This window comes from Enhydra lutris, unplaced genomic scaffold (assembly GCF_002288905.1).
Source record: "Enhydra lutris kenyoni isolate GAN:26980312 unplaced genomic scaffold, ASM228890v2 scaffoldscaffold12, whole genome shotgun sequence".
Lineage (NCBI taxonomy): Eukaryota > Metazoa > Chordata > Mammalia > Carnivora > Mustelidae > Enhydra > Enhydra lutris.
Window position 1 is genome coordinate 55,182,914 of NW_019154096.1, and position 69,369 is coordinate 55,252,282.

The window sequence follows — 69,369 nt, forward strand, 5'->3', positions numbered from 1 at the left end:
TAGTATTTTCCCATGTTACTGAGCCCTTGGAATATCCTGTCTGTATGCCTGAAACCTTGGGCCACACCAGATAGTTTATCCTAACAATGTGACTTATGGTGAATGACTATTTTTATATACCTGGAGCCCCGGGATATGTTGTATCAGTTTGACCACTGAGTGGGTGCTGGACTCTCAAAAGCTGAGTCAGTCATGGACACTGCAGGATTCCCAAGAAAAACCCTGGGCACTAAGGCTCAGGTGAGCTTCTCTGGTTGGCAAGTTTACCCATGTCACACATCATTGCTCAAAGAATTAAACACCGTCCCTGTGTCTCCATGGGGAGGAGACAACTGAAAGCTTGTACCTGGTTTTTCCTGGACTCTGCAATATACATCTTTTTCCCTTTGCTGATTTTAATCTCTATCCTTTCACTGTAATAAACCATAAGGATAAATATAATGAGTCCTTCTAGTGAACCACTAAACCTGAAGGTAGTCTTGGGGATCCCTGACACAGATGTTAACGTGGGACAAGAATTAACATAGTAAGTAATTTGGGCAAGAAACATTTAAGAGGCAATGAACTCCATGGTTGCTATTCTGTCCACTCTCAGGGAGCAGCACCTGGTAAAATCAGTGAAGATGTTTATAAAATATCTGTTTGATGGTAGTTTAACTTTAATTTGGATGCCTCATCTCTTAAAGAATTTTGGTTATTTTTCCTTCAATCCACAATAAATATGAACATTTCAGAATAGGTTAAAATAAATTTTTATTAAAAATTTTTATTAAATGTTAGAAGAGATTTATATACAATTCACAAATTCTTTACAAAACAATTGCCAAACCTTATTCATTTGTAATTGTTTCTGTGCAGACTTGGAAATTTTATAGTGAAATAGGGTATATAAAATATTTTTTTTAGAAAGCATCACAATGCTAGTTTTAGGCAAAATAACATTTAAAACTGAAATCTTTGCATGTGAGTGAACTCTCAAGCACCCGTATTTTTTATCCCAGTGACAAAGTAATGGGAAAATGAACATTAAATTGACTGAGGAAACAATGAATAAGTATTCTGTAAACTTGCAAATTCACTCAAGTTTATTACTTTCAGAAGCAGTGGCATTATAAGGTATTGACAACCAAACTATGTACTCAAATAAAATGAATGTTAATCAAATTAACATTCAAAGAATAAAAATAATGTTTCAAAGAGGCACCCCTTGTTGTAAGATCTGTTAAAGAAGTCTCTAGCACACTGAAGGCTTACGGTAATAAACCCTGCAGGAGATAGTCTCTTCACACAGAATGATAATTCATCCCTTTTAGAAGTAAATATCGTCTCTGTAGTAGTATTGCTGGTAAATGAAAGATACAAGTTCAAAATATGATGGTAACATACAAAAGTGGTCAACAGTTTTGGTCTTTGTCTGAGAGGTAAACTCTGTAGTTCAGCAAAGACTGGCTTTGAGTCTTCAATACGAAAAGGATGACCGTCCATCCATCCAACCGATACCATTCCAGAGGGCAGAATCCTAACCGCCAACTTGAAAGGAATATGGCTCAACAAAGAAGAAAACAGTAACCGATTTACCTCAAAGATTAGGAAGCAAAATCAACATCAAAGTATTTGAAATCACAAGGAATTTAAAAATTTAATGCTTTGAAAATTTCCCCCTGAGCTATGGATGCTTTTTTATATATAGTTTCTAGTAAAACAGACGCATTCTGTCATTCCAAATTGTACTTATAAATGCTATGAATCTTGGTGCTGAAAATAAGTAAGTTATGTCTCCAACAGCACAAAGTGGTCGCAATTACATGTTCTGTGGAAATCTTTGGTGAAATGCAATCCTGCAGAAGCCTCCGTATTTTGTTTCCCTCCTCCTAATGCTGCTAGAATCTTCAAGTAATTTTTAAGGGAGAAACTACAAGACCATAATGAAGGACCAGCAGACCATCCTGAAAAGAAAAAAAAAAAAGTGTTTTGGGGTTATTTGAAAATCAGTTCTGTAAATGATTAAGTCAGATATGGTTTATTTTTCATAGCCCAACACTAATGTGAAATTCTTTGGTTTAAAGAAAATAAAGGGTCTAAGATAAATAAACCTGCTTATTCATATTCACCTCATCACCAAACATTCCCTGTCAGTGTGCCTTTTTAATCATTTTTCAGTATGTAACGCATGCTCTTTTGCACCTAGAATACAGTAGCTTTGAGTAAGGGCTTGAGAAACGTTACTGTCTTTTTCTGAGATTCTACATCATATATGTATTGTTCCTCAACTACCCTGGCAGGCTGATCAATGAATTTCCCTTTTTCTTCTCACTTTCCAATCCAAACCACTTCAAGACTTTTTTTCACTGATTCCTAACACCATTTTGTTCCATCACTAAGCTGGCTGTATTGCAAAAATAATTACATTTCATACATCTTCATCTTCTTTTTGGAAATAAGAGAACTGTTGCTCAAGGAAAAGCCAGTTACTTTTTCAAAGAAACAGAAAGGTACTAAGTCCTCTTCCTTCTTTGTAAATCACACATAAAATTCAAGTTAATAATGATAGCCATTTGAAAAACTAAGGTCCCTAATCATTGTATTGCCAATTACTTTTGCTACTCTGACAAACTTTCCACACCTATAGTGTACCTATCTAACGGAAGGATAATTATAACCTGTAATATTGCAACAAAGAACAATCAGCCTTGGAGCATCTTTCCAATACTCAATTACATATAAATTTTGTCAGCAAAATTATGAGACTTGAGATTTCTTTAAAAAATCCAAATACCATTAAAAAAGGTTATGAAAAACTGTGAATGGCCATGAAATGGCTATTAGTATTAATTTGAGGGTTACAATAAAACATTAATAAGTAAGCAAACCTACAAATATGGAATCCATGAATAATAATTACCAACTGTATATTCTTTTGCTCACTGTTAAGTCTGTACAACTCATCCCTATCGCTCCATATGATAGTTGTATTCAATTGCATGTATATGCCACAATTTTTTACTCATTCTTTGTTGGACATTTGGGTTGCTTCTAGTTTGTGGCTATCGCGAATGAAGGTATTATAAAGTATCTTGTACATGTCTTGTGGTAGACATAATATTCATTTTTTTTTAGAAAATTTTTTTTTTTACATATTTGACAGAGATCACAAGTAGGCAGAGAGGCAGGCAGAGAGAGAGGGAGAAGCAGGCTCCCTGCTGAGCAGAGAGCCCAATGTGGGGCTCGATCCCAGGACCCTGAGACCATGACCTGAGCCAAAGGCAGAGGCTTAACCCACTGAGCCACCCTGGAGCCCCTATATTCATTTCTATTAGATCTATACTCAGGAATGGAATTGCTGGGGGAGTGGGCTTTAGTAGATATTACCAGCAGAATTCCAAAGTGATGAGGTCAGTTCACAGTCCCACTACTAACATATATAAATTCTAGTCACTCCACATCCACACTGACACTTAACTCTGAGTCTTTTTTCATTTTAGCTGGTTCTTTTGCATTTTGGTGTGCCAATTTAGCCAAACTGGAACTATAAGTCCCAGAATTCCCTTCCCTTTTGAGTTAGCCAGCAGAGATTTGTACAAGACTTGCAGAGTGGAAGGAGGCAGAAGCCATTACGTTCAGGTCATCACAGGGCACCAGATGCCCATCCAGCTTACACACAGTGTTGGGGGTATGCTGGCTCGAATTGTAGGTAGAGGGCAGCAGCCATGCCTGCAGCTAACTCCTCTTGCTCCCAGCTTCAGCCTCTCTAAATTTTGGGCCAAAGACCACCAGCTTTGTCTTTAGATCCCACATATCACTGAAGATGGAAATGATGAGACACACATGCCATTTCTCCTTCCAGGTTCCAGTTTATTCTCACTATTCCCCACTTTCTGTCTATCTTTTCTTCCAACTGCTGCCCTCTTGATATACAATGACTACTAATCCACAGGCAGTATCTTTTCACACACTTCTTCACCAGCCCCTACGAATGTTTTAAGATATAATCCCTTATTCCATTCATGCTGGTTCTGTTTCCCAGATGGAATCCTAACTGTTAAAACTGGTGAATCTGGGTAAAGCACAGATGGATGTTCATTATACTATTCCTATGACTTCTCTGAAAGTTTAAAAACTTTCAAAGTACAAAGAATAATGTAACACCTTTGTAACCAGTAGTCAGTTTTATTGAGTATTAACACTTTGCCTTGTTTGTTTCAAATCTCTTTTTAAAATGATAAAAATTTTCCGGATGTCTGGGTGGCTCAGCTGGTTAAGTGTCCCCGCTTTGATTTCAGCTCAGGATGTGATCTCAGGGTTGTGAGATCGAGCCCTGCATCAGGCTCTGTGCCAGCACAGTCTGCTTGAGGTGCCCTCTCTCCCTCCCCCCTTGCACACGCATGCTCTCGAAATAAATTTAAAAATAAATTTAAAAATAAATAAATAAATCAAATCTTTAATAAAAAATGAAATAAAATAGGGGCGCTTGAGTGGCTCAGTTGGTTAGGTGTCTGCCTTCATCTCAAGTCATGATCCTGGGTCCTGGGATTGAGCCCTGAATCAGGCTCCCTGCTCAGTAAGGAGCCTGCTTCTTCCACTCCACTCCCCCTGCTTGTGCAAATGCTCTCTCTCTCTCTCCTGTCAAATAAATAAATAAAATATTTTTAAAAACATAAAAAAAAGTGGGGCCCCTGGGTGGCTCAGTCGGTTGGGGCCTCTGCCTTCGGCTCAGGTCATGATCCCAGGGTCCTGGGAGCGAGCCCTGCATTGGGCTCTCTGCTCAGTGGGGAGCCTGCTTCCCTCCTCTCTCTGCCTGCCTCTCTGCCTACTTGTGATCTCTGTCAAATAAATAAATAAAATCTTAAAACAACAACAACAAAACATAAAAAAAGGGGCTCCTGGGTGGCTCAGTGGGTTAAGCCTCTGCCTTTGGCTCAGGTCATGATCTCTGAGTCCTGGGATCGAGCCCCACATCAGGCTCTCTGCTCAGTAGGGAGCCTGCCTCCCCCTCTCTCTCTGCCTGCCTCTCTGCCTACTTGTGATCACTGTCTGTCAAATAAATAAATAAAATCTTAAAAAAACAACAGTTGTTTCCTTGTAAACAAAACATACACCTTTCCTATGATCCAGTAATTCCACTTCTAATTATTTGTTCAAAATAAGTGAAAGCATATATTCTTAAAAAAAACTAGTTAAAAAAGACGACAAGGAGGAAGAAAAAAAAATATATACTTGTATAAGACTGTTTATAGCTACTTCCTTTGTATTAGCCCAAAACTGGAAATAGCCCACATGTCCATGAATAGGAAAATAATAAAATATGGCATATTATACACTGAAATACTTTGCAACAATAAAAAGGAATAAATGATTGCTACATGCAACCACACTGGGTAAGTTTCAAAATGTATGGTGAATGAGGGGCGCCTGGGTGGCTCAGTCATTAGGTGTCTGCCTTCGGCTCGGGTCATGATCCCGGGGTCCTGGGATCAAGCCCTGCATCGGGCTCCCTGCTTGGCAGTAGGCTTGCTTCTCCCTCTCCGTCTCCCACTCCCCCTGCTTGTATTCCTTCTCTCTCTGTCTCTGTCAAATAAATAAATAAAATATTAAAAAAAAAAATGTATGGTGAATGAAAGATGCCAGACACAAAAGAGTTCATGTTCTAGGATCCCACTTATATGACATTCTAGAATACACAAAATTAATCTATGGTAAACATAGCTGCAAATATTTATGATTTTGGGTTAGGCAATGGTTTTTAGATATGACACCAAACACAGAAGGAACAAAAGGAAAAACAGATAAAATGGACTTCATTCTAATTAAAAACTTTTGTGTTAAAAAAAATAAAATAAAATAAAAAAATAAAAACTTTTGTGTTTCAAAGGTCACCACAAAGGAAATGAAAGGACTACCCACTGAATGGGAGAAAAGTTTTACAAATCATATCTGATAGTGATGGACTAGTATTTAGGACATATGAAGAACTCTTACAACTCAATATAAAAAGACAAAAACCCCAGTTTTTAAAAGTGGACAAAGGATCTAAATAGAAATTTCTCCAAAAAAGATAGACAAATGGCTAATAAACACATGAAAAGATCCTCAACATGATTAGCCACCAGGGAATGAAATCAAAACTACAATGAGACATCACTGCACACCCAACAGGATGGCTGTAATAAAAAAAAAATAGGTAGTAAGTGTTGGCAAGGATCGAGGGAAACTGGAACCCATATACACGGCTGGTCGGATTATAAAATGGTGACATCGCTTGGAAACAGTCTTAACAGTTCCTTGAAAGGTTAAACACAGAGTTACCATACAACCCAGTGATTCCACTCCTAGATGAACTCCAAAGAGAGATAAAAACATGGCCACGCAAAAAAGGTAGAAATAGGAGGAACAAAAGAGCTAAACCATATAAATTGTTTAGAAAAGTGCTTGACACACAGGAAGCATTTGATAAATATTAGCCTTACTATTTACAGTGCAAGCAATGCTGATAACATATTTTTCATTGAAAAGCTTCCCTGCGGGCATAGGCATGATAAAGTGGAAGGGCTACCTGCATAGCTGCGTCACCAATTGCACGTCGAATTTCCCTTAGAGTCTGATACTGCTCCAACAAGTGATCACCACAGATGATATCTACCTATGGGCAAATAAGAGTATCAAATTGCTTTCCTGCTTCAAAAAACTGCATGAAAAAATTAAGAAAAACCAATGTAATTATTTCCAGACTAGACTTTGCTATTTTATTTTAGACTGATAAAACACTCTCAAGACAGATTTTATTTGCTACAAAAATAAAATGGAAGGAGCATTAGAAGACATTGCAGGACAATAGCATAGTACAGCAGATACTCAAAATGGTTTCCTTGACTCTCTGAGAACAAGTAAAATCACATTTGATATATTCAGCATAAAGATGGCACAGGAAGATACACTTTTTTAAAGTTCTAAGATAAAATGATTAAAAAGGTATACGATACTTAAAAAGAAAATCTCTAGTTATTTGAATAATTCCTTTATAAGGAATATCTAATTTTTCAACAATGGAGAGTCTAACATTAACATAAAGTACACACAAGGGAACTATTTTATGGATGCAACATCTTAGGATCGTTTTAGTCCTTTAGTAATATCAAAGCTCTAAGATAAATCTACTTTTACACTGGATGTTCTAGAAATAATGATGTTGTATAGTTATATACTATATGGTAGTAAGATTCTAGTATACTTACTTCCTAAGGCAAAAATGCAATTTTCAGTCTTTCTTTGTCCTGCAATGAGTATTCCTTTCCCATTGCCTTAAAATGGGGTCAGGTCCTTGATGTCTTATTAGTATAGATCCCTTCACTGGCTGCATACCCCTGTTTAGTTTATGACATGACATTTCTCCTTGTCCTCTAACCCGGAATAGAGTATCACCTCTGCCTTTTATTTCTTCTTCCCCTTTCTTCTTACATGCGATCAGTTACCAAGTCCTATGGCTTTTTTCCCCCCCCCACAATACCTCTTAGAGTTCATATTATCCTTTCAGCTGCTGCCCCGAGACTTAAAGCAGAAACCACACCACCTCTTAACCAGACTTCCTACTTTCAAATTCTGTTTACTCTAAAAATTGCACACACTGCCAACATGTTAATCTTCCTAAAACCTTAAGCATGGATGGGGAAGAGCCGTGAAAGCAGTTGCATTTCACTGAGAAGCTACTATGTATACCGTATATTATACCACATAACCTGACATGTGATCTCATTTAATCTTCATTCTTATGAGCTAGGTATTATAATTCCCATTTTACAGACAGGAATACTAAGAGGTGAAGACATTTAACTTCCCTAAGGTCACAAAGCTAGTAACTAGGAAAGTCCGGATCTAAACCCAGGTCTGTCCCAGGTCTATTTTTCTCCAAAGCCTATGTGTGTGTCAGGGGTTGGTGAACTTCTTCTATAAAAGGCTAGATAATAAATATTTTGGCTCTGTAGGCTATAGGATCTGTCGTATCTACTTGATCTGCCACTATATAGCAAGAAAACAGCCTATTTGGGCTGTGATCAGTGAAATTTTGTTTATAAAAACAGATGGCAGGCTACATTTGACCCATGGGTTATAGTTTGTCAACACCCAAGCTATATATCATAATGAATAAACACCAATTAGTGCCAACTTTTGTGTTTCACACTCAGTAGTTTCAAAATTGGCTGAGCAATACTTGTTTGCAAAATGACTTAAAAGCAGTGATAGTGTAGCTTGAGCACAGAACTTAGGTCCATGAAAAATTAAAGAACTTGGAAACGATCACTATGTTCTGATTTAGTATTCAGCAACCCAGGGGCCGTCACTCTTTGTGAGCTTCACCATATGGTCAAACCACATTAATGGTTTGGTTACTATATTTTTCAACTTAATCTTAACCCCCAGAAGTTGGCCAGTTACTAACATTTTGATGTGCACAGCCCTAGATCTATGTGACCATGTGGGTTTTTTTTTTTTTTTTTTAAATGGGATTATAGGGGCACCTGGGTGGCTCAGTGGGTTAAAGCCTCTGCCTTCAGCTCAGGTCATGATTCCCAAGGTCCTGGTTTCGAGCCCCGCATCGGGCTCTCTGCTCTGCAAGGAGCCTGCTTCCCCCTCTCTCTCTGCCTGCCTCTCTGCCTACGTGTGATCTCTGTCAAATAAATAAAAAATAAAAATAAAAAATAAATCTTTAAAATGGGATTATACCACACAAATTGTTCTACAACTTATTTAAAAAACAAAACAAAAACCCTTCATATACCATGGATATCTTTGAAGTACACAGTTAGCTCTCTCTTTAATACCTACACAGTGGGGGCACCTGGGTGGCTCAGTTGGTTAAGCATCTGCCTTTGGTTCAAGTCATGATCCCAGGGATCTGGGATCGAGTCCTGTGTTGGGCTGCCTGCTCAGTGGGGAGTCTGCTTCTCCCTCTGCCTCTCCTCCTGGCTTGTGCTCTCTTTCTCTCTCAAATAAATAAATAAAATCTTAAAAAAAAATAGCCACATAGTGTTACACTGTATGAATATATCATATTTTATGTACCCATTCCCTACATAAACATTTAAATTGATTCCAATTTTATATACTGATTTTTTTTTTACATACTGATTTTTAAAAGTCACCTGACTGTAAATATTTCATAAATTACCACATTCAAACAGTCAGATCTCTGAAGTACCCACAAAAATGATCCACATTTTTGGTAATCTGCTAGATGGACTCATGAAACACAGCAAGGATACATGGCCAGATCAGTAACGGAGAATGATGTAGGTAGAGTCTGGGCATATTCATGCACAGGCTGGCTATGCACACCCCACCGTCACCTCAGTTTAGGAAAAGATACACCCACAGCACTCCTTCTCCAGCACTAGAAATGCAAGCAACTTGTACGTTTCTACCCAGGGAAGCCCATTTGAAGCTTGGAGTATAGATTTTTACTGAGAGCTGTTCATGTTGGCATTCTCTGCCTAGCAACCAGACTCCCCAAAGGAAAGCTGGTATTCATCACAAACCCACTGTTTATACAGTCTAGGCACAGAGTAACACCCTTATCAGTTAGGGCACTTTCCCTGTTATTGTAGTGAACTTTTTACAGGCCAAGTTCCTAGATGCCAGGCAAGGGCTAATGGGTAAGCAGGTCCTTCTATAGACAGCAGCTTCAAGCTGGCTCTATTATCTCTTTTCCTGTACAATCTTTCTACCCTCTGGCATATCAACTCTCAGAAAGGATAACTATAATATTTCTGAATCTCAGAGCAGAAATCAGAATGTGAGGGTAGTCTTAAGGCAAGAAAAACCTGTATCTTTTTATTTATTTATTTTTAAAACCTGTTTTTTGTTCATTTGTTTTTTGTTTTGTTTTTATAAGCAAGATCCCACTACAGTTTCAGAATAGGATTTTTCACTGAATAAGCTAGTGCCACACATGTTCTTTTCTTTTATAGGAAGTTCTTTTTTCTTTGTCTGGTAAATTCCTGTGTACTCTTCAAGTCCATTCTTTGACTCCTCCAGAGTTAAATCGTTCACTCTTGTGCTCTTGCTGCACTCACCCTATCCTACTGTCTTTCAGCTGTTGTACCGCACATCTCTCCCACACAACCGAATCCCTAGGTGGTATCAATTTTCTGTCTCATCTTTGTACTCTTACGGCCAAGTACATTGATGCTCAATTTAATATCAATAGGTAATAAGTAAATGGCAGGGATACACCATATGATACATTAGAGTCTGTTCAAAAATTGATTTGGAAACAATTTAATAGCAAGGTTAAAGTAATATAGTAAGTAAGTAATAATAATCTATCTTTTAAGATATAATTAATTATGGCAGGATTAAAAACAAAATCTAGTATCACTTCCTTTATACAAAGAATTTTTAGTGATCAATATGATGTTTATTTTCTAAGTCTCATTTCATAAAAGCAAAGTAAGATCTAAGACCAAACAATGTACAAAGGAATACAAGAATAATTGTAAAACAAAATAAAAATAAGACAGGGTGCTTGGATGGCTCAGTGGGTTAAGCCTCTGCCTTTGGCTCAGGTCATGGTCTCAGGGTCTTGGGATCGAGCCCTGCATTGGGCTCTCCTGCTAAGCGGGAAGCCTGCTTCTCCCTCTCCCACTCTCCCTGCTTGTGTTCCCTCTCTAGCTGTGTCTTTCCCTGTCAAATAAAAAGAATCTTAAAAAAAAAAAAAAAAAAAGACATAAATGAGTTCAAAACACCACTACCTCAACAACAGTTAATCCAGAGGCACTGAGATCTCTAAGTGATGCAATCTATTCAGACAATTACTGATTTGTAATTTTGAACTAACTTAAATCTCTTAAGAATACATGATCTGTATTTTATTATTTTTCAGAATTATCTTCCTTTTTAATTCTGATGTGCCACAAATAACTTTAAAGGTAGTTTAGCATTTAACAGTTCTATAGCCCCATCCATACCCGCTGGTGAATAACCATAAGTGAAGGTCACATATCTGTAAACAAAGCACACATTTCCTACTTGGGAATAACTGGTTTAAAGAAGGTCAGCACAGCAGGCTCAAGTGACTGTGTTGGCCAAGCATTTTATTTTGATTAACGGTTAACTCGTTCAATGTTCTGCTCATATTAGAAGTAACTCTTGTTTATTCTCTCTTGGATTTGGAAGGTCTAAACAACTTTAGTCACAATATCTGCATATCTGGTAATTCTCTGTTCCATTATTTCAACATTTTGGTGAAACAGTAAATTATGAATGTTATCAGCTATATATTACCTGAATAGGAAAGAAATATTTACCTAGAGAGCCAAGAACTGACAGAAAAAATTAAATGTTGAAACAGATTTTATATAATTTTATCTCAAAATGCTAAAAGCCTTGAATTCTATGATATGGAAAAAAACCCCACATTTTTACACAGTAAAGCCAATTTGGCAATTTAGAGGGGGTGGAGGGGAGGGGCAGGAGATGGAGAGAGAATCTTTTTTTTTTTCTTTTTTAAAGATTTTATTTATTCATTTTTTAATTTGACAGATAGAGGGAGAGCACAAGCAGGGGGAGTGGCAGGTAGAGGGAGAAGTAGGCTCCCTGCTGAGCAGGGAGCCCAAGGCGCAACTCAATCCCAGGACCCTGGGATCATGATCTGAGCTGAAGGCATATGCTTAACCAATTGAGCCACCCAGGCTCCTCAAAGGAGAATCTTAAGCAGGCTCCATGCCCAGCACAGAGCCCAATGAGGGGCTCCATCCCACAGCCTGAGATTGTGACCTGAGACAAAATCAGAGTCAGACACTTAACTGACTAAGTCACTCAGGTGTCCTGCAACTCATTTCTTAAAACACCAATGTAAAACTTCTAAATGCTAATTGTGTACTGATCAGTATCTAGCCACAGAAGAAATCATCTATATCCTAATAAAGCCCTCTTGGGTGGTTCTTCTTAGATATTCTACATAATCAGGTGCAAGTTTTCTGACTTCTGTTTTTAGAAATAATAGACTATTATGGGATCACTCACAGTTCTTTGTCCAGAGGTCTCTAAGCAGCTACCTATCTCTATCTAAAAGATGAGGAATAATCTCAAGCAAGTTACGGCTACAAAGTTACGGATAAGTCATTCCAGTTTTTAGTTGCCCTGAGATACAGCCAGCATTATGTCAAACTCAGTAAGAGAAGTCATATTTCTCTGGATTAGACATTTATTTCGTACCTACAAATACCAGTACTAAAAACACTATCAAACTTTCAGCCAATTTTAAAATATGTTAGTTGAATTAACAGCAAATAGGTGTTTTAAATAAAAATTATTTTATGAAATTTTACACATAATGGATAATAAGAAAAACCCCTTTAAAATTTAAGTAATAAAAAAGGGGGGCGCCTGGGTGGCTTAGTGGGTTGAGCCTCTGCCTTCGGCTCGGGTCATGATCCCAGGGTCCTCGGATCGAGCCCTGCATCGGGCTCTCTGCTCAGCAGGGAGCCTGCTTCCTCCCTCTCTCTCTGCCTGGCTCTCTGCCTACTTGTGATCTCTGTCTGTCAAATAAATAAATAAAATCTTAAAAAAAAAAAAAAAAAAAAAGATGTCCTCTAAAGAGAAGTGGATGACTAACAGATAATCTGTTATGCTAGTACCATAGAGGGGAACTGAGGCTCTTATCTTCAGCTCTTCTCTGACACTTACAGGCGGTTATCAGTGGCAGCGAGAAGCAGACAGTAAGTCAAATGTGATTCAATTGGGGCTAGAATCACTGTACCAATATTTAATGAATATTTACAATATCTACATATCCTAAAACAAAAGCCTTGGCATGAAATCCTAGAGACAGCTCTTTCTTCAATATGCTAAAGGTGATCTCACAACTTTATCTGTCCTTTCACACACATGTACTCTACCTGACAAGCTGGATCAAGACCCATTTTTCTTCTGAGGAATTTTTCTACATGCCCAATAGTTGCTTCTCCTGAAACTCGGACAAACTTCTTCTCCAAGGGCTACATAAATAAACATAAATAAATATTTTCAGAATAAATATGCATAAAACATATAAATCATAAAACAAATTTTATAGCAAAGATGTTCAACAGATTTATGAGAAAAACTACTATGAAATTTGAGCTAATTTATCTATCAAAGAAAAAAAAGAATTTTTGCTTAGCTTCCCCTCTCTGAAAAGTACATAAATACTTTTTAATAGAAAGGCCTACTGGTTTACTTTAATACCTCATCAAAAATAAAACGTAGAGGGGCGCCTCGGTGGCTCAGTGGATTAGGCCACTGCCTTCGACTCAGGTCATGATCTCAGTATCCTGGGATCGAGCCCCGCGTCGGGCTCTCTGCTCCCCTGCTTCCCCCCGCCCCTCTGCCTCTCTGCCTACTTGTGATCTCTCTCTCTGTCAAATAAATAAATAAAATCTTTAAAAAAAAAAATAAAACTTAGAGTAAAATTTAGTGACCGAGAAAGAATACCTAAGACTAAATTATATCTGAAACAATCTAGTTTCTTCAACAAAAAAACTGCAAAGAAAAAAAAAAGATGGAGGACGAACTTCTAGACTAAAAAAGATACAAGGAATATAAATAAGAGATATGTCAACCAATTACAATGTATGCACCTTACGTGGGTCCTGATTTAAACAAATCTATAGGGGACGCCTGGGTGGCTCAGTGGGTTAAGCCTCTGCCTTCTGCTCAGGTCATGATCCCAGGGTCCTGGGGTCAAACCCCACATTGGGGCTTAGCAGGGAGCCTGCTTCCTCCTCTCTCACTGCCTGCCTGTCTGCCTACTTGTGATCTCTGTCTGTCAAATAAATAAAATCTTAAAAAAAAAAAAAACAAAAAAACCCAAATCTATAGAACAATTTTCATGAGATAATCTTGGAAATTTAAGTAGTATGTGCATATTTAATTAAGGAATTTGATTAAGTTCATTTTAAAAATTGGAGTATCATTATTATATTTGTAAAAAGTCCGTATCTTTTAGAAATAAATCTAATTATTTACTGATAAAAATGATACAGAGTCTGGGATTTGCTTTAAAAGCATGAGAAGTGGTGAAGATAGAGATGAAATGAGACTGGCCATCAGTTTATAATTACTGAAGCAGAGTTGTATACGTGGGCATTCATTTTACTGTTCTGTCTAGTTTTGTATAAGTACGAAATTTTCCATAATAAAGGGTTTTCTTTTTTTTTAGTAAAGGGTTTTCTTTTTTTAAGTGGAAAATAAAAAGATTAACATCAAGACATATGTGGCTGGAGTCTGATTCAATGGTCTAACGTGATAGGTAGAGAGGCCTCGGGGTTTTAGAGCAGAAACTAATGCTTAGCCAGCTACTTCTGTCTCTGAGGCAATTTTTAAGGAGGCTACTATCTAATACAAACAAAAAGCTGAAGTAATCGGAACTAAAAGGCTACCTTTTAGGAAAACATGAGCAGTGTTTTTCAAAACTGAAATAGAGGGAGCCCAGAATGACTACCAGAGGACCTAGACAGGTCAGGCAAACACTTGCTCCATATAATAGTGCTCAGCTTTCCTACCCGTAGTTTGGTTTCTTAAGATCTTTCCTTACAATAAAGCTATCTCAAAAACAAACAAACAAAAAAACAATAAAGCTATCCCTTCTTACCACAGTGTATGTAGCAGATAGCCTGAGTGTTTAGTGCAGACATTCCAGAAACAGACTGCTTGGCTATAGGTCTTGGGGTTCTGCCATTTTCTAGCTATAAGTCTGTATGCAAGCTGCTGAGCCTTTCTGTCCCCATTTGTAAAAGAGATAATAGCACCTACTACATCTCTTGTATTTATCAAGAGGAAAGTGAGTTAATGGATGCAGATACCTATTAATTCCTGACATGTAGTTACTACCTGCGTACTGTGACCATTTTACTCTTAATGTAAAAGAATTGGACTCTTATAGAGGGCTTAATAATCACCATGGGATATTGATATAAACTAGACAAAAATGGCCAAGTTTCATGTTCTTTTAATGCAGGTACAGGAATCATCTCACAAAGCTAAGGCAGTCTCACTGAGGAGGAGGGACAGCAGTCCCCAAGAAAATACTTCATTGTAGGTGACAATGCCTGATGAGAATGAGAATCCCATCAAGTTCCTTTGGAAACTGCTACTGAATTATCTAGCTATGTCTGTCCGGCAACCAGTGCATTTCTTTTTTCTTTTTTTTTTTTTTTTAAGATTTTATTTATTTAACAGATAGAGATCACAAGTAGGCAGAGAGGCAGGCAGAGAGAGAGGAGGAAGCAGGCTCCCTGCAGAGCAGAGAACCCAATGCAGGGCTTGACCCCAGGACCCTGGGATCATGACCTGAGCCAAAGGCAGAGGCTTTAACCCACTGAGCCACCCAGGCACCCCAACCAGTGCATTTCTGAAGGTTAATTTCCTGGGCTTACCTCTGGTATACAAGCAGAGGACAGTCCATTTCCCCTTATTTCTAAATTCCTGGTGAGCACCTTACCCCAGGTGTTTGTTAAAATTAATCCATCTTAGCTAAAGTTATAAATACTGTACTGTTTAGATAATCCAGAACAGAAGTATGACATGTGCCAATACCTGGAAAAAAAAAACTGGTCTGGGCTTTCAAAGCGAGGGTGGCTAACCTTAGTCCTCATGCCCCAGGTTCAGAAGGTAACTGGATTTTCCTCCCATATAATTCACATCCAGTTTTTAAGAAAACAATTTGTCTTTTGTTTTGTTTTTCATTTAAAGCTCTAAAACCAGGGGCGCCTTGGTGGCTCAGTGGGTTAAGGCCTCTGCCTTCGGCTCGGGTCATGGTCCCGGGGTCCTGGGATCAAGCTCCGCGTTGGGCTCTCTGCTTGGTGGGGAGCCTGCTTCCCTTCCTCTCCTTCTCCTGCCTCTCTGCCTACTTGTGATCTCTGTCAAATAAATAAATAAAATCTTAAAAAAAAAAAGGCTCTAAAAGCAGTTCTTACCTACATAGTCAACTCATTTTTTTCTGCTACAACTAACAGCCTCCTACCATCTGCAAATAAATAAGAAAAAAAATCCACAGAATTACACTTCTTTGAAATTAACTGACAGCAGTCTTCCCTGCTATCTATAGCACAAAAGGTCAAGTTGATAAAGTTGAGTAAGATAGTTTAGGATCTATAGGGAGATTTAAAAGACATCTATTATTTTCTTGCTTTAGATAATGCATACTCCTAAAAAGAGCTTTTAAAAAAATGGTATCAACTCATAATTACATTTTACCTTGAAAAAATTCCTATCTCTGTCAACTGAAAAGGACTAGAAACAGTTAAGAACCCAGTTGCTAGATGAACCCTTGGTAGCCAGACTTTGATTTTTAAAAACCACCAAAAGGAACCAGGACACCTTGGAGAAAGGACTAATGCCATGTCTGGGGGTCAACAGAGGTACAAGTTGAGCATGGAACACCTCGTCATATCAGATAGCAAGAAAATACTACAGACTATGATATCTAAGAAAGACAATTTGAACATCAATAAAGAAAATAACTGAAATGGGCTTACTTATTTTTTTAGAAGTAAAAATTTTTTTGAATATTTTAAAAATCTTTTTGAGAGTGAGAGAGACAGAGATAGCGACAGAGAACACGAGCCAGGAGAGGGAGAAGCAGGCTCCCCACTGAGCAGGGAGTCGATGAAGGGCTTAATGAAATGGGTTTAAATCACAAATATGTTTAAATTCATGAGTTCATATTAACTTTTTTTTTTTTTAAGATTTCATTTATTTATTTGACAGACAGAGATCACAAGTAGGTAGAGAGGCAGGCAGAGAGAGAGAGAGGAGGGAAGCAGGCTCCCCACTGAGCAGAAAGGCCGATATGGGGCTCGATCCCAGGACCCTGAGATCATGACCTGAGCCGAAGGCAGAGGTTTAACCCACTGAACCACTCAGGTGCCCCATGAGTTCATATTAAAGTAAAAACAAAAACAACAAAACCTATTTGTGGTCATGATTGGAGTATGCTAACGAACCAACTCACTACTTTGGACTTGGGAAGTAAAGGGAAAGAATCAAGCATTTATCCTGCTTTTCCTATAGAAACTATACCACTGGCTAACCAAACAGACAAAGGGAAGTTTCTCTTTATAGAAGTATGTCAACTAATAAAAGAAAGAATGATAGGGGCGCCTGGCTGGCTCTGTTGGTGGAGCATGTGACCCTTGATTTTGGGGTTGTAAGTTCAAGCCCCACATTGGGTGTAGAGATTGTTAAAAATAAAATCTGGGGGGCCTGGGTGGCTCAGTCGTTAAGCACATGCCTTCAGCTCAGGTCATGATCCCAGGGTCCTGGGATCCAGCCCCATGTCAGGCTCCCTGCTCAGCGGGAAGCCTGCTTTTTTTCTCCCTCTCCCACTCTCCCTGCTTGTGCTCTCACTGTGTCTCTCTCTGTCAAATAAATAAATAAAATATTAAAAAAAAATAAAAAATTTAAAAAATCTTAAAAAAAAAAAAAAGAAGGAATGATAGCATCATTTTCCAAACCCTATTTAGTTAATGGGCTTAGTCATTGAGCACCAATGGCTGCTAACATTATAAAGAGGGCCAGACAAGCAGACATTCTGTGCCTCTAGATGGAAAGAAACACCACCACCTATGAAGTAGCCTTGCTCCCCTGAAATCAAACGTTTCTGATCAACACTCAGACTTAACTACCAGTTTATGGGAAATACAGAAGACAGAAACGCATGCTAAATTATACTGGGGCAATGCAACATCAAAACCCAATCTGTAGAAAACTGTAGCAAAAAGACTCAATTTCAACAATGAATTAAAAGAAAAAAGAAATGGAAAACCTATAGATTTGAAGACTTATCAACCAATCACAATATGTGAACTTTACCTGGATCCTGATTTAAAGTGTTACAGAAAAGAGAGAGAGAGAACACCCACTGTGATTGAGACAATTCATTGGATAGATATTGGACAGTAAGAAATCATTAAAACTTTTTTTTCATTCACCATCCCCAACCTTTTGAAAAATGACTAACTTACAACATTGTAAGAGAGTACCAGGAAAACCCAGATAGCTTTCACCTAGTTTGTGAACTGTTAGTATATTGCTATATTCATTTTATCTCTTTTAATTTATATGTATGTATGTATAAGTGCATGTTAATGTTTTGTTGGACCACATGAGAATTATTTGAAGACAGGTATTTTACCCCTAAACATATCAGCAATTATCTTTTCAGAATAAAGGGATTCTCCTATATAACTACAATATAATTAACAGGAAGTATAAGGAGTATTCAGGCAATTTAACATTAATACAACGCAATCATCTAAAAAGTCCAAATTCCTTTATAAATTGCCCTAGTAATATCCTTTAAAAATTGTTCTTATGTCCGAAGGCTCACACACTGTATCTTGTTGTCATGTTTCCGTAATCTCCTTCAATCTAGAATTGCTCTGCCTCTTTATTATCTCTGATGACACTGAAACTTAAGTAACTTTTTTTTTTTTTTTTGGTTATGACACTTTGTCATAAAAAAAGAGACTCGTCTTTTAAGAATGCTGCAATATTTACAAATGAAGTGGCAAATGCTGGGGATTTATTTCAGAAAAATACTAGAAGGGAAATGGACAGAGGTATAGAAGAAATAAAATTGGCCATTAGTTAATTGGGAGAGCTGGGTGATGGGACACAGGGAGGTTCTACTTTTCACTGTTTAAAATTTTTCACAATTAATGGGGTGACTGGGTGGCTCAGTCAGTTTAAGCACTTAACCCTTGATTTTGGCTCAGATCATGATCTCAGGGTCATGAGATCCAGCTCATGAGGTTTCTTTCTCCCTCTATTATATTTTTTCCACAAAAACCTTGTTTTATTTTTATTCTTTCTTTAATGACAGCCCTAAAAACAATGAAATCATTTTCTGCTGGGTAAGAAAATGGAGGCAATTCGTGAAATTTGAACATTTACTAGATATTTTCTGATATCAAGGAATTTCAAAGTATGATAATGGTATCATGTTTTTTAAAAAGATCTCTTATCTTCTAGGGATATATACTGAAGTGTTTACAAATGAAATATGTCTGGGGTTTGCGCCAAAACAAATCTGGGGAATGGGCGCTAGGAAGTAGTTGCAGTGGGAAATGGGTGTGGTATATTTAAAACAAGTTTGGCCTTGAGTTGATAAAACTAGGTGATAGGCATATAGGAGTTTGATTATACTATTCTCCCATAGTTTTGAGACATGAAGTTTTCAGTTTTAATTGATGATACAGCTATTAATTTGAAGGCCTTATTTCTGTGAGAGATGATGAACCTCTTTCAGAAACAAATGGTTCTATTAATTCTGCATTTTGTGATGATTTTTACTTTGCTGAAATAGTCTTACACTTTCTTAGTTAATAGATTGGCAATATTACTATTTTTCTTTTTATTCTGTCATTTTAACAATTCTAGTTATAGTTTTTTTTTTTTTTAAAGATTTTATTTATTTATTTGACAGAGATCACAGGTAGGCAGAGAGGCAGGCAGAGAGAGAGGGGAGGGAAGCAGGCTCCATGCTGAGCAGAGACCCATGCAGGACTCGATCCCAGAACCCTGGGATCATGACCTGAGCCGAAGGCAGAGACTTTAAACCACTGAACCACCCAGGCACCCCAATAAATAAAATCTTAAAAAAAAAAAGTTCCCACTGGATCTTGGTTTAATTACTTTTTAAAAATTTAATAGCTTTACTCGGATAGAAGTCATGTATCATTAAATTCATCATTTTAAAGTATACAATTCAATGGCTTTTAGTTTATTTAAGCAGGGTTGTACAACTCATCACCACTACCTAATTTCAGAACATCTTCATCACCCAAAAAGAAACCCCACACCAAAGAGCAATCACTCCGAATTTCCCCCTCTCCCCCAAGATGCTGGCAACCATCATCTATAGTATTTACTGCTTCTGTGAATTTCCCTGCTCTAGACATTTCATATAAATGAAATCATGCATTATGTGGTCTCTTGGCACCTGGTTTCTTTCACTTAACATAATATTTTCAAAATTCATCCATGTTGTAGCATTTAGCGTACTCCACTCCTTTTTATTGCCAAATAATACTCCACTGTGTGGCAATATCATACTGTGTTCATTCATTTACCAACTGATGGATATTTGGGTTGTTTCCAATTTGGGGTTATTCTCTCATAAATGTTTATTTTTCAACTTGAATCCAAATAAATGCCATACACTGTAGTGAGTTATGTCCCTTGAGTCTCTTTTAATATGTCCTACGTATGTTTCCTCTTCCCCTCTCCCTTTTATTCCAAAAAAACCAACTGTTTGTGCTGTAGCTTCCCATTGTCTAGATTTGGCTTATTATATTCCTACGGTGTCACTTAACATGTTCCTTTGTCCCCCGAATTTCTTGTAAATTAGTAATTAAATCTAGGGAGTATGATCAGCCGCACATTTGTTTTGGCAAGAATACTTCACAGGTGGTATTGTCATATTTTTCTAATGTGTGACTATTAGAACTACATAAATATTCTAGGTCCATATGTGCTTTTGTGAAAGCAACAGGTTAATATTTCAAATTAATGTCTAGTTCTTTCTTCATGAAGTTTTTATACTCTGTTGGTCTGTGTGGCTACTACAGGTCATTTGACAAACATCTTTGTCAAACTCTAGGATCATATGACACTGTACTTGTCCCATATGAGAAATTTATATGCTATTTTCCCACCCACCATACTACTAGGGAAAGAACTCCCTTATCACCATAAATCTGATATTTGACAACTTAGAATAAATTCAAAGTTACCAAACTTAACACTGCATTCCCTCCATCCCACTGATCTCTGGGAAACATCTATAATATACTTCATCCACAGAAGTACCCGTCTATTCCTACATTTTAATCCACATCTCTAAGCCAATACTGTAGTCACAAAACAGTATACCCAACCAGGTATAATTCACCCAAATATTAGTACAGACTTCGAAAAAGTGTCAAAAAATCTATACAGATCAAAGTCAGCTATTTCCTATATATTTACAGACCCAAGTAACTGTAAGGCCTGATTTAGCCCTTTTCAAAAAGTTACCTCTTCCTCAACGACTCATACTATAGGAGCAACACTGGGTATAATGGGGCCTGTGATAATAGAGGCTTTAAGACAAACTCTGAACTTAGGTACATTAACAAAGGACTTCATTCTTACCTCTAAAATTTTAGTAAATGATTGAAGCAACAAGTTCGGGCAGGTTTACCTTGAGCCCAAAATGTTACATGCAAGTAAAAATTTAAGCTCATATTTAACTCTGAATGCCAACTATGCAAAAAATGCTTTGAAATATTTTTTTAATATTTCATTTATTTATTTGACAGAGAGAGACACAGCGAGAAAAGGAACACAAGCAGGGGGACTGGGAGAGGGAGAAGTAGGCTTCCAGCTGACCAGGGAGCCCAATGCGGGGCTTGATCCCAGGATCCTGGGATCATGATCTGAGCCGAAGGCAGATGCTTAACAACTGAGCCACCAAGATGCCCACTTTGAAATATTTTTTAAAGTCACCAAATTATCACAGTATTTGGTTTTAGAGTTCTAAAAATTTCTCACTTGTTTACTTAGACCACTATCCTGAATTAATAACAAATCCCTACTTAATAACTCTTTTCTCATAAACTTATTATGAGAGCATTACTAAATGTACTTCACATTTCTACAACTTTTATTTACAAAACTGTACTGTAATCGAAAACATTCTCCACATGATTGCTAATCTGCCTCTGTAATTGTGGACTACAGGGTCGTCCTGTGAAGTAAATAAAAATAAAATACCTTAAAATGTCCCGTGCCTTCATTAGCACTGAAAAACGAAAGCAAAATTAATCAACATTTTAAACTATACATTAAATCATATAACACAGAAAAATAACAACAATATAAATATTTGAGGAACATCAGTTTAAGTTTAAAACCTAACCCTATACGAAACAAATAAATGTAGTTGTCATTTCTGCCACCTACTGGTAAGGCAAAGGCAGTGTTACCTACTATTTTAACACTACTTTGTATACTTCCAGGAGTTAAAAGTATATCCTTAATATTTATATTTTCCCCACACGTAGCATTCTAACATTTTCCAATTTAAAGTAAAACTTCTTTCTATTATAATTAATGTGTCTTTTTCTTTACAGTAACCCTTGCAAAATAGATTTCTTACAAGAAGTCGGCTAGATTGCCTATTGTTTTCCTTATAGCAATAATGGGCATGATTTACTCAGTTTGCTCTTTACTTTGAAGTACAAAGATATTTCTTGGTTAAATCAATTATGTTTATGTCATGAGGAGACAAGGGGCACTAATTTTTGTTGGGCATCTACTATGTACCAGGCATTATAGTAGGTCTTCATAATAGGATGCATGTTTTTCATTTAGTCCTCATAAAGCCCTGCGTATCAGGTATTAATATTCCCCTTCTATAGAAGAGAATAAAGCTCAGAAAGGTTTAATAACTTGCTTAAGGTCACAGAGCTATTAAGTGATAAAGCTTCCAACTCAGGTGTACCTAGCAACAAAACCCGCATTCTGTCTTCCCTATCATGTTGTGAAGAGTAGGCCAGATCACAATTGCATCAGCTACGGCATATTCTTATAATACAAATAAAGAAATATAATAAAATATAACATAGAAGCTATATTACAAAATATTACATTAAGATAAATGTTATATATGTGGATATACTAGAAACCTAAAATATGTAAGTTTAGAGTTGTAATACTCTATTTTTTACAAGAATTATCTCTATAGAATCCATGATATATGGTCATCTGGCTTCTCCTTAGGCACCTAAAGAGATAGAGAGTTTATCTGACAAGTCAGTCCGTTCCATTTGTGGGCAACTTTGTTAGAACTGCTTGCTTGCACTGAAGCAAATATGTTTCTCCCTGTAACTTACACCCGCTAATCCTAGTTCTGCCTTTTGGTAGTCTTATGAACTAGACTCAGTCTTTCTTTTATATGATAACCCTCTAAAGATCTGAAATGAACTTAAGGGGCTTATGACTGTTTTCTCTTTTTCAGATTAGTTTTGTTCCTTCCCTTACCACGTATGCCATGGTTTTCAAAACTTTTACTGTTCTGGTTACACCTTGGCTTACCATCTCTTACAATGTAGTGCACAGAGTTGAACATAATACTCTAGCTGGATTAATACAGCATACAGTTGGCTATCACCTCCCTGGTTCACTAAATGCTACTGAGTTTAAAACTGCATGAAATTTCTGCTGTATCACATGTATGTCATGTGAGTCCATTTTCCACACTAGACACATGTACAAATTACAGTACCACAGACTACTTTAACTTTTATTTTTGAATGATCCTGCATTATTTCAATATTCACATATTGATAATAGTTTAGACATGGTAGGAATACCATAAGTTGATACTTAGAACAATCTTGTTAGTTGCTATTATAATCCTCAATTCAGAAATTCAGAAACTGATGATGAGAGTTCAGCTACATCCCAAAGGTTATATACCTTGACTTACTGACTCTTCAAAGTCTATGCTTTCTACACGTACTATACTACCTGTCTGAAGTTATTTCTTTTTATTATCTTCTACTTTACTCACAGAAACTAAAGAACAAAAAAAGACAAGTACAAGACTATCTAAAGATCACAAAACACAGCATATCCAGTTTAGGGGGGGGAATCTAACTTCATATTCCAATAGTTGAAAAATCACTGTTCACAGGCTGAACCTACCTCAGTTTTTTTGCTCCTCCAACTTAAGTGGGCTCAAAAGCTTGTCCAAATTTGCTTTTGTACTCGCATCAGGTTAAAACTCCTCTGCCACTTGCCCTGCCGTGAAAGAGCTGTCTATGGGCTACCCTCAGGAGCCTGACTTTGTGGTAACATAAAAGCTCTTCCATGTAGTGAACTCTGGGGACTGGTGACTTCAAACGGATTCTTTGCCTCTGGAAGCTTTCTTTCAAAAGGACTCCTTGCCACACTGGAAGCTTTCTTCCCCTCAACCAGTTGAAAACAGATAAAGAGCTATATTATGAGTTAGACTACTCATCATAATCAGCCACATAAAAGGCTCAATTCTTTCTTTTTACAGATAGGGAAGCTGAAGCTCTGAGAAGTTAAAACTAAAAGTTCCATGAGGGCAAAGGCCATGGCTGACTTATTCAAACTGTATTCTCAACAACTAGCAGAAGGCTGTGCTGGTACATATAGCAGGACCTTAACAAACATCTTGTGAATAAACAAAAAGCAATTTGTTAGTGATTACAAAGCTAGATAATAGAGAAGCGAGGATTTAAATCTAGATCCTTTATTCCAAGTGAGGGCTCTTTTTTTTTTTCCTTTTTTGGAACAAGAACCAAGTTTTTTATGTGTTCATTTCTTATATTTGAAGTATTCTTCAATGACATCCCTGGCCCGAGACTCTTTGCCATAGCCTTTAACCACCACACAACTGCAACCAACCACTTATGGGGTTTTCCTTCTCTGTCAATTTTATAGAGGCCCACCCATTCCCCTAGCTTCTTGCTGTCATCAGCCTTAGTTAGGCTGATTTAGTGTTCAGCACAAGGGGCCTCCATCAACTTGACATACATAGGCTCATCATAGTTGGATGCAAACACACAAAGATGGGTTTGGTGCTTGTCTAAGGTTTTGGCAGCTTTGTAAATTCCACATGCTTAGGCCTGTATGGGTGAGGGCAGTCATCAGCACCTCGTGTAAAGCAGTATTAATGTCCATTATACTTCCAGCAGCAATGCCTTTCTTGGCCTTGGTGGTGGGTTTCGGGTGGAACCAAACCAAGTCCACCTAAGCCTCAGCCTCCTGGTGACTGGCAGCAGGGAAAGAGCATGAGGGCTCTTTTTTCTATAGGAGGGGATGTACTAATAATATAATAAGTTTGGTAAGTGGTAATGAATGCCTTGAGTACTGTGGCCAAGTCTCACTCATTAGGAGAGTCTGCCATGATTAAATACTGATTTCTGCAGGTGGGCAAAGGAAGAGGCAATGGTGGCACATCCATCGCATATCTGCTATCTTTGCATCCTTGCCACTTTTCAAAAAAATGTATTAAAAAACCTAATCATCAGTTCTTACCATGCATTATAGGAAATGTTACATTTCCCAAAATATTTTTTGGAAATATAAATTCCTTTCAGTTTTCAAATTTTAATTAGACTTATTAAAAATCAAGTTACATGGTAAAAGTTCAAATACAATGAAAAGAAAGACTTTTTCCCATCGTAGACTCACATACTAGTTTCTGGCAACTAACTGCCATTAACATTTTCTTATATATCCTTTCAGGAATGGTCTGTGCATGCAAAACATATGTCTACACACATCTTTTCCATCACTCTCTTTAAAATAAATAAGTAAACAGAAACACACTATGTAGTCTCCTCTTTTGGAGACTGTTCCATATTAGCACATATGCTATCACGCTAACACATACTCATGTGCTATATACCATTATTTAACCAGGTCCCTTTTGGACATTTAGATTGGAACACACTCCTTATTATCAGAAATTGCTGGTTTAAAGTTTGGCATTACATAGTTTCTGTTCATTCTTCCAAATGGATTTTTATTTCATTATCAACCATTACTACACAAGTAGGCAGGAGAAACGTTTCTGGCCTCTTAGAGGTCCTTAATATCAGCTGATAACATAGAGTGACTACATAAAAAGATAAATACAATATAGCACAAGCTGAATACTAGTAAATGATATGGTCAACCTAGAATTATAAGGTGGAAATAATTAAAAAGTAATCATCAGTGACATAAAATGGGAAGTCCATATTTTCCAAAAAAAAAAGCACTTTACTTTATTCTGCAAACTAAATATTCTGAAAACTGCAGTTTGATACACGCCAACTCTGTGATCATGACAGTGTTTAACAGTGTTGCACTATAACAGAGTACACCATATGCTACATATATCTTTTGAAAGAAGCAATTTATACGAATTAAAAGGATATCCAACTACTTTAAAAAACAATTTGGCGGGACGCCTGGGTGGCTCAGTTGGTTAAGCAGCTACCTTCGGCTCAGGTCATGATCCCAGCGTCCTGGGATCGAGTCCCGCATCGGGCTCCTTGCTCATCAGGGAGCCTGCTTCTCCCTCTGCCTGCCATTCTGTCTGCCTGTGCTTGCTCTCTCTCCCTCTCTCTCTCTGACAAATAAATAAATAAAATCTTAAAAAACAAAACAAAACAAAAAAAAAAAAACAGTTTGGCAAAACCAAGTAAAGTTAAAAACAAACATATGCTAAGACTCTGCAAACCTATACTCTTAGAGAACTATCTTATATATGTGTGTGTATATATATATATATATATATATATATATATAACATATACATGGAGATATGTATACAAATACATAAAGTAACATTGTTTATAATAGCAAAAAAACTGGAAACAAGTTAAATGTTCAACAGTACAAGAAAAGATAAATTATGGTATATAATTTTTGGTATATACCATTTGAAATGGTGAATGGTGAAATGAATGAACTAGAGCTACACATTTCCACACAGATGAATCACAGAATGCTGAGTGAAAAAAACAGTTGGAAAAAAAAAAAGCAAGTTGTAAAACACTTACAATGATACTATATGAAGTTTTTAATGGACAAAAGCAATTCTACATATTACTTAAGCACTGATACATGAGATAAACATATTTTAAAAATCACGGGAATACCAATCATTACTTTTAGGAGAGTGGTTATTAACCTCTAAGCGGGGGGAGAGGGGGCGGTGAACAGGAAGAGGTAGTCGAAGGGCTTCCGGCATACTAGCATGGGTTATTTCTTAAGCCAGATGATAGTGATACAAGTGATTATAGTACTATTCTTTAGAACTTTTTTTAAGTTGTGAATATTTCAAGATTAATTTTTAAAAGGATATCAGAAGAACTTGATTTTACCTGAGTTCAGGATGATTTTGTAACTGTTGGGACTTAACAAGTTCTTTATTTTACAGTTAAGAGGTAGAGGTTTAGGTACTCACCCAATGAACTCTAGTAATAAAGACATATCAAGTTCAGGTGGAATACGAAACACGGATTCTAAGACTTTCTTAGATCTTCCTTTGCTTGAAGGGACTGGCTGTGGAACAGCTATTTAACAGCCAAAGAAAAAAAGCTGAGTTAGAATAAAAATTTCATGAATTGAGATCTTTGAAAAATAATTACACATATTATAACTATGTTGACTATTTAAAAGATCATAAAACACTCAAACTCCCTTTCTCTAATAACATTAACTAATCTGTCAAAGCCAATGAAATTGCACCTGGGGACCACTCCACAATGGAAGGCAGACATATGTGGCTGGTTTATCAGGGCCACAGAGAGAGCTCATCACTACACAACAGATATATGTAATCTTTAACAAGCACTACTGTGTGCCAGAGTTCAGGGCTCATACTTAGCACTGTACATGCACATTCTTGTTTAATCTTATTATAATCCCCTAAGTATACCGCTACTCTTATTTTTTTAACAGTTAAAACTACAAAGAAACTGAGATTACTGTTTAAGTGAGATAAGGCAATATGTAGTAAGTGGAAGAACCAGGATTTAAACAGAATTTTATCTAACGTCTATACTGTGACATTACCATCATCACAAAAACTATCTGAACAGTTACTATGTTCCAGGCACTGTTTTAAGTGCTTTGTATTACTCAATGTATTCTTACAACAATTTTATGAAGTGCTATCATTATCCCTACTTTATAGATGAGGAAACTGAGATATTAAAGTCTCACAGAAAGTAAAGGGGCAGAGCTAGGATCAAACTCAGACAATCTAGCTCCAGAGCCTATGCCCTTTAATTTTTACAAATAATTAAATTGGATTATACTATATCTTTACCTTCATAATCTTTCTCCCTCTTTGATCATAAAATAACTGGCTATCACCAAAAAGAACCTCAAAGGGAGTAAATTTTATTAAGTTAGTATTCTTAAAGCTACAAATATATTATGATATACACCCAAACTTACCAGGTTTAGGTACTTCTAGACCTCTTTCTTTATAGAAATCATGCATTTGCTTTTTTTCTCCTAAAAAATGATAAAACACAGACTAAATTACACTTAAAATGTAACTAGTAGAGTCAGCAGAGATTCTGGGATTCACAACTATGTAATAAAACAAACTTACTTTCCTCTAGATTGATCACTAATTTGTACACTATGTCTTGTAACTGTCGGTCCAACCTAATAAAAGGAAAGGATGGAGAATACCTCAGAATTCAGCAAAACGCATTTTGGTACAGAGTGAGAGTGAATGATGCCCTTTGCAACTGTTTTCTCTTGGGAGTGGATTATCTCCTTTTTCAGAGGTGAATTACTTTTAGGTAGCACTGGCTCTCACCTGAGATGACGTCAAGTAATTAATTCTATGTAATCATAGACTCTCGAATAGTTTGCTCAATTATTCCATGTGTACTGGTCTTACTCCCTTGCAGAGACTGTATTTTGAACTTCTGTGCATCATCTACAAAGCATTCTTCTATGAAGGAGTAAAAACGTAATAGTATTTGCTGAACAAATGAAAGTAATCCACCTTTAGTACTTTTCTTCCCTTAGGAAACGGAGTATGAATGGAAAATGTAAAAAAAAAAAAAAAAAAACCCCACAATGACCTATGATACACAGGTTTTTCTAAAGAGGACAGTTGTCTCAGGCATTACTTTTAAAAAGTAATTTCAAAATAAATTTTTAAAAATTCCTTTTTAAAAAGTATTCTAAATATCCCCAAAATGACAAGCCTAAACTAGTTTCATTAACTTGAGTGACGGAATTAAAATCCTCAAAAAGAGAGGCCTGTGCTTTTTTAATTTTTTTTGTCCCCAGCAGATATCACAGTGCCTGGTACAGAGTAAGTGTTCTATATGTATTTTAGAGAATACGTAGTTCCCTTTTCAAAAGAGGTCAAGAGTTTATTCCCAACTACACAACTAGAAGCCTTCAGAAAAAGTATATTTAAAATACAAATTTTACTTATATATTTGTCTTACCTTATGTTATAAAGAGGTTGTGTCTGATGTACTACTATGTTGCATTTTGGACATCTGTTGCTATAGTAAAAATGTCTTACAATGCAGCTTTTACAAACTGTTGAAAAAGAAAATGTTTAAATTAGGATGCTTTAGAGACATTTCAAAAATTGAATGTATTAGTTCGAAATGTGAACTATATGCTTACACGTATGAAGACATTCTGTAATGGTAGTTGCATCTATTAAGTAACCTTTGCAAATGGAACACAAGATGTATGGTGTCAGCTCAGAGAGATTAATCAGGCGCTGGAAATGCAATGCAAATAGCTGTAAAATACAAGTACTTGTCTTCTCAAATTCTTAAACCATAATCCCCACATTTCATTATAAACAATGTGTAACTTAATTTGCAACACGGAAACATGTTACAGTACCTCCAACCCTTCAAAATCCTAATCGAAGTTACAATAACACAATATAAACCAATGTTTCAAAAAGATCTCATTCTTTTGGATAGACTTTATATTACCAGATGAGGGGTATCTTACTTTATGAATTAATTACAAAACGGGCAAACTTTCCAGACACTGGCGTTTACGTTTAATATATCAATTCCGACTGGCTAGGTGTTACCAACTTTATAAAGTACGCGCTACCACATTAAAAAGACGAACAAAACCCTTCCCAATTAGACTTATGAGATAGGGGTTTACCATCCTCTGAACACCCTGTAGAAAGGGACTGTTTCCCTGTCCGACCGTAAGCTCTTGGAAGGCAGGAGCACTGTACCCTTGGCCCCTACCCGCCTGGCATAATTTAATAATTATTTACAGAATAATAGAGTCGGACCTGGAGAGCCTAAGTGATTGGCAGGAAGCTCACAAAAAGAGTCGGCAAGGAATCGGGTGCGGACCAGTCCGCGCCACATGCCTAGGCAGGTTGAGAGGGAGGGGTGGAGGTCGACGCGAGTGCCAAAGGCTGCAGCGGCGAGCTGGGAACGCGGCCCGGCCCTTACTAGGGAGGGCTGGCTTGGACCCTCAGGCCCCTCCGGCCCCGCGTGGTCGGGCACCGGCTATAAATACCTCCTCCTCGTCCTCTGAGTCCGGCCGACCCCCCTCCAGCCTCAGCGAGAAGTGGCTCATCTCTTCCTCCTCCTCCTCCTCCTCCTCCTCCTCCAGCTCCTCATCCTCTTCTAGCTCGTCGTCCTCGTCCTCGAAGCGGCCCCTCATGCGGCCCAGGCTGCGCTCGGGCTCCAACTCTGGGGGCCGGGAGCCCGAGCAGCCTGGAGCCCCCGCCTCGGGCAAAGGCGGCGGGCCCTCCTCACCCGCTGCGGGTGCCGGGGTGAGAGCAGGAGGGGAGACAGCAGGCGGCGGCGGCATGGCTGCGGCTCCCTCGGCCTTGTCGGCGCCCGCGCTCCCTGCGGCCACCGAGACCCTCTCCATGCCGGGGGCAGAGACCGGGGGAGACGAGACCCGGCGGCTGGATAGCGCGGGAGTTCTGCCTACCTGCCTAGGCGGCCAGTGCGCAGGCGCGGGAGACCTGCAGGGCCCGCTGGGAAATGTGGTTCGCTGCCCCTCACCTAAACCTGGACGGGCGTGCACTGAGCCCCTGTGCATAAAGGGGGGGCCTGCGGGTCGTATTCAGAATTTTTTCTTTGGAAGGCTGACGCTGTCTTTACTCCCTTTTGTTTTATTTATTTATTTTTTTTAAGATTTAATTTTTTAAAGTAATCTGTGTACCCAGCGTGGGGCTCGATCTTCCCAACCTGAGATCAAGAGCCGCAGGTTCTACCGACTGAGCCAACCCGCCCGTCTCTTCACTCCCTTTTAAAAATGACAAAATTGGGGCGCTTGGGTGGCTCAGTGGGTTAAGCCGCTGCCTTCGGCTCAGGTCATGATCTCAGGGTCCTGGGATCGAGTCCCGCATCGGGCTCTCTGCTCAGCAGGGAGTCTGCTTCCCTCCCTCTCTCTCTGCCTGCCTCTCTGTCTACTTGTGATCTCTCTCTGTCAAATAAATAAAATCTTAAAAAAAAAAAAAATGACAAAATTGGTACCGTTCCAGACAGCAGTATTCTGTCTGCTTCAGTTGATGCGCGGAGCACTTAAATGGGCTTTAAAGTAATGTTGTATTATGAACAATAACGACTTAAATTTGAAGAGCCATTGTGCGTTTCTTTCATCCAAGATTATTTCCATTACGAAGTATGACGTCTCTATTTTTGAAATATGTAAGTTTACTTATTTAGAGCAATTAAATCTTGTATTGCCACAGGATGGAAATTTAATCGCCGTTGGAAGACCATCCGTGAGTTCCCAACACATAGAGGAAAGTCCATTATATTCAACAAACATTTATGGAAGGTCTATTGTAGCAGGAACTGAGACCTATTCAGGCACTCCCACCCCCACCCCCAATTTTTTTTAGGAAAGATATTTGGAGTTGCTAACATAGTGCCAGTTAATGTCATGATGCTTGCAAGCTGGATTCAGAAAGGAATCAAAAGCTCCTTAAGAAAAAATGCTGGGGGAAAAATATCTGAGATAACTGGGTTGTCACTGAGTAAAATTAATGCTCATGTGGGAGTGGTGACATTTTTCTTAGGGAATGGTGAGGAAATCAAGTCACTATGCTGGTTTGAGAAAAACAATCAGATTTAATGTGCCCCCACTGCTCCTGCACTAGCCTCTACCTTTCTCTCTGCAGTCCCCAAACTCTGGTCAAGCCTAAGATACTGAAATTTGCAAGATCCAAAAAGTGGAAGAAAGGAAATGTCTCCTTCTACACGGAGGAGTATAAAGCCTCAAGGGAGGGGAATGGGAACTTAGACCAGGATATTGAAAGAGGACACTGAAGAGAGAGAGATTGAAAGAGACAAGCATACACAATACCTGAGATACTCTCCTTACCGGGCTCTAAAACTGTAAGCACTTCCACATGATTATATTGGATGAAGGAATATAGCTTCTAACTTTTCAGCATTGTTAAGAGCTACCTGATGAAAAAGAATTACTTGTGCCATGAGCTTTAATTATAAAATTTTGAAGTAGTATGAGATGAAATATTATTAATAATATTAACATTTTACTTTATGTATAATATGAAAATGTAAAATATTGATAATCCCCAAATTTAAAAAAATACAATCAAGAATTGCACATTTTCAAAGCTGGCAAGCTGAGGAATTACGAAATTTGTATTACTGCTACTGGGTCCTGTGAGTTTAGCTGGTAAACAGACATATCTGCAGGCTTTGTTAGTCCTATGGTATGAAAGGTAGTTTTATGTGTCATCTTGGCTAGGCTATACTGCCCAGTGATTCAAACACTTACCTAGGTATTCTGTGAAGGTATTTGTAGATATAATTAATGCTGCAATCAGTTGATTTTAAGTAAGAGATATCCTGTATAATCTGAACAGATTTTATTCAATCAGTTGAATGGCCTGAGAGGTAAAACAGAGATTCCCCTGGAAGAGAAATTTTTCCTGAGGCCTGCAGCATTAATCCTTCCCAGGAGTTTCCAGCATGTTGGCCTGCCCTACAAGATTTCAGACCTACCTAGCAAGCCCCCATAATTGTGTAAAGCAGTTCCTTGTAATAAGTATCTTAGTAAATATATATATATCCTACTGGTTATGTTTCTATGGTAGACCAACTAATCCATATGGTAAATGGCTTAATTATGTGATATTTATAAATATGCAAGGACTTCCAGGATATATCTATTTCATAAAATGAGAATTTCTTCCATCTCCGTTGTGATCCAAGTGTGTTTCCACATCAGAGTTCTATTTTAGCACTTATCAGGGACTTTACATTTTGACAAAGCATCAGAATTGAATCATATTCTAGACTGAGCTAGAACTTCACTCTTACCCTGGATGCTAACTAGTTAAAATGGTGTAAATGTAAAACAGCAAAAGTGGATCTAACACAAACAGTATTTGTACTCCTTGTATGATTATTAAACCAAGAGAGATGCTATAGAGTTGGTTTTTTGAAGGGAGGAGGCGTTGCTTTGACATTTCAAACAAAAAATCATATCTAGGGGTGCCTGGTTGGTTCAGCTGGAGTATGTGACTCTTGTTCTGGGAGTTGTGAATTTGAGCCCCACCTTGAGTGTACAGCCTACTTAGAAAAAAAATCATATCTAAAAACTTACGAAAGTTTCACACATTAATTCACTGGGAGATGGCAGAGGTTGGTTGATTGTGAAGGATAGTGAGTTTCTGGGTATGAAATTTTTATTTTTATTTTTTTAATTCTTTTTAAAGATTTTTTTTTTTTTTAAAGATTTATTTATTTATTTATTTGACAGATCACAAGTAGGCAGAGAGGCAGGCAGAGAGAGAGAGGAGGAAGCAGGCTCCCTGCTGAGCAGAGAGCCCGATGTGGGGCTCGATCTCGGGACCCTGAGACCATGACCTGAGCCGAAAGCAGAGGCTTTAACCCACTGAGCCACCCAGGCGCCCCTTTTTTAAAGATTTTATTTATTTATTTGACAAACAGAGATTACAAATAGGTAGAGAGGCAGTCAGAGAGAGGAGGAAGCAGGCTCCCCGCTGAGCAGAGAGCCCGATGTGGGGCTCGATCCCAGGACCCTGGGATCATGACCTGAGCTGAAGGCAGAGGCCTTAACCCATTGAGCCACCCAGGCGCCCTTGGGTAAGAAATTTTTAAAGCAGATCCATGACCATATTGTGGGACAGGCTGGGGAATCAAGAAATCATAAATGCTCCTTGGGACTTGGAGTGATTTCCTGGTACTCTTTGATGTAAGTAAATAATTCACTGAAGACCTTAATTTTTTAAAAAGATTTTATTTATTTACTTGACAGAGATCACAAGTAGGCAGAGAGAGAGAGGGAAGCAGTCTCCCTGATGAGCAGAGAGCCCAGTGAGGGGCTCGATCCCAGTACCCTGAGATCATGACCTGAGCCGAAGGCAAAGGCTTAACGCACTGAGCCACGCAGGCGCCCCAAGACCTTAATTTTTAAAAGCAGATTAAAAACCAAAGGGCTGCGGCACCTGGCTGGCTCAGTCAGAAGAGCATGTGATTTGTGAGTTTGAGCCCCATGTACCCAAGTACATTTACCCAACTAAATAGATTAAATAAAAAAAAACTAACAACAACAAAAAAACCCAACAAAGGACTTTATGGTATCAATGTTCACTTCAAAAAATATTATTAAAACAGTTTCAAATCATCAAATGCATATGTTATATATATAATTACTGATACTGAGCAAAATACGACTCCAATCAAGGTCAAGACTTGAAGATATTTACACCTATTTCTTGTGCTGATTTGCTAACATAATGAGGGTTCCTGAAACACAGCTTTGTCTTGATTTCAAGGACCACATGGTTAATGATCTAAAATTCTGTACTACTGCTCAAGTCCTACAAATCTTGTGTTCTGATGTTATACAACAAATTGTATTTGTGAAAGAAAATAAAACTTTAGAGTCCTCTGAAACAAGTCAGATTCCAAAGGTTTAAAGCATCATGGTCCCTTTCCCAAATTAAAACATGTTTTCCCAAACACCTCATCCTAAAACACCCTCCTTGGAATTCCATTATAGAGGTTTGTAGGAACTATACGAAATCTGATTAAAGGCAATGGATCAATACATCCATTTTTTTCTTGTTGTTGCTACAAAAAATTGACCAAGAATAGCCAAAACCATCTTGAAAGAGAAGAATGAAACTGGAGGACACACACATCCTGATTTGGGAACTTGCTACAAAGCTACAGTAATCAAAACACTATGGTGCTAGCATAAGGACAGACATACAGATCAAACAGAATAGAATTGAGAGTGCAGAAATAAACCCTCACATTTGTAGCCAATTGGTTCTTCACAAATTTCCCAAAACATCTAAAGGGGCAAGAATTTCAACAAATGGTGCTGGGATAACTGAATATCCACATGTAAAAGAATGAAGTTGGGCCTCTACCTCTTACCATCTACAAAAATTAGCTTAAATGGATCGCAGACTTAAATGTAATAGCTTAAAAAAGTGAGAGTACATTAGCAGACATGAAAATAGTATATTATGGTTATGGAAAATGATTCCATTATTTTTTCTTTTCAAAATTATGTTCAAAGACCTGGAAGTTAAAAAAAAGAGGTCATAAAATTGTATAATAGAAATAATTCCTGAATAATAATAATAATAAGTCTTCATGTAAAATGACACTGGACCCAAGAAAGAGAGACTAAATAAGATTAAGCACAGTTTTTCTGATATGCTTTCATGAACCCACAGATACATGTCTGGTGCACATCACCATTATGTGTAATGAATGTTAGATAGCCCCTTCCTGTCCTTAAAAAATTAAAAAGAAATAATAATTAAAGAGTTTTATATGTGTTACTGTGCTAATGCAATGTCCCGATTGATAGTTCTGAGATCCAAATTGTTTTTTAAGATGTTATTTATTCATTTGAGACAAAGAGATAGAAATAGAGAGCGAAAATGAACGGGGGAGAGGCAGAAGGAGAGAGAGAAGCAGATTCCCTGCCAAGCAGGGAGCCCCAGGTGGGGCTTGATCCTGGGATCCAGAGATCATGACCCAAGCTGAAGGCAGATGCTTAACCATCTGAACCACCCAGGGGCCCTGAAATTTTTTTTTTTTTTTTTTTTAAGAGAGAGTAGGGGAGGAATAGACAGAGAGGGAGAAAAATGATCTTAAGTAGGCTCCACAGGGCTTGATCTCATGATCCTGATATCATGACCTGAGCCAAAATCGAGAGTCAGATGTTTAATTGACTTGAGCCACCCAGGCACTCTGAAATCTTTTAAAGTATATAAGGCAAATTTTTTCACTTGGGATGAGGGTATGGATATATCAGTAGGCCCTAAGTGCTGATTTTGCTTAATTCAGACCAGATATTCTGCACAATGAGGCAACCCATGTCTTCTTGGTTGAGACTACTATCAGGAGTGCCCACAGAGGAAAGAAAAGGAACCAGCCTGTGGCAAACCACTGGAAGATATTGAAATAGAGCAACAATCTCCCTAAGATCAGTGTGGGTCCACAGAGGTAGAGAACGATCTAGCCAATAGCTGAAAAGTGAATACATTTGCATATCCTGTCTAAGTCCTTCAAGCAACAATTTCTCAGGTCTGAGAGATTGCTGTTTTTGTTTCACTTTTTCCCTGTGAGAAATAATATGCTTTTCCACTAGAAATACTGGAATTCTGAGGCAAACCCTCTACCTGGTAGGAGTCAGAAAAGGCCAAAGCCATGTCTGAAAGGAGGCTATGAGCTTTTCAAGTCAAGTCCTGCAAATGCTCACAGGCGGCAGAAGGGCTTTGCAATTTGAAGTATAGTGGTCATGACCTACAGGTTATTCACACAGGAGGGGATAAAGCATCAGCCAACCACACACCCCAGGAAGCACAGTCTCCCACAGGAGAGACAGGTCAGGGGTCCAGTGTTGTCAAAATGGATCATACTCATCTTGTTCCATGAAGAACAGCATATTCGGACAGGGAGAGAGGGGTAGGGCAGAGAAGAGAAGGAGAGAGAGAGGGAGGGAGAGAGGCTGATGTAAGTTAGCCAGTCTGCAATTATCACTGAGCATAGGCACCTGCTGAGTGTCATGAACAAGAAAATTCATGTTCATATGTCAAGGCTTGTCACTGGCCCAGACACAGGAGCTGGAGGAATGGGGAAATAAATATTCATAAAATAAAAATGTGATAGTCATTTAAATTCCCTCAAAATGGAGGAGGTTATTCCTTTTCTTCATTAGGAGAGGCTCATTTGGCCTGAATGAAGACCAATTGTTGCCTGATGTCTGCTGCCTATTCCATAAGTCACACCATGTCCTATTACACTTAATAGACCAGACAATGCAGTCTATTACAACTACAGATCATTGAAAATTTAGAGAATTTACTAGAGGAGATAGCAATAGCACCTGGAAGAAGTTGACTATCTAGAGAAAAGAGGAAACCAAATAGTGGATCTGAGAGCACTAAACAGGAAACCGATAGCCTACAATAGAGGCTGGCAAATTTTTTTTCTGGAAAGTTGCATATAGTAAATATATTTGGCTTTGTGGGCCATTTAGCCTCTGTTGTAGCCACACAACTCTGCTGCTCTAGCACAGAAACAGCCAGAGGTAATATACAGATAAATAACTGACCTTGTGCCAATAAAAGCTTATTTATAAAAAAAGGCAGTGGGCCAAACTTGACTATAGAGTGCTGACCCCAGCCATAGAACAACTAATATCCTAGCATTAGAGATGAACTACCAGGGGCGCCTGGGTGGCTCAGTGGGTTAAAGCCTCTGCCTTCAGCTCGGGTCGTGATCCCGGGGTCCTGGGATTGAGTCCCGAGTCTGGCTCTCTGCTCGGTGGGGAGCCTGCTTCCCTTCCTCTCTCTCTGCCTGCCTCTCTGCCCATTTGTGATATCTGTCAAATCAATAAATAAAATCTTTAAAAAAAAAAAAAAGAAGAGATGAACTACCATACCAGTTGGTAGTCAAACCTGCAAAAAGAAAAGGTATAGCGGGAGTTAGTGGATGGGAACAGCTGCTTAGGCAAAGTGTGCCGCTGATGAATGGGAGCTGAGGTTGAAGAGATAGGCTTCAGTTCAGGCAGGAGATGTGAACCAAGGGAAAGAATTTACATATTATGATAATTGAAGTAGGAAGACACTGAGGCGTGTAAAATTTTAAAGATTTTATTTTTTAATTTTTTAATGTAATCTCTACCTGCAATGTGGGGCTTCAACTCAGGACCCCAAGATCAAGTGTTGTATGTTTGACAGACTGAGCCAGCCAGGTGCCCCATGCATGTGAGATTTTAAATAAATTTATATTTCAAAAGGTCATTGCGGCTACTAGGTGAAAAAAGGGGAGGTGGTAGGCTGAAAAAGGTGCTTAACCGACTGAGTTACTCAGACACCCTTAAAATAAGGATCTTGAGATGAGGAGAGAATCCTGTATTGTTGAGGTGGGCCCTAGATCCAATGACAAGCGTTCTCATAAGAAAAAGGCAGAGGTTAGGGCGCCTGGTTGGTGCACTCAGTTAAGTGTCTGACTCTTTGTTTCAGCTCAGGTCATGCTCTCAGGGTCTTGGGATGGAGCTCCATATCAGGCTCCACACTCAGTATGGAGTTTGCTTGAGATTTTCTCTTCCTCTCCCTCTGTGCCTCCCACTCGTGCTGTTTCTCTCTCTCTCTCTAAAATAAATAAAGTCTTAAAATACATATAATATGTATTATGTATATAATACATATATGTTTGGGTGTGTACATATATATATATATATATAAAAGAAAAGAATAAGATACAGACACAACATATAAAATAAAGATAAAAGAAAAAGATACAGACACAAACACAAAGAAGGTGGTGTGAAGGTAGACATTGGAATGGTGTGGTCACAAGCCAAGGAACACCAAAGAATGTCAACAATCACTAGAAGGTAGAAGATACAAGGATCGCATTCATTCCCTAGTGCCTTGAGAGTGAACACTGCCCTTCTGACAACTTGACTTCAGGTTTCCAGCCTCTAGAACTGTGAGAAAATACATTTCTGTTGTTTAAAGCCACCAATTGTGTGATAATTTGTTATAACGGTTTCAGGAAATAAATACATAGCTTAAGAAAACAAGTAAGGAGACCCTTTAGGAGCCCACTGCAATAATCCAGATGATTGATGCTCATAGTTTGGTCTAGGATGATAGCAGTGAAGAGGGAGACAGGTTGTCAGAATCAAGGGCTGTTTCAAACTAGGACTTGGAGCAGACTGAACATGAGCTAATGAGGCCTGGGTTTCTGGCCTAAGAAACCAGGATGATGGTATTGCTAAATCCTGAGACAGGGAAGGAGCCAGTGTAGAGTTCACTTATTGTGTTTAAGACGCTGGAGAATCATCAAAGAAAATGTAGAGGGGTACCTGGGTGGCTCAGTCAGTTGAGCATCCAAATCTTGAGTTTGGCTCAAGTCATGATCTCAGAGTCTTGGGATGGAGCCCTCCATCAGGCTCCACACTCAGCATGGAGTCTGCTTGAGATTCTCTCCCTCTCCCTCTGCCCTTCCCTCCCCATGCACCCTCTTTCCCTCTTTTTCCTTCTCTTAAATAAATAAATAAATCTTAAAAAATAAAAATGCCTGATACCACACTGCCATATTCTATAGTGGACATCCTTGCACATGCACACCAGATGGTTATTTCCATAATTCTTTTTTTTTTTTAAGATTTTATTTATTTGATAGAGATCACAAGTAGGCAGAAAGGCAGGCAAAGAGAGAGGGAGAAGCAGACTCCCTGCTGAGAAGAGAGCCCGATGTGGGGCTCGATCCCAGAACCCTGAGATCATGACCTGAGCCGAAGGCAGAGGCTTTAACCCACAGAGCCACCCAGGTGCCCCATGGTTAGTTCCATAATTCTAACAGTGGAATTAGTGAGTCAGAAGGTATAAACATTTACATTTTGGTCACACTTGTGGTTCTTATTTTATTTTAAGTCATGGTAAACAATGAAATATAAGGATGCTGTGAAAATAGGCCCTCTTATTGCTGGTGATAGTTTAATTAGTACAAGTTTATTTATTTATTTATTTTTAAATATTTTATTTATTTATTTGACAGAGATCACAAGTAGACAGAGATGCAGGCAGAGAGAGAGAGAGAGAGGGAAGCAGCCTCCCTGCTGAGCAGAGAGCCCGATGCGGGACTCGATCCCAGGACCCCGAGATCATGACCTGAGCCGAAGGCAGCGGCTTAACCCACTGAGTCACCCAGGCGCCCCTAATTAGTACAAGTTTAAACAAAGCAATTTACTAACTTATATCAAGATATTGAAAAATGTATACACCTTTTACCTTTTAGCAGTCCTACTCTGGGAGTCACTACCTAAGGACATAAATAAACATAAAAGTAGTATTTAGCATTGCTTATGGTATGACTGGGGCATAACTTAAATATTCTTTGGTGAGGGAATGATTAAATAAGTCATGAAAAAAATTATGACAGTCTCCATTAGAATACTATACAGTCATTAAAATGATTATGAGGACTGTAATAACATGGTAAAATATATATCTATATATATAATTACAATTGTATAAAAAGAAACAGAAACACAATGATATCCATGTTATGTTAGAGTATTGGGATTAATGTAGTTTTTGTCATCTTTCTGTAACGTGGTTTATTTTTGTAGAAAAAAATGATATTTGTTAAAGGTTGGAAAACAGACTTTATCAAAGGAAGAAAAGTTGGGTAGAAACAAGCTTTCATGGAGATTGACTTTTTTTTTTAAGATTTTTTAAAGATTTTTTTAAATTATTTGACAGACAGAAATCACAAGTAGGCAGAGAAGCAGACAGAGAGAGAGAGAGGAGGAAGCAGGTTCTTTGCCGAGCAGAGAGCCCGACGTGGGGCTCGATCCCAGGACCCTGGGATCATGACCTGAGCTGAAGGCAGAGGCTTAACCCACTGAGCCACCCAGATGCCCCGGAGATTGACATGTTGATGCTAAACTTCATATGGAAAAATAAACATGCAGGAATAGTCAGGAAAAGACTAGAAAAGCTACAAGGATAGACAAACTCTACAATATTAAGCACAATATAAACCCTTTCTAATGAAAACATTGCATTACTAACTATTACATGAATAAATAAACCAGAGATAGAATAGAAAATCCAGAAATAGATGCAAGTCCATATAGTACCTCAGTATATGATAAAAGTGGCATCTCAAATCACTGGGGCAAAGTTAGACTTTTTTTCAAGAAGGTGCTTAGGAAAATTAGTTAGTGATTTTGTGAGGAAAGAGTTAAAATAGCAGGTCTGTTGCTCATTGTCTCCTGTCTTCATGGGAACCCAGAACCATGATTGACCCCTGGTCAACCTCTGGGAATATGGCCCTCAGAATATTTTTGTGTATGTGTGTGTGTCGGTGATTGATGATTTTGCTGTGTACATCCGAAGCAATGGACGCTGCTGTCCCAGCTTGTCAGATTACTTTCAACGACATCAAGACTGATGATTTGCATGCATCTGATTTCACTGGTGGGGTCCTGAATGTGGGTTGCCAGGGCTGGCTGTGTAGCAGGATAGACCTCTCATACGACTAGCCCTCCCACAAATGACTCAGATCTCAAAACTCAAACAAGAGAACATATCACATTTGTCTCTTTAATTTGATGGTAGAAAGAAAGCATGTCTGTGTGGGCTTGGATGGGAAATATGCAAAAGCCTGGGTTTGGCATTGGACTCTGGACTCTGCCAGTACAATATCTTCCTGCCGCCTTTGTTCTGCATCCTTTGCTGTAATAAACCTTAGCCTTGAGTCTAACCTGCAATTGAGTCTTATGAATGCTTTTAGTGAATTGCCAAACTTGAGAAAGTTTTGGAATTTTTTAAAAAATATTTTTTTTAATTTTTAAGTAATCTTTATACCCCCCAATGTGGGGCTGGAACTCAGAACCCCAAGATCAAGAGTCACATGTTTTACCAACTGAGCCAGCCAGGCACTCCAGTTGTAGGATTTCTTTCCTTCTTTCTCTTTCCTTTTTCCTTATTCCCTTCCTTCCTTTATTCCTTCCAGATTTTATTTATTTATTTGTCAGGGAGAGAAAGAGAGAGAGCACAAGCAAGGTGAGCAGCAGGCAGAGGGAGAGGGAGAAGCAGGCTCCCCGATGAACAGGGAACCCGATTGGGAATCAATCCCAGGACCCTGGGATCACAACCTGAACAGAAGGCAGACATTCAACCAACTGAGCCACCTAGGGAACCCCCCCCCTTTATTTTTCTCCTTAAAGACTTTATTTATCTACTTGTGGGATTTCTGATTTACTTTTGAAAAAAATAGATTTATACCTCACCTCATATTCAAGATTCAATTCCAAAGCAATTAGAGAGCTCACTGGAAATTATTCAAGCTCTAGAGGAAAACATGGGTGAATTCCTCTTTAGATGAGAGGAAAATCTATGGTTTCAAATCCAGATGCAATAAAATAAAAGTTTGTAACTTTGACTTCATTAAAAAACACTTCTGGGGGCACCTGAGTGGCACAGCTGGTTAAGCATCCAACTCTTGGTTTCAGCTCAGGTTGTGATCTCAGGGTCATGAGATGGAGCTCCATCTTGGGCTCTGTATTGTGCACGGAGTCTGCTTCAGATTTTGTCTTCTTCTCCCTCTGCCCCTCCTGCTTGTGCTCTCTCACTCAAATATATAAATAAATCTAAAAAAAAAAAAAAATCTTCTGCATGGCCCCCCCAAATATAAACAATATCAAAAGACAATGGCCAAACTTGACCAAACTAGGAAAAAGTATTTGCAACACATATCTCAGATAAAGAACTAATATGCTAAATAGATAAAAAAAAAAAAAAACTTAGAGGAAAAAGATAACAATCCCCCACAGTAATATAAAAACAGCTCCAAAATGTGAAAAGATGTTCAAACTCTCTAATGATAAGACAGAACATAAACTAAAATACATATTGACCAAGGTGGCTGAGATTACTGGGGTTCTGGTCAAGATAATTAGTGCTTGGGACGCCTGGGTGGCTCAGTTGGTTAAGCTGCTGCCTTCGACTCAGGTCATGATCCCAGCGTCCTGGGATCGAGTCCCACATCGGGCTCCTTGCTCAGCGGGAGCCTGCTTCTCCATCTGCCTCTGCCTGCCACTCTGTCTGCCTGTGCTCACTCTGACAAATAAATAAATAAAATCTTGAAAAAAAAAAGATAATTAGTGCTTTACTCTGTATTTTCCACTTAATACAGGTAAAAACTCTGGACAGAATGCATGGAATAACTATCTACAGACTCTAGAATGCAAATGGTAAGAGGCAGGTTGGGGAAGGCAACCAGAACTCAAACTAAAATTGACTCATCAATACATTTCCCATTTTGTTTTTCCTGTGGTATCTCTTGGCCCGGATTCAAACATAAGCTGAAACCCAGAACTGTATACCTAGTGTGGTCAGAGAGAACTCCAAGAGAAATCCTCTATCATGGTTTGAGGACCAGGAAAGGGGGCCTCTGTAGGTCATAAAGTGTGATGGAAATCCAAAGTTTGTTTTTGTTCTTCCATTCTCTCCCACACCAGGCCATAGGCTCATCGATAGTAGCAATGGACAGGGATGGCAGTGGAGTCCAAGTAGGTACCTAAATCTCTGAGGGGAGAACACTGATGCTAAGAGCAAGGGGGTATCTCCGCTACTGTTTTCATTGTATATCTTCTTGCTTCTTGGTTCCACAACAGTTGGATTTTCAGGGTACACAACAGAGAAAACTAAAGCCAGCTCCCTTTTCTAGCTAGAGGACCAGAAAGGGAAGTGTTAGGCAGATTAAGGAGATCAATAAAATGGTCCCATAAAGTTGGGTTTATCCTCAAGCTGCATATGCATGATCTGAGCCTAATCAATATTCCACAGGTTTTAAGAATTGAGATACTGGGCGCCTGGGTGGCTCAGTGGGTTAAGCCTCTGCCTTCGGCTCAGGTCATGATCTCAGGGTCCTGGGATCGAGGCCCGCATCGGGCTCTCTGCTCAGCAGGGAGCCTGCTTTCTCCTCTCTCTATGCCTGCCTCTCTGCCTACTTGTGATCTCTCTCTCTGTTAAAAAAAAAAAAAAAAAAGAATTGAGATACTTGGTATACAAGGTATACCACAGCCTAGAAATTTCATTAATTTGATAAAGGGCATTTATAAAAATCCCACCGTGAACATCACACTTAACAATAAAAAACTAAGTACTTTTTCCCTAAGATAAGAAATGAAGAATGTCCACTTTCACCTCACCACTCATATTCAACACCATATTGCAAGTCCTAGCTAAAGCAATACAAGAAAAAGAAATAAGAGGCCCATGATTGGAAAGGACATAATGAAACTGTGATGTGATAAGAAATATGCATTTGGTCTCTGACCCCTCCCTCTCCTAGCATAGGACTCTTAAAACCCATGGAGTCTCCTAAGTAGTGTCTTTTTGTATGCTAATGAGATGATTGGTGGCTGAGGACACCTGGATAGCCTCAGGATGAGGTCTGGAACCAACCAAGGGGTGGTTAGAACTTTCAGCCTCATCCACCCCGCCCCCACGTGACTTTTAATTTTGGAACCAAACAAGATGGTAAAATCACACTGGTGGCTGGCGCCCCATTACACCCAACCTGAGAAGGCACCAAAATTGACAGAGCTGTAAAAACTGTGAAAATCTTGAGGATATGTGTGTGTGCACATGTGTGTATGGGAGTTGGCAATAGGGAGTGATGGAGACCAGACAGTGACACTACAGACTTTCCTCCTTTTGGTGAATCCTTCACCTTTTCCCAATGCTGGGCTTCTGCCTCTCCCTCTGGGTATACATACTAGCCAAGGAGCTGATACCTTCAGTGAAATACAAATTCATAGAGAAAAGTAATGCGATATAGGAGGGATGAGATAACAGATTAAATACATCCAATGAAATAGAATTTAAATAAATACACATCCTCAAAAAGAAAAGAATTCATATTGGTTTTATCAGGAGTTCTCGATTTGGGCACTATTGACATTTTGGGCCAGATAGTTCTTTGCTGTGGTGGGACGGGGCTGTCCTGTACATTGTGGGAAGTTTAGCAGCATTCCAAGCTCCTACCAGTTAGATGCCAGAAGCATTACCCTGAGATGTAACAACCAAAAGTGTCTCTAGATATTGCCAAATGTTCCCGGGGGGGACAAAAATCTCCCAACTGGATTGAAGCAGGATAATAAATCATGAAGAACCAATTCAAAGTATTATGGAAGGGGCGCCTGGGTGGCTCAGTGGGTTAAAGCCTCTGCCTTCAGCTCAGTCATGATCCCAAGGGTCCTGGGATCGAGCCCCGCATTGGGCTCTCTGCTCAGTGGGGAGCCTGCTTCCTCCTTGTTCTCTGCCTGCTTCTCTGCCTACCTGTGATCTCTGTCAACTAAATAAATAAAATCTTTAAAAAAATACTATGGAAAATATAATGGTTGAAGTAAGTAACTTAATAAATGGGTTATGTAGCAATATGGGTGTAGGCTGAGAATGAATGATTTCACTGAAAAATCAGGTAGAGGAAGTCTGCTAGAATGTATTAGGAAGAGGTAAGCATGAAAATATGAAAGCAAACCTAGAAGATAGAAGTGTAAATATCAGTATCTGTATTATAAGAATACAAGAAGAGGTGTGCCTGGGTGGCTCGGTCTGTTAAGTATCTGCCTTCGGCTCAGGTCATGAGTTCAGGGTCCTGGGATTGAGTCCCGCATGGACTTCCTGCTCAGTGGGGAGTCTGTTTCTCCTCTCCCCATCCCTCCCTGCTCATGCTCTCTCTGTCTCTCAATAATTAAGTAAAAATCTTTTTTAAAAATCCCAAGAATATAAGAAGAAAGGGAAAAATAGAAGGGAGAAAATATCTGTAGATATAATGCTTCTAAATTCCCAGAATTAAAAAAAAAAATCTCAGATTGAATGGGTGTATAAAGGGCCAATCAGGAAAGATAAGAAAAATCTAATCCTAGATACATTAGAGCAAAATGAAAGAACATTGAAGAGAAAGAGAAATATCCAGAGAGAAAGAGTAGCTCTCCTGTAAGGAATAAGATACAGATTGATATTAGATTTCTTAAAACATCCTGAGAATAGAAGGAGAATGGGAGTAGGGATTAGAAAGGAAGAGGAAGGGGCGCCTGGGTGGCTCGGTGGTTTAAAGCCTCTGCCTTTGGCTCAGGTCATGATCCCAGGGTCCTGGGATCGAGCCCCTCATTGGGCTCTCTGCTCAGGGGGGAGCCTGCTTACCTCTCTCTCTCTGCCTGCTCTCTGCCTACTTGTAATCTCTGTCTGTCCAATAAATAAATAAAAAATCTTAAAAAAAAGAAAGGAAGAGGAAAAGAGAAACAAAAATTAAAAAGTTGGCCTTGCAGTTATTCAATATACTTATCTCTACCATGGTATAACAGGAAAATCATTCTACCTGGAGTAAGTAACTGTCTGACGTACCAGCCCAGACTTTTTGGAACTTAAACAAAGGCAGGTGAAAGGTAGACCCTACAGAAGGAAAGGTAGACCCTATACTTTTGTGAGTCCCAGTATCTGGGCTTCAGCTGTAGAGGTGGATCCAGCTTCTAGGATCTGATTCTCAAGACAAATACATGCATCAGAGTGTTAATTTACTATTTGTAAGGGCATAAAACAACCTTCCAGGGAATAATAAGCATGCCCGAGCTTGTTAACCATGGCTTCTCTCAACTAGGTGCTCAATTATTTACCAATTAATTATCAAGTTATTTAGTAAATACTGAATCAGAAAAATCAGTTCAATGATCCTAAGGAAAAGGACAAATGCTCCCCACTTCATAAGTGTGCACATGAGATTCAGGTTCTCTATTGATCACAGATGGGTAAATGCTAAACAAGTCCTCTTAAAACAAACAAAAAAAGGTGCCTGGCTTGCTTAGCTGATGGAGCAAGAAACTCTTGATCTTGGGGTTGTGAGTTTGAGACCCCACATTGGGTGTAGAAATTATTAAAAAAAAAATAAAATAAAATCTTGGGGGCGCCTGGGTGGCTCAGTCGTTAAGCGGTTGCCTTTGGCTCAGGTCATGACCCCAGGGTTCTGGGATCGAGCCCCACATCGGGCTCCCTGCTCAGTGGAGAGCCTGCTTCTCCCTCTCTCTCTGCCTGCCGCTCTGCCTACTTGTGCTCTCTAACTCTCTGTCAAATAATAAAAAAAAAGCTTTAAAAAAATAAAATCTTTAAAAAAGATGTTAACCAATTCTTAGTCATCTTCCACTCTCCCCCACTTCCACCATGTTCCATAATTTTACTTTAGATATCCAGTTAGATTAGCTTCATATTCCAGTCTTGTGATCACCTTGAACATCATAACTAGACTTTATCAAACATTTACAGAACAGCTTTTATGGTGAAGGAAAAACAACCAACAGCTATTTAATGTGTGTTAAGTATATCATGCATACATTATCTCGCTTAATCCTTACACAGCTCTGTGAGGTTGGTACTATTATTATCTCCATTTTAGAAATTGGGCAACTGGAGTTAAGTAACTTGATCCACGTCATTCAGCTACTAAACAGGGTTGAAAGAAACCGGTGGGACTTAAACACCAACAACAGTAATAACTATGCTAGATCTTCCCAACTCCCCAGGCTCACTTCTCTTGTCTGCACCCATCCCCAGAATTTTGAGATCCAAATGAAATAAAATATGCAGCAAGGTTTTATAACCTATGAAGCATATTCCAAAATGGCACATGCTATTTAAAAATATACAATTAAAACGCAGTTTATTTGTAATAAAGGATAACACAGCACGAATACGGAACGTACACATTTCATAATGACAAAATGTAGGTACTTACTTTTTATTGAATTGTAACATGCATGCTGTGAAGTTCACAAAACTCAAGAGTGTAGCTTGGTTCATTTTTACTAAGGTAAAACCAACACACACACACACACACACACAAGTCACAACCACCCAGATCAAAATATAAAATATTACCAGTATCTCAGAAGCCTCCTTCTGGCTCTCGGGTTTGCTTTTGAGTTTTTAGACCTGGATTCAAATCTTAACACTTTGACTTTCTTCTTGCGAGACTTTGGCAAGTTGTTCAACCTCTTTGGGTCTCAGTTCAACCACCTGTAAAGAGAGGATAATACTGCCTTATGAGATTGTTGAAGTAAGGAGGTCATAAAATGTAAAATGTCTCTCACAGTGCCTAAAAATAGCGGGTCTGCAATAAACGGCAATCATTACAGTCAAATGTTACGGGCGGTCGCCACCTCCCACTTCCTGCCTTTCTGTCACTCATTTTTGAAAGTTGCTCTTGCTCCTATTCTTTTTCTCCTTCTTTCTCGCCCCTCCTACTGCCGTATATTGCCTTCCCAAGGTGTCGTAAAACGCTCCTCCCCGCCCTCCATGTGGCGAAAACGCAATCACGCTTGACGGCGCGAGGTGGCTCAGCCGCAAGATGGCGGCGCTGGCGGAGGAGCAGACGGAGGTGGCGGTCAAGTTGGAGCCAGAGGGACCGCCGACGCTGCTACCTCCGCAGGCGGGGGACGGCGCTGGCGAGGGTGGCGGCGGCACTACCAACAACGGCCCCAACGGCGGCGGCGGGAACGTTGCGGCGGCGTCATCGTCGGCCGGCGGGGATGGTGGGACCCCCAAACCCTCGGTGGCTGTCTCCGCCGTTGCTCCGGCGGGGGCGGCCCCGGTGCCCGCCGCTGCTCCGGAGGCCGGCGCTCCCCACGACCGACAGACTCTGCTGGCCGTGCTGCAGTTCCTGCGGCAGAGCAACCTCCGCGAGGCCGAAGAGGCGCTGCGCCGTGAGGCCCGGCTGCTGGAGGAGGCAGTGGCGGGCACCGGAGCCCCAGAGGCGGACGGCGCCGGTACAGAGGCGGCTAGTGCGCTTCTCAGCCGGGTCACAGCCTCGGCCCCCGGCCCCGCGGCCCCTGACCCTCCGGGCACCGGCGCTTCGGGGGCCGCCGCGGTCTCGGGTTTAGCGACAGGTTCTGCGGCTCCGGGGAAAGGTGAGCCGCGGAGTCCCGGGGAGGCAGGGCACGAAGGGGGAGCAAGCCGGGAAGGCTGAGGCTGGCAGGCCTGCACCTCTGCGGGCTTGTTTTGAATTTCCTGGGCCCGCCTCTAGGGCCACATGCCCGCCCCTTTCGCTAGTGCGCCGGCTGCGCAGTCAAACCCTCTTCCAAGCTGTCAGTTCCAGTGAGAGGCTGAGGAGAGCTGTTGAGCAGAGGGATGTCTGGGGAAGGTGGGCGCTGAGAGGCGGGGACCTTCAGGGTTTTGGTCCCTTCTTTTTTCGGTTCTTGAGGCTTGGCAGGTCTGCATTAACACCCAACAATACTTACGCAGTTCTGTACTAGCTTCTTTAAGTAATTACTAAAAATACTTTACATATCCTAATTCTCATAATTCCGCTGTGAGCTTAGACGTTACCTCTGTTTTAGAGATGAGGAAACGGACTCGGAAAGGCCAAGGGACTTGCTTTGGACCAAACAGCCAGGGAGTGATGGAACATAGTGTAGCCACTATTTCGCAAAATATTAAGCTAACTAGTGTTAAACCTTTTGGGGAATGCAGATTTCTTGGCGTCACTTCAGACTTAGTGAATCGGATCATGTAGAGGTGGAGTCTAGGAATCTCCATTTTTGAATATATGCTTCCAAGGGATTATTAATGTGTGGCAGAGGTTGAGAACCATTCATTTAGGAGTATGCTTTGGACAGACCTAGGTTCAGACTCTTGTCTCTGTTGCTTTTACTTGTGTGATGCGGCTCTTCCTGAGGTTAAGGGGGTTTTTTGGCCCCCTTTTAAAATGGGTTATTGTGAGGCTCAGATATAATACACATATATATAAAATGCCTGGTACTGATATGTATATACCTAACACTTAACACCCGAGACCACCCTCCCCAGCCTTTTCCTAGCAACTGTGTTGCAAAGTCCGTGCAGTAAAATTCATACACAGCATATGGTCTCAAAGGTGATCCTGAGCTGATGATAAACATTTATTGAATTAAGTTATCTAGTGCAGAGCCTCTAGCCAAATTAATCTCTATTTATGAGCCCTAATCTTTGCAGCATTGCCAGAAGTGAAGTATGAATATGTAGCATTGTATCCCACAGATAGAAATGTGCAAAAATGTGACTGAGGGGAATGTTTTCTGAATGCTGAACTTTATGAACGAACTATAAGATGGATGGATTATGTTGGTTATTTTTCTGTAATCTCTCATCTCTATAGAAACTTGACCTATCATAACTCAGAAACCAGTAGGAAGGAAAAGAGGCCATCAGAATAACCAAAAGAACTTAAAGCATTTGTGCAGTGAAGAGCACAGCAGTATTATAATTGCAACCTAAAATTTTCCAACAATCAAACTTTGATTAGATTGACAGGTGTATCATTATTTGGTATTGGCATATTCCAAATAAATACTCATGTTTTTTACCTTGGAATGATGTTTACAGGAATTATTTTAAGCATGTAGATTGAGTTATCTTTTGGAAACAAATAAGGCTCATCCATCACACTCTTGAAATGCTTGCATTTTATAAGGAGTGATAGATGTACACATATCCTACAGGTTAGGTTGTGTTACAGGAAAGTCACAAAATACTTAGTAGCTCAGAGATCTGGGAATATTACTTCAGGGCATGTCTTGGTGGTGGTGGGTGCCATTTACACTGAGCCTTGACAGAAGATTAATATAATTGTTTGATTTGCACATATCGTGTTTTATGAAATTTGTCTTTGAGGTAGCTGCAGGAAAAATACTGAACCTTTTTGTTACTGATCTGAACATTTTATTTTAAGATATGGACAAGCTAGCTGCAGGAGTTTTGGATAGGGACTGAAACAGTCCCTTGACAGATTGTGTAATTGCTTTGGGGAAGAGACTTTGAGAGGACAGGAACAAATATCTAAGAAACAGTTTACCTCTGGACTGTAGCAAAACAGCCTTAGTCACTTGGTATATCTTTTTGAAATACATTTTTTGAAAGTTGTTCTTCATTTTTTAAACAGTTGGAAGTGTAGCTGTAGAAGACCAGCCGGATGTCAGTGCTGTGCTGTCAGCCTACAACCAACAAGGAGACCCCACAATGTATGAAGAATACTATAGCGGACTAAAACACTTCATTGAATGTTCCTTGGACTGCCATCGGGCAGAATTATCCCAACTCTTTTATCCTCTGTTTGTACACATGTACTTGGAACTAGTCTACAATCAACATGAGAATGAAGCAAAATCATTTTTTGAGAAGTATGTGAATTTTATATATATTATATATATAGCACATATATATAATGTATATACACATCTGTAACCAAACAAATGTAAGATTGTAACTGAGAAAGTATTTCATGAAGGAGAGGTACCTGGTGGTAGGAGAACCTAAAAGGAGGGAGTGTGATCTAGTTGGAGAAGTCAGGGAAGGCTCCCAGAGGAAGTGATGCTTGAGGTAAGATCTGAAGATTGGGTAGGAGCTAACCAGATGAAGAGAAGAGCAAAAAGCATGTGTGACACTTCTGGTGGGAGGATCATGGTAGGTACAGAGATGAAAGAGGGCCAGTGTGGCTGGAGCAGAGTATGGGTTCGAAGCTGGGCTGGAACAAGCAGGTTCTCGGGCCATGTCGAGGGTCTTTGTTTTTCCTGAGAACAGTCATGGGTTGTATTGGGTAGCATTATATCTGGTTGAGATTCACTGAAAACTCCAACAATAATGGCATAAATAAAAGTTTATTTTTTGTTTTTATCCTAAGAGCAATAGGAAGCTGTGTTTATTAGATTAGACTGAGAGTGACTGAAAACCCAAACAACAGGCTTAAATATGATGAAAGTTTATTTCTCTCTCATAAAGATTAGGCAGTCCAGGACTGGTATAGAGTCTTTGATTACCAGGAACCTAGGCTTTCACCATCTTGATGCTCTTCTATCCTTGTCATGCGGCTTCCTCCTGTGGCACAAGATGGCTCTTTGGCTCTGAGCAATCACATCAGTGCTATAGTCAGCTGGGAGGGCACATCGTTCCTCAAAGTTGCACATACCTCTTCCTTTTTTTTTTTTTTTTTTTAAAGATTTTATTTATTTATTTGACAGACAGAGATCACAAGTAGGCAGAGAGGCAGGCAGAGAGAGAGAGAGGAGGAAGCAAGCTCCCTGCTAAGCAGAGAGCCCGATGTGGGGCTCGATCCCAGGACCCTGGGATCATGACCTGAGCCGAAGGCAGAGGCTTTAACCCACTGAGCCACCCAGGTGCCCCCCTCTTCCTTTTTTTTATGTCGTTAGGCAACAGCTACAATTACCTACAAGGGAAGTAAGACGTGTGGCCTTTGCCTAGGTGTTTATGTGCTCAGCTAATATTCAGGTATTCTGTCATGGAGGAAGAAAGGAAAAAATGGATGTTTGGGGACAGTGAGATGTCTCTGCTACAGAAGTCATTGAAGGACCATGCCATTATTAGATTTGCATTTTTTAAATTTTATTTTTTTTTTTTTAAGTAATCTCTTCACCCAGTGTGGGGCTGGAACTCACAACCCTGAGGTCAGGAGTTGTACGCTCTACTACCTGAGCCAGCCAGGCACCCCAATTTGCATTTTGAAAGGACCTTTATGCAGTTGGGAAAATAGATGGTGGTGAGGGGGAACAGAATGACTTTAGAGTGACCAGTTTGGAAGATTATTGTAGTGGTTCTCAACCCAGAGTAGTAGTATTCCTGCTTCCCCTGGGCTACTTGAAAATGTGTGGAGGTGTTTTGGTTGTCATGACTAGAATGGGGGAAGAGCAGGTGGCTTAGGGGTGCCAAATGTTCTAATATGTGCAGGTAGTCCACGTAGCAAAGAATTGTTCTGCCCCAAAATGTTCTGTTGAGAAACACTAGACAAGGGTACATTAGTGTTTGAAAATAAGTAGCATATTGGTGAGGCAGTTGGTGACGGATTGGATATGGAGGTGAGGGAGATTAAGGTATTGGTAACCCCTAGGTTTCTGGCTCCCCCATCTGGATGGGGGAGTGCCCTTCACTAAGACAGAAAACCCTGTAAGAGGACCTGGTTTGTCAGGTTGTGGAGTAATCTTGACTTCAGATTTGAATACGCCTTTGACTCACTTAAGAGATACCAAGTCGGTAGGTGAATGATATAGAAAGCTCTGGAGCTCTGAAGAGATGTAGGGACTAGAGCCATAAATTGGAGTTGTGTGTAATATTGATGGATATGGATGAGATTGTCTGGGGAGGGGATGGGGATTATGAAATAAGTCAACAAGAGGGCTACACCTGGGCCTTGAGGAACTCCAACATTTGGAGTAGGAGAGATGGAAAAAGAGTAGAAGAGATGGCCAAGTAGAAGAGGTATAAGGAGAGGTCAGAGAAGTAGGAAGAAAATGGGGAGGGTATTGAGTTAATAGAAGCCAAAGAAAGGAGTGGTTAAAAAGGGGGCAGTACTTAACAGTTTGAATGAGAGCATTTTAGTACAAGCAATAGACCCAAAAGCCGGCATTTGTCAGATAACACAAGTAGTGGTAATACAGGAATAATAGAACTCCAGACACTTAGCTTCTTTGCCATTATGTCCATTCATTATTTTATGGTGCCTAACAGAAGGTTTATAAAGCGAATGTTCCGTAGCTCAGCATTTTTCAAAAAATTAACAAAGGCTGTTGATGACAGAACTTACACTCTAACCTAATTTTTCTTAGAGTATTGTCATCAAAAAACCTCTTTCTCTCCCAGTCCCATGAGATAGCCATCTCCTTACATAGGAAGCTGGAATATCCTGGGGAACTCTCTCCTTGTTATGGACAATCTCAGCCATTGCCCAGACACCATGCTCAGATGAGGTTATGGGCAGTAACTGATGTGAACACCAAGAGGCTGAGATTTCTAATTTCACTGAAATCTTGAACAGAAACCCTTAGTTCATGTCTTGATGAGTCTCAAAAGGGTAACACGGGTAATAGTTTAGGCATCTATTGGCTGTGTATCAGAGCTAGAGCCTATCTTATGTTTAGTCATTGTTCTTTAAATGTTTTTGCATTGTTTGCTGCTCTTAGTGAGTGCCAAATATATGATCATTAATTTTACTTTATAAGGAATATTAAGATTTATAGAAACAAAAGTACATTTAAATTTACTAATTGTCACCAAGGCTGAAAGCTTTACTTAATTACCTTTGGTATTGGTGAGTAACATTGGAAGTGTTCATTCTTTGCTATCAACATTTGTTTGTCCTTTAGTCATATTATTATACTGATGTTTAATAAATGTGTCTGGTATGAAGAATACAAGAAGTCATTGAAAATGTTGGGTTTTATGAGAATGCCATGTATTGATTATTATTATATGATATATATTCTAATGTAATTATAATATAATAATTGATTATTATATATTATAAGGGGCTGGGTGATAGGTTCATTGAGTTAATTATACTAGTTTCTACTTTTGTATATGTTTGAAACTTTCCATAATAAAGTTTTTAAAAGTGGTTTTGAGAGAACATAAAATTTAGTAAAGCAGAAATTCTAATTCAAATGTCTACCAGTGGTGGATATCTTTCATTCACTTATGGTATTTATTTCAAATTCTCTTAAAATGTTAATGGTACATTTCATTAGAGAATTAAATTTTTAAATTTCAGGATGAATTCAGAAACTGAATTGTGATCATTTTGAAATGAGTTACTTCTGATCCTGTAGCTTAGTCCAGGATTATTCAGACTGCTACGTTGAAAATATTCTGGGATGTTTATAAATATATGGGGGAGAGCAGATCCCTTAATGATTACATTGAAAAATGACTTTTTAAAATCACTGAAACAGGTTCCATGGAGATCAGGAATGTTATTACCAGGATGACCTACGAGTATTATCTAGTCTTACCAAAAAGGAACACATGAAAGGGAATGAGACCATGTTGGATTTTCGAACAAGTAAATTTGTTCTGCGTATTTCCCGTGACTCGTACCAACTCTTGAAGAGGCATCTTCAGGAGAAACAGAACAATCAGATATGGAACATAGTTCAGGAGCACCTCTACATTGACATCTTTGATGGGATGCCGCGTAGTAAGCAACAGATAGATGCGATGGTGGGAAGTTTGGCAGGAGAGGCTAAACGAGAGGCAAACAAATCAAAGGTATGGGAATAAACCTAAGAACTATATAATGCAGATTATGAAAAACTGTAGCATTTCCATCTACATAATATACACATTTTTCTTATAGCTAGTTTGGGAATAACAGAACCCTGTGTGCTAAGTTTCATGTTTTAAGGATGATGTGTAAATTAGTGAGAATTTGGGAATGGTTGCATTTAACAGAGCCCTGACTACAGTGACTGAAACAAGGGATTTTGCATACATATAATGAATTGCAAAAGAAAGCCCTCTTGCTCTGGCACAAGGGCTCCTTCTAGTTTCTCCTCCATCATCTTTAGAATGTGGCTTTCTTCTTTGTGCTCACAGATGGCTGTTGTAGCTCCAACATTGCACCTGCATTCCAGGAAGGCAGAAGGGGGAGGACAGAAGACATATCCCTGCTAAATCTTATCAGGAAAACAGTATTTTTTCCCTAAAACCCTACCCAGTATATTTGTGTGTACATCTGCTGGCCAGAATGACTTTATATGGCTATTCCTACCTGCAGGGGAGTCTGGGAACAGAAATAATTTAACTGAGCATATTGCTGCTCCAACAAAATCAGGGTTCTGTTAGTAAGGAGGATGGGGAGATTGGCTATTGGGTAGATAAGTATAGAATCTGTTTCAGGGTATAAATTATTGTAATTGTGATTCATCCTATCAAGATATGAAAATGATGTATTAATGAATGAAATATTAATTTTGAAAATGTTGGCTCTTTTGACTTGTAGGTATTTTTTGGTTTATTAAAAGAGCCAGAAATTGAGGTGCCTTTAGATGATGAAGATGAAGAAGGAGAAAATGAAGAAGGAAAACCAAAAAAGAAGAAGCCTAAAAAAGATAGCATTGGATCCAAAAGCAAAAAACAAGATCCCAATGCTCCACCTCAAAACAGGTGAGGGCAAAACTTCAGGAACATGTGTGGAGGTTTAAGATGAACTGTTATTACAAGAATTCAGTTTCTTAATAGAGTGATTTTCAGTCCGTTTTTCTTTCACAGAATCCCTCTTCCAGAGTTGAAAGACTCAGATAAGTTGGATAAGATAATGAATATGAAAGAAACCACCAAACGAGTACGCCTTGGGCCAGACTGTTTACCCTCCATTTGTTTCTATACATTCCTCAATGCTTACCAGGTTAGTAAGATAATTGTGTAATTTCTGGCTGGAGAGTCGTGTAATATGGTGACTTACCACTAAAAGAAACTTAAATCTGTTAACTAAGACGGAGTTTTCTTTTTTAAACTCTTGATGTAAATATAGCTTGAAGACAGAAGTTAAGAAAGGATAATTGGACACTGCTTGGAATAGTTAGAAGGCAATGTTGAAAAGACCTTTAGCAACTTGCAGGTGCCAGAATGTTGCTTATGTGTGTCCCTCGTTTTACTGATCAGAATTCTGTTAGCTTTTGAGGAGGAGGAAACTGTAGTTTAGCTCTATTGAACTTGGCTTATATAAACTTAATACTTTTTATTAAGGATTCTATATGTCTTTATAGATTGTAATAAGCTGCTGAGGATATATTTATTAAAGTACAAAAATGATTAACATTTTCTTCATATCATGTGCTTTAAATTTGGAGGACAAAAGGGGTGAATGGTGACATGTTCTCAAAGTAAATACTTTCCAACAGTGTTTCATGGGAGAATGAAATCTTTTCTATGAGAGAAGGAGTTATCATTATATTGTTTCTAAGATGTAATTTTTTTCCCGAGACCATATTGTGTAGTATAAAGTTTTTATTTTTTTAATTGGCAGGGCCTCACTGCAGTGGATGTCACTGATGATTCTAGTTTGATTGCTGGAGGTTTTGCAGATTCAACTGTTAGAGTGTGGTCTGTGACACCCAAAAAGCTTCGTAGTGTTAAACAAGCAGCAGGTAACTGAGATGACTTGTGAGGATGTGAACTCGCCCTTAGTTTACACCAATCTGGATTCCATGGAGTACACATAAGAGATTGTGATCCTAACGGAATTTCATTTGATTTTACTTTAGCTCAAAATGCTAACATTCCCAAGCAAAAAGTGCATTGGAGTGGCAATCAGGAGACTGGGGTGTTAAACTGGTTTAACTTTGTGGGGCCTCAGTTTTCTGTAGAATGAGGGGGTTGGGCTAGAAAACTCCATGAGTTTAAAATCGAATTTTATGACTGTTTGCCTGTGAATTTTAAAAATGCCTTTAAATAATGGGAGAGTACTTTCTGTTTTAGCTCTAAAAATGGCTTAAAAAGAATTAGTTTTAGTATTTTTAAAGAGTTTCTTGCTAAATGTATTATTTAAACAAGGTAATACATTTTCAAAAACTTTTAATACTTCCATAGTTTCCATTTGTGTATGATATATTAGGTTACTTTGAGTTTTAATCATAGTTCCAACACTGAGCAGCTATGTGCACTCCAGCAAATTGTTAACTGTCCTGAACCTGAGTTTCCTCTTCTGTACACTGGGATGGTTAAAGGCATTAACACTGTGGGTGGTATGTAGGAGGACTGTTCAAATGTTAGTTCTTCTGAACCATGATGTGATTGCCTTGAAATATTCTAATGAATGCACTTTTAAAAAAAATGAATATATTTTAAAATATCAATATTTTTGGACCGTTTTAGATCTTAGCCTCATAGACAAAGAATCAGATGATGTCTTAGAAAGAATAATGGATGAGAAAACAGCAAGTGAGTTGAAGATTTTGTATGGTCATAGCGGGCCTGTCTATGGAGCCAGCTTCAGTCCGGATAGGTAACATACAAACAATGAAAAATTAAATACTGCTGTATTATATTGAGATAATATATAAGTTAACTACTGGAAACATTTTGGGAAAAATTCTGTTAGAGAAATCTCATGGCTGCCTCTTCTGCATTATCTTTTAGAATCTTGCCATTTGCTAATTCATCTTGGGGTACTGGTGTACAAGATAGCAACTTAATATATACTGAGATTTATAGAATCAAAGATGCACAGCCTCAGGGTTTATTGGTTTTAAAAATTAGCTTCAGTTTTTGTATAACCCTGAGAGGGGCTGAATTGCTTCTTTGGGTTCCTGCCTTGGGTTTGTGGCTACTGCTGTATTCCATCATCTCCAAATTGAGAACAGATTCCTGATATTAAAGGCATGTTAGCTATCAATTAAAGATTTTGTGTAATCAAAAGAACTAAGAGGATACTGAAAAGGGAATTTGAAACCCGCAAATAAGTATTTGCTTATTTTTTATGATCTCTAATATTCCGTGAAAATGGGATGGAATTTTATATTTATAATAACCATTTGTATCTTAATTGGATAATAACTTTCAATCCATCAACATTTTCATCTTTATGAAATCTTGATAGGGTTTAGCCAGATGATACATTTTTACTTGAGGAAAATCTCTAATTTCAGTGAAAACCATAACAGTTTCAGTGATTCAGCTTTTGTGTTTATCTCTGAAAAAGCTAAATTACTACTTAAATGTCTATAGTGTTTTTTGTTTTTTTTCTGTCAAAAAGACATTTCCTATTAAATGCTTATACAAGAGAGGAAAAGAGCATCTCCATTTTATTTTTTAATTTTTTTATCTTTTTAAAGATTTTATTTATTTATTTGACAGAGATCACAAGTAGGCAGGCAGGCAGAGAGAGAGAGAGAGGAAGAAGCAGGCTCTCCGCTGAGCAGAGAGCCCGATGTGGGGCTTGATCCCAGGATCCCGGGATCATGACCTGAGCCGAAGGCAGAGGCTTTAACCCACTGAGCCACCCAGGCGCCCCGAGCATCTCCATTTTAAAGTAAAAAATTGTTGAGATTTAAGTGACATATCACATTTCTTAGCTTTTCTCGATTAACCTTTTTGACCGACTTTCTGTTGGTACCCTTTGGTACAATTTTTCATAAGAAGTGTGGTTTTTCCATTATACTTTTAAAAATAATCTAACCTTGGGGCACCTGGGTGGCTCATTTGGGTTGAGTGTCTGCCTTCAGCTCAGATCATAATCCCAGGGTCCTGGGATCTGGCTCCTTGCTCAGCGGGGAGCCTGCTTCTCCCTCTCCCTGCCTCTGCCCCTGCTTGTGTGATCCCTCTCTCTGTGTGTCTCATAAATAGATAAAATCTTAAAAAAATATCTAACCTCACTTAGTATGTGCTCAGTAGATGTAGAGTATTAGAGCTAACATTAGTTTTGTTATTACTTTCAACTTTTGTTATCTACTGTGAATTCCATGTATAAAGTAAAAGATGTAGCATGTCAGGTTAGCTGTACTTATCATACTCAAATGTACAGAGAAACTGGACAGGTAACGATTTGATTCTGGGAATCAAATATATCACATTCTCTTCTCTCAGGAACTATTTGCTTTCCTCTTCAGAGGATGGAACTGTTAGATTGTGGAGTCTTCAAACATTTACTTGCTTGGTGGGATATAAAGGACACAACTACCCAGTATGGGACACACAGTTTTCTCCATATGGATATTATTTTGTGTCAGGGGGCCACGATCGAGTAGCTCGGTAAGAACACTGTGATCTTATGAATGGCAGAATGGTTTCTTTTTAAGGGAATTACAAGCTCCAGCCAAACTTTTCACTTCAGTTATTTGGGATCAAATTTTGAGATTGTCAGCATTTATAGCTCCTTATTTGAAAATGAATTTGGGGAGTATTACGATGTCTACCTTTATGTCCATATCAAGAGTCCTCCTTTTTTCCCCCTCAAGCTCCCACCAGCTAGATTTTCACTACCACTATGAGCACTGCTGGTGTTTTCCTGTGATCTTGAAAGTTCAGGATGAGGTAACTCAGGTTAGAAACTAATTTTATGGTGGCCAAAACTAGCAAAAAACACTTTTCTATGGGTTAGACTAGGAATTAGGGTAGGAAAGGTGGGTACATACAGAGAACTAGAGTTTAAAAAAATTTTGTACTAGATCACCTTAGTTTTCCTTAAGAATGTTATTTCATCTCATTCCATTTTTTTTTCCCCTCATGGAGCCAATGAGGGGGACCTATTTGGAGCTAGTATCTCACATGGGTGTTTCTGTATTTATTTCAGAGTTTTGGCAGTTAACTATTACTTTTTTTTAAATTTTATTTCAATGCATTTTTTTTTAAAAAGGCTCTGGGCTACAGACCACTATCAGCCTTTAAGGATATTTGCTGGCCATCTTGCTGATGTGAATTGTACCAGATTCCATCCAAATTCTAATTATGTTGCTACGGGCTCTGCAGACAGAACTGTGCGGCTCTGGGATGTCCTGAATGGAAACTGTGTAAGAATATTCACTGGACACAAGGTATTTTATACCTTCATTATTATGGTATACAAGGTTGTTTTTGAGATAAAAAATATTTCAAAAATTAACTAGTAACACATGTTAAAGAAACTATTCAATTCCACTAAGCTTTAAAACTCTTTCTCTTATTTTAAGATATTTTTAACCCACTGTTGATTCTTTCCCTGGACTTCTTTTCTAGGGACCAATTCATTCCTTGACATTTTCTCCCAATGGGAGATTCCTGGCTACAGGAGCCACAGATGGCAGAGTACTCCTTTGGGATATTGGACATGGTTTGATGGTTGGAGAATTAAAAGGCCACACTGATACAGTCTGTTCACTTAGGTTTAGTAGAGATGGTGAAATTTTGGCATCAGGTAAATGACTAGAAATGGCTTTGTGTTAAAGGATAAATTGTATCTTGAAATGAAACACTTAGGTTGACCGTGTTAGGTTTTGCTTCTCTTAGCCATGATTCCAGAGTATCCCCTGATATGTGTGTTGACTTCTCAGGTTAAACTGATTGAAATGGTCCTTTAGAAGGAAGAGTTTATTAATCAAGTTTAGATATTTTTCACCATAAATATACAGTAAATATATGAACTATATGTCAGACTCTAAATATGGTAGATACTACTAAATGGTTTTCTTTGACTTCCTGTTAGGTTCAATGGATAATACAGTCCGGTTGTGGGATGCTGTCAAAGCATTTGAAGATTTAGAGACCGATGACTTTACTACAGCCACTGGGCATATAAATTTACCTGAGAATTCACAGGAGTTATTGTTGGGAACATATATGACCAAATCAACACCAGTTGTACACCTCCATTTTACTCGAAGAAACTTGGTTCTAGCTGCAGGAGCTTATAGTCCGCAATAAATCATCGGTATTAAAGACCTTTCGGAAGCTACTGTTTGAAAAAGGGAGACTAAAAGCAAATACCTCAGTGATTAATATTTAAGCTACAAAGAATGTTTTGTCTATATGGATCTGGAAGGATGCTGCTTGGAAAATCTGAACAGGACAGTTCCACGTTTCTATAGCAACCACATTTAACTAATTTCCGTTAGTTGAATAAGAGGTATTATGTTCGTGGAGGGGACATTTATGGTGCTTTGGATTGTGTGGAAACTATGCATTTTCTGTTCAAATGCTATTTTAATTTATTATGTTTAGGAAAAAAATCAATTGACTTCAGTAATTCATCCTGCTTCAAGATTCAAACTGAGTAATGTAATACCATCTTGAATTTTAGCTGAAGAATTCTATGAGCATGTATGTTTCTGCTGTAAAAATGTAGTTACTGTATGGCACTCAAGTACTATGTTAAATGATCCACTAACATTTTTGCTTGCCCCATGATTAGTGGAATGTATGTTATTGGGTAGGGTGAACTACAATTTCTTTCTAAGAACTAGATGAAGTACAACCATCCACTGACATCTGAATTTATACCTGTTGGATTCTGAGTGCACCCAAAAACTCTATAAACCAGGTGAAGAAATTTAGTTTCCATGTTCTACTTCAGCTAAAACAGCTACATAAAACCTAGTACACTTGAAGTCAGACAGACATTTCAGTTGCTTACCTCCAGTACTGAGCCTTGCTTTGGAAACTAAAAGATTTAGACCAAGTCACTGCCAGTTTTTTGCCTTCGTTGCATTTTGTACAGTTTTTATATTTTTGATATATTGTAAATAAAGACAACCAGCTTTTCCAGGTTCATAATTTATTGTACAAATTGAATATCACATGATGAGCTGACAAAAGCTTCTCCAGGCATGGGAACTTAACAGATGAGGTACAAGTTAAAATCCTATAAAAAAAAGTAAAAATAAATTAGACACAATTGTGTTCAACTCTACTTTTAAGACATTCAGTATAAGACATTACCAGTATAGGACTATCCCTGAACCCCCTGAAATTGAATGCAAATTCATCAGATTCTCAGAGTCAGTAACCACCCCAAAATGTCACAGCTTAATACAGTTTAACCTAATGGTTTACCTTTAACAAAAGAGCTGACTTCAGCATGACCCTGAATGTATGCTACTGCAAAAGTCTAGTATACAAAGTACATTTTATTTTTTTTTATTTTTTATTTTTTAAAACATTTTATTTATTTGAGAGAAGAGAGAGACAATGAGAAAGAGCATGAGCGAGGAGAAGGTCAGAGGGAGAAGCAGACTCCCCGTGGAGCTGGGAGCCCGATGCGGGACTCGATCCCGGGACTCCAGGATCACGACCCGAGCCGAAGGCAGTCGCTCAACCAACTGAGCCACCCAGGCGCCCACAAAGTACATTTTAAACAGTAGTAAACGTATCAGATAAAATTCATCCATTTTTGTAATGGGGATACTACCACTCTCCCCAAAGTTGGGAGGTACCTAATATGGAAAAGTGGGCAAAGACTACCTATTTGTCAGGAATAAGTCATGGACCACTGCATGATGGGGTATGTACTCAACAGTTCTGAGATTGGAAAAGCTTTCAATAGCAGAGGAAAAATTTTCTGTGGAGAGCTATAGTAGATTAAGATCTGGGTTTTGGGTTTTCTGCACATCATCTACTACCAAAACAAGTATTTATTCACTCAAACATGGGCAAATGGAGATTATGGTGTACCACAAGAAGAAAATGAAATCTATGGGAATTAAATGAAAATATAAAATTGTGAATAAAAATCTGAAACTAGCAAAAAAATAAGATATATTTGCAATGTACTTACAAGGTTGGTTAATAATTATTACATAAAGGGCTTATGTAAGAGAAATAAGGTCTTCCTAAAGAGAAAGACTCAATTGTTAAATGAAAAAAACATAAAGGGAATGTTAAGAAAAATACAAATGGTAAACAAATGGAAAAAATGTGTAACTTCATCAAATAGATATTTTCACTCATCAAATGAACAAAGATCAGAAACTGATTATTCAGCGCTGGCTAGGGCAAAAGAGACCCTCTAACAAAGCTGGGTGCCCCATTAACCCTTGGGGAAAGCAGTTAAGCCTAAAACTATCATACAGACAACACATCATGCTCAAAAGTGTTCAATGCAATGTTATCTGTATTTAAAAAAAATCTCAATAGGAAACAGATATAAATCATATATCCATAAATACTCATGCATTCAAATAAGGAAAATATTTGTTATAAGACAATATTACAGACATGACTCATAGCCACTGGAAACCAAAGAAAAAATATTAAAAAAAGCCAAACCAAAATGTTAACAAAAATTGTCAGGGTAATGGGATATGAACAGTATTTTCCTCCTGTATGTAACTTTGCACAATGACAATTTACTTCCATAGTGAGGGGAAAAGCCCTAACAACAAAATGGCTGTTATAAACTTATATATCAATTCCTTACTGTTTATGTTGCTTTCACAGCTGGTGTTTTTTTAGACCTTAACTTGAAGTATAAGATCATCAAAGCAATCCCTCCATATGTGGCCAGTACACACTAAAAAACAAAGGAGAAAGTAAACAAGAGCTTTTGCCACTTACATTATTCTAAAACATAACTGCTTAAAGGTATCACGAATACTTACATTCATTCTACCTGTGAGAGTATAAGAGTTGAAATATTTTTTGATACCAGTGAAATGGAATTGGGCATCAGCTTCTGGACCTGCCATGATTTCAATCTTTTAAAAAAAAAGAAAACAACAATAAATTGGTTTGGATACAATTTAAAAGAAAATTAAGTTTTGTTTTTGTTTCAAAGATTTTATTTTTTTAAGTTATCTCTACACCCAGCATGGGGCTTAAACTCACAACCCAGAGATCAAGAGTTACATGCTCCACCAACTAAGCCAGCCAGGCACCCTTTTGTTTGTTTGTTTTTAAAATTTAAAAACCTGAAAAGTCATTGCACAGAAGAATTATGAGGTTTTTTTTTTTAATGCCTTGCCCAACACAGAAGTAGCAAAGATGGTTGAAAGAGGCTTGCTGATAAGAAACTTTCAGAAGGAAGACTTTACCTTAGTTGCTATTGTATAACATTCCAAAACATACATCAAATCACTTAGCACAGGAAGAGAACACAGTTTTCTCTAAGGCCCCCTCTCCTTTAACCCAATCTTGCTTGCTCTGCTACAGCATGTTACACTGTGTATGGAGTCAATCAGTTTTAAGAGTAGTTGAAAGTTGGAGCTTGTAATACATTTCAAAGTTTCTAAGAAGGGTAACCACTAGCTAAACAGCTCTACTTGCAACTCCTTTCATAATTTTTCTTATGAAATAATTTAGGACCTCCATGGGAAGGAAGAGAAAGTATTATTTACTAAAATGGAATTGATATATACTCCCATATTTTAAAAACTAGCATTATTTTAACAAAAGGGATGCACATCAGAATGTAAGAACTGGAAGATCACTTCCACAGTTTAAGGAATAAGAGCATGCTGGTTCAAGTTCTTTAAGATGGAGAGCCTACTAAAATGCTACCTAAATTAATTCCTACCAAAATTATCAAAGTCTGTCAACTAGTTATAAAGAGCACATACCCACCATCTAGGCTGCAGTACCGTAAGCTCCTAACCCCCGCCCCCAGGACACACACTAGCTATTGGTGGTAGCAAGAAAGGTGGAATACCTTTTCCTCATAGCAAAATAGATAAAAGATCTAAATATAAATAGTAAAACCAAAGAATCCTGGAAGAAAACATGGGCCAAAATTCTAATTATCTTAGGAAAGGGGAAATATAAAGGACAAAAACTAGAAGGGAAAACATAAAAGTGATCAAAGAAAGTAAAATGAGGCCAATATTTAACTATCAGACTGGGAAAAATAAGCATCTCCTCTGTTGCCTGAGTATAAACTGGTACAACTTTTCCTAAAGTACAATTTTGCAATACCCGTCCAATTATAAAATTAGTATACCCTTTCATGTAGCTGGTTCATTTGTTCTCTAGGAATTTACCCTTACAGAGAAATCACAAAGGGAGACATGTTATATGGTTCAAGAATAGTGACTGAAATACTGTTCATAAAATAAACTGGAAAAACTAAAAGTCCATCTACATACAGGAGACTGAGACAATGATAGTTTCCATTTGAGGAAATACAATGTGCACAGATCCTTATGTACTGAAACAGAAAGATGTCCCTTTGTAATCTTAAAACAGTAAAAAAAAAAAAAAAAATCTATTTTTGGACATTATATTATAGAGCACATAAATGGTTCTCAGAGTCTGGTTCCTAGACCAGCAGCAACGACATCACTTGAAACTTGCTGAAAATGCAAATTCTCAGGCCAACCTCAGGCCTATGCAATCAAAAACTCTGGGGCCCAGTAATCTGTTTTAATAGGCATTTCTGATGTAAGCTGAAGTTTAAAAGACACTGCAGTAATAGAAAACCAAATATTTGTTAGTAATTATATAGAAAAACTCTGGAAAAATATGCAGCAAACTTTTGGGAGTTATATTTATAAGTACCTATATTTTACACAGGCATATTATTTGTCATAATAAAAAATAGCAGAGGCACATTCAAAGGTCACCAAAACAACACTTGACAATTCGTATGTATGACCGCCTATCTACCACGACCGACGCCACGCCGAGTCGATTGGCAACATAGACGAGCCGGTCGAGGTCCGGTCGAGATTGGTAGGCAGTGGCCGTGACTCAGCTGGCTCTTGATGAAATGGAAGAGGGAGAGATCTGTGAGGAAGTCGTTGCTATGGAAACTGGCACTCCCCCCTATTTACCATTCAAAGGCCTTCAGAGGCATTCACGTGCACAGAATTAGCAATGAAAATCTGGACAAATGACCTTAATTCTAAACAGTTTCAAGAAGGTTCTTGGAACAATGAAGGAAATCCAAGCTTCCTTGGGCCTCCTCAGGGACCTTGGCCTTTCAGCCCAAGCAGGAAAATTTGCATTAAAATAAATCCTCATAATATAGCTTTTATAGTAACGGTTTCATTTTACTAGACTTACTAAAGGAATACCCCCCCATTCATTTTCATGACAGACTTTTGGATTCTTAGGGTATCAAGCGGGTTTCAAGGAGAAACCCTACATAAAAACAGGAGCTTGGTCAAATTAACTGATAACCCCACCACCTTGTGTGTAACAAAAATGTTTAGGAGAATGGTAGTGTCCAAATGAAACAATATTAAAGTGCTTTAAACTTCTCTCTACACAGTATGGGAGGAAGCCTGTGATATTCCACAGAGGACTAAATCTGACTGCTGGGAAGGGCATGGTATAGGAACTGGAATTTAGTCTGGGTCTTGAAGACTCTTGTGAAGGTGAGATGGAGGCAGGAGTGGGGAGTAAAATGTTGCTGGTGAAATAAACAATGGGACAAAAGCCTACAAGCACTGGGGTCTGCACCCTTCAGCAAACTGCACAGTTACTTTTGGACAAAGACCAGGAACCCTTGTAGCTAGAGCACCCTCTGTGGAATAACTCAAACTGAAACCTTCTTCCCTTTCTAATCGTATAGACACAACAAGGGAAAAATTACTTAAGACCAATAATTGCACTAACTGTTAAAAGATGGCCTGTAGAGAAGTCTAAGCATGGGGTCTTCCTGTTTCTTTCTTCTTCTTCTTTTTAAAAAATTAACATATAATGTATTATTTGCCCCAGGGGTACAGGCCTGTGAATCGTCAGGCTTACACATTTCACAGCACTCACCATAGCACATACCCTCCCCAATGTCCATCACCCAGCCACCCTATCCGAACCCTCCTACCCCCGCCCCCCAGCAACCTCTAGTTTCTAATTAACCTGCCCACTGCTATTAAACATTAATGAAGCCTTCCACGTCTTTCTTCACCTGTGAAACGGGAATTTCAGAAAAGGCCCAAAGTGACCAACTGTCCTCGCTACTTTGTTTTTTGAAACTGCTATTTTCCTGTCTGACTGAATATCTACCTGGAACGGTGAGATCACGAGGTAAAAGGAGGCCCGGTCGAGAGCTACTCGGGTACCAGAAGCAGTCTCTTGCACTTCAAGGAGTATACAGCTCTCTGTTCTGGCTATCTCTTGGGAAAGGCCTTGCGGCTGGTCGACACAGACTGAAATCTAAGCCTCTTACTGCGGGCCTAGCGACCCGCAGGGGCTGGGCCACACACACTCCCTTTGACAAAGGCTGCAGTGCCGCTAAAGCAGGCCTTGCTGGCCGGCTCCCTAAGCACAGCACAGGGGAAATAAACTGCAATGGGCAAACAGAGGAAAAGAGGTTAATCTGGCCAAAAGCCCGAGTTCCATTCAATATTACGTTGCTGGGTGACCTTGGGGGGACTCCCTTTGCTGCGGGCCTCTTTTTTTCTCTACTGTGATATACGATCTAAGGGCCTTCGGGAACCAGGGGAGCCTCCGGGACCTCCTATCCGCCTCGCCCCAAGGCTTCCCAGCCCAGTACAACCCCTCGCGCCTCGGCTCTCGTTATCTCTAATTCCTTTTCCATTCTCCACTGTCCTCGCACCCCACAACGAAGACCTAGCTGTGTTCCTCGACCAGGAATTGTCGGATTTTTATGCCAGCCCCGCAAAGCGGAGGCACGAGGCCTGAGCCAGGGTTCTCGTCTACACACCCACCTTGCAAAAGACACCAATTCCGCGGGTTGTGTCCTTCAACGTACGCAGCTACCCCGCAGCCGGCCGGAAGATGCCTCCTCCCCCGCACGCGTTGGACTGCCAGAGCGATTCAGCCTTCAGCGTCGATTGGCTATGGCTTGAAGTCCCTCCTTTCCGCTTCCTGTTTCTAACTCTCCTCCGCCCGGCCAGTAGGACTCTTCTTGGTAACGGAAATAGGTTGTTGGGCCCGCCCACGCTTCCGGTATAGCGTCGTTGGTCTCCTGGTATACCGGTATCCGCGTGTGTGACTTCCAGCCGTACGGGTTCTGAAGTAGAGAGGTGCTGGCGTCGCGGGACTGGTGAGTGAGGACAAAGGCGAGAAGGGAGGAAACCTTGTGGCTTCCAGGTCTGTCCCAGGCTAGGTCCTTTGGGTCTTTGCCGTGCACGTAACAGTGCTGGGTGGTGAGTGGTTCACCCACCCCAGAGCAGCTCAGAAGCTGGCCCCTGTAACATCAGACTCTGTCCCTGGGAAGTTGCTTATCTTCCTTCTTTGCCTCTTTGAAGCGTCAGTTTCCCTTTGTCTGAAATAACATTAAAGGTCACATTCCCCGCAAACTAGACTTCTGGACTCTTTCCTATTTCTATGAAGCATGCACCCACCTATTCCTGATACCAAATCCAAGGCTTCCACTGGTCTTCACTTCTAATACAGTCTCAGCGCTTTCTAGATCCTTATTCCCAGGGTCTCTCAGAACCAATCTCTGCTCTCTTCCATTCTTAGACCTAGTTCTCATTGGCATGGTTTCTCTGCTGTAGCGCAATTGACTTATACTCTATTTACTTTACTTTAGTTCTCCCTACTTGTCCAATATATAGCCTGCAGTATATTTTTCTTGATTGTTATTCTCCTTCTTCCTCGAGTTAAGGCTCTGACTTTTCAAAGTAAACATTAAACTATTCATATGTAGTTCAGTATCTTTGACAAAACAGCTGCCTTGTATTCTACAATTTAACTCCGATTATTATGCTTTATTCTCCCTGTGGCCTAGTTAAACAGTTTTTCAAAGAAAGAAAACAGCAACTTCTTGAACAATATTTTCAGAAATTGCTGGTGATTACTGAAATATTTTGCTTTGTTTCTGTGCTTTTCCTCACATTCCTTCTGCTTTTCCTTTTCCACCTGTCAAAATCTTTTTCATCTTTTAACAGCTGAAACATCTTTTTTTAGGAAGCTTGCCCTCTTTACTGAAGCCTCATCACTTCCTCTTTCTTTGTTTATAGTTTCATTTGTATTTTATTTATTTATTTATTTATTTTTTAAATTTTATTTTTTATAAACATATATTTTTATCCCCAGGGGTACAGGTCTGTGAATCGCCAGGTTTACACACTTCACTCACCATAGCACATACCCTCCCCAATGTCCATAATCCCACCCCACCTCTCCCAACCCCCCTCCGCCCATCAACCTTCAGTTTGTTTTGTGAGATTAAGAGTCACTTATGGTTTGTCTCCCTCCCAATCCCATCTTGTTTCATTTACTCTTCTCCTACCCCCTTAACCCCCCATGTTGCATCTCCTCTCCCTCATATCAGGGAGATCGTTTGATAGTTGTCTTTCTCCGATTGACTTATTTCGCTAAGCATGATACCCTCTAGTTCCATCCACGTCGTCACAAATGGCAAGATTTCATTTCTTTTGATGGCTGCAAAGTATTCCATTGTGTGTATATACCACATCTTCCTTATCCATTCATCTGTTGATGGACATCTAGGTTCTTTCCATAGTTTGGCTATTGTAGACATTGCTGCTATAAACATTCGGGTGCACGTGCCCCTTCGGATCACTATGTTTGTATCTTTAGGGTAAATACCCAGCAGTGCAATTGCTGGGTCATAGGGTAGTTCTATTTTCAACATTTTG

The 69,369-nt window shown here is 39.0% G+C and overlaps 4 protein-coding genes and 1 pseudogene across 9 annotated transcripts in view; 2 read left to right on the top strand and 3 right to left on the bottom strand.

Annotated features, from left to right (window-relative positions):
• Window positions 1-815: 815 nt before the first annotated feature.
• On the bottom strand, window positions 816-30,462 carry LOC111144922 (polycomb group ring finger 6). Of its 2 annotated transcripts, XM_022499531.1 has the most exons (10): window positions 30,088-30,462; window positions 29,212-29,311; window positions 29,025-29,121; window positions 28,166-28,221; window positions 28,006-28,065; window positions 27,008-27,116; window positions 21,790-21,817; window positions 12,891-12,989; window positions 6,551-6,637; window positions 816-1,946 (listed from the first exon to the last, which is right to left on the bottom strand). In XM_022499531.1, the coding sequence occupies exons 1-10, from the start codon at window positions 30,445-30,447 to the stop codon at window positions 1,890-1,892; spliced, it is 1,053 nt and encodes a 350-aa protein (XP_022355239.1). In that variant the 5' UTR covers window positions 30,448-30,462; the 3' UTR covers window positions 816-1,889. The 2 variants fall into 2 exon arrangements, with proteins under 2 accessions (XP_022355239.1, XP_022355240.1); XM_022499532.1 differs by lacking the exons at window positions 27,008-27,116; window positions 28,006-28,065; window positions 28,166-28,221 and having other exon boundaries at window positions 30,088-30,447.
• Window positions 24,364-26,791, bottom strand: LOC111144732 (annotated as a pseudogene).
• Window positions 30,463-47,515: 17,053 nt separating the features above from the next.
• Window positions 47,516-61,543, top strand: LOC111145197 (TATA-box binding protein associated factor 5). Of its 3 annotated transcripts, none has more exons than XM_022499922.1 (11): window positions 47,516-48,537; window positions 50,547-50,784; window positions 54,343-54,658; window positions 55,392-55,555; window positions 55,643-55,796; window positions 56,418-56,538; window positions 57,266-57,395; window positions 58,976-59,140; window positions 59,745-59,922; window positions 60,104-60,281; window positions 60,570-61,543. In XM_022499922.1, exons 1-11 carry the CDS (start codon window positions 47,979-47,981, stop codon window positions 60,785-60,787), a joined length of 2,421 nt encoding a protein of 806 aa, XP_022355630.1. In that variant the 5' UTR covers window positions 47,516-47,978; the 3' UTR covers window positions 60,788-61,543. The 3 variants fall into 3 exon arrangements, with proteins under 3 accessions (XP_022355630.1, XP_022355631.1, XP_022355632.1); XM_022499923.1 differs by having other exon boundaries at window positions 55,661-55,796; XM_022499924.1 differs by lacking the exon at window positions 58,976-59,140 and having other exon boundaries at window positions 55,661-55,796.
• Window positions 61,544-61,620: 77 nt separating this feature from the next.
• Window positions 61,621-67,566, bottom strand: LOC111145198 (up-regulated during skeletal muscle growth 5 homolog (mouse)). Its single transcript, XM_022499925.1, has 4 exons — window positions 67,468-67,566; window positions 63,460-63,555; window positions 63,279-63,371; window positions 61,621-61,724 (listed from the first exon to the last, which is right to left on the bottom strand). Exons 2-3 carry the CDS (start codon window positions 63,544-63,546, stop codon window positions 63,282-63,284), a joined length of 177 nt encoding a protein of 58 aa, XP_022355633.1. The 5' UTR covers window positions 63,547-63,555; window positions 67,468-67,566; the 3' UTR covers window positions 61,621-61,724; window positions 63,279-63,281.
• Window positions 67,567-67,705: 139 nt separating this feature from the next.
• LOC111144869 (programmed cell death 11) overlaps window positions 67,706-69,369 on the top strand; it is a 51,880-nt gene continuing 50,216 nt past the window's right edge. For all 3 annotated transcript variants that reach the window (XM_022499431.1, XM_022499428.1, XM_022499430.1), the window contains exon 1: window positions 67,706-67,805. The gene's annotated coding sequence lies outside the window, so the exon portion shown is untranslated. The remainder of the gene's footprint in view (window positions 67,806-69,369) is intronic.

What these genes read in the sequence shown, in the direction of transcription:
- LOC111144922 (XM_022499531.1), bottom strand. Translation starts at nt 30,447, where the DNA reads ATGGAGAGGGTCTCGGTGGCCGCAGGGAGCGCGGGCGCCGACAAGGCC. An exon ending in TACAGAATGTCTTCATACGT is followed by an intron (nt 29,122 to 29,211) that starts GTAAGCATATAG and finishes CTTTTTCAACAG; the next exon opens with TTTGTAAAAGCTGCATTGTA. An exon ending in TTATTACTAGAGTTCATTGG is followed by an intron (nt 21,818 to 27,007) that starts GTGAGTACCTAA and finishes TTCGTTTTTCAG; the next exon opens with TGCTAATGAAGGCACGGGAC.
- LOC111145197 (XM_022499922.1), top strand. Translation starts at nt 47,979, where the DNA reads ATGGCGGCGCTGGCGGAGGAGCAGACGGAGGTGGCGGTCAAGTTGGAG. An exon ending in TTCTGCGGCTCCGGGGAAAG is followed by an intron (nt 48,538 to 50,546) that starts GTGAGCCGCGGA and finishes TTTTTTAAACAG; the next exon opens with TTGGAAGTGTAGCTGTAGAA. An exon ending in GAATATTCACTGGACACAAG is followed by an intron (nt 59,923 to 60,103) that starts GTATTTTATACC and finishes CTTCTTTTCTAG; the next exon opens with GGACCAATTCATTCCTTGAC.
- LOC111145198 (XM_022499925.1), bottom strand. Translation starts at nt 63,546, where the DNA reads ATGGCAGGTCCAGAAGCTGATGCCCAATTCCATTTCACTGGTATCAAA. An exon ending in CTCTCACAGGTAGAATGAAT is followed by an intron (nt 63,372 to 63,459) that starts GTAAGTATTCGT and finishes TTTGTTTTTTAG; the next exon opens with TGTGTACTGGCCACATATGG.